The sequence below is a fragment of the Macaca nemestrina genome, chromosome 15 (genome assembly GCF_043159975.1).
Source record: "Macaca nemestrina isolate mMacNem1 chromosome 15, mMacNem.hap1, whole genome shotgun sequence".
In the NCBI taxonomy this organism is placed as follows: Eukaryota; Metazoa; Chordata; class Mammalia; order Primates; family Cercopithecidae; genus Macaca; species Macaca nemestrina.
In genome coordinates, this window is record NC_092139.1 from 7,337,974 (window position 1) to 7,402,060 (window position 64,087).

At 55.9% G+C, this 64,087-nt stretch overlaps 1 protein-coding gene across 4 annotated transcripts; it reads right to left on the minus strand.

The window, feature by feature from the left end:
* Positions 1-40,449: 40,449 nt before the first annotated feature.
* Positions 40,450-57,804, minus strand: LOC105470610 (RNA binding motif protein 38). 4 transcript variants are annotated; one of them, XM_011722769.3, is made up of 5 exons: positions 57,381-57,768; positions 56,718-56,809; positions 56,441-56,568; positions 55,888-55,942; positions 40,453-42,233 (listed from the first exon to the last, which is right to left on the minus strand). In XM_011722769.3, the coding sequence occupies exons 1-5, from the start codon at positions 57,615-57,617 to the stop codon at positions 41,936-41,938; spliced, it is 810 nt and encodes a 269-aa protein (XP_011721071.1). In that variant the 5' UTR covers positions 57,618-57,768; the 3' UTR covers positions 40,453-41,935. The 4 variants fall into 4 exon arrangements, with proteins under 4 accessions (XP_011721068.1, XP_070935223.1, XP_011721071.1 ...); XM_011722766.2 differs by lacking the exon at positions 56,718-56,809 and having other exon boundaries at positions 40,450-42,233; positions 56,441-56,564; positions 57,381-57,804; XM_011722768.3 differs by lacking the exons at positions 40,453-42,233; positions 56,718-56,809 and adding an exon at positions 42,240-54,373 and having other exon boundaries at positions 56,441-56,564.
* Between the last annotated feature and the right edge of the window lie 6,283 nt (positions 57,805-64,087).

Here is a 64,087-nt window from a genome sequence, read left to right on the forward strand (position 1 = left end):
AAACTTTGATCCTGCTTAACTGGGACTTTGCATTTCTATCACTGAAGCAGAGAGGGAAAGAAATATTTACCAAAAGGCTCCCGGTCCTGGTGGGTTTCTTGCAACTACAGATTGTCTTTTCAGGCAGTGTTTCTCCAGAGAGCAGCTGACCTCCTAGGTCATGTTTCACAGGGACAGTGGGATAGGGAGTGACAAGAAGTAAGCCTCCTCTCAAGGAATCAACACTTACTCTGCATGAGGCACTATGCAGGCGACTTTACATACCTCACCTTATTTAGTTCTCACAAACATTGATAGCTTATCTTCACCAAGGCAGTCACCCCTGCCTGCCAGACACATATGCATATCTGATTGCTCCTCTACCCCATTTTGTCTGTGTTCTCTCATGGAAAAATGCAGATCCCCCCATCTTTCCTTTATCCCTTTTGTTTATGTGAAAACTGTGTGTTTCTCAATATCCCACCCTTTCTCCTTTAAATTTGGAACCCCCAAAATCATCTTCAGAGAAAGGCACAGACCTGTTTCCCAGGTGCGTCCTTAACTTTGGCAAATAAATCTCCAAAAATGATTGAGACTTGTCTCATCGTTTTCTCTGATTGACAAGCCAAATCATTCACATGTCACAATTGAGGAAACTGAGGCTCAGAGAGGTATATAGGTACCCGGTGTGGTACACAGATTTTTATAAAATGACCTCAATTCATCCCTCCTTGTATCCATGCCCTTTGCAAAAACGTTTTGCAGCTCTTCCCATCAAAAGTCAGAGGTGATTTCCAAACTCTTGAGTCGGGTTGGTCTTGTGACTTGCTTTGGCCAACAGAATTGCTGGAAGTGATACTGTGCCAAATCTAAGACCCCAAACTGCCTTGCATTTTTCTTCTCTCTCTCTCGGACCCCTGTCTCCATCAGGAGAAGAGTCTGCCGGAGAATGAGAGACCAGTTGTTCCCATCACCCTAGATGATAGTCAGAGCTTCCTGCAGACCTGGCAGCTGACCACAAAAATGCATGAGGGATCCCAGCCCACACCAGAACCATCCATCTGATGGTTCAGGCTAAACTGTCAACTCATAGAATCATGTTCTAAGCAACTAGGTTTTGGGATGATTTGTTACATAGCAGTAGCTAAATGATACACTCACAGTCACACAACTATTAAAGGCTGAGTCAGGACTCAAGGCAGGAGTTGGGTTTGTGGGACACCAGAATCCATGCTCTCAACCTCTGTATTTTGCTGCCTCCCAGAAGGAAAATGAAGATGACAGGACCAGAGCTGCTAAAGATCCCTTCTCTTGTCTCCCAACATTCAGTTACGTCTTCTGGGGAAACGTGCCTAATCCCTGCTCTCTCCTGCCCTGGCACCTCCTATCTGAGCCGTGCTCTTTCATCCCCTACCCTTACAAGGGTCTGGGTGGGGACAAAGCACTGGCTGCCACTTCAGGTTTCCCTGAGCCCCTACTTTGATCTGCTCCAACCCTGCTCGTTTTCAAGGTTTGTTCAGAATGCTGGCAAGAGCCAATGTTTCTACACATACATATCAGCAGCCATGATGAAAACCAGCTGTGAGGTTTAAAAATAGCCCCCAAGGGCTGCCAAAAATGCCAGGTCCCTGACTTGGAGGGGAGAAGTCAACCCCAAGGTGAGGCCACCATCATCAGGGAATAGTCCTAGCGACCACATGCCCAGGAGTCTTTGATGCCAGTCCCACAGGGCTTGCCACAGGAGCTCAACTGAGTCCAAGTCCCTAGGAGCAAAAGCCCCCAGAGAAGCGGGGATGGAGTTTGAGACCAGCCTAGTCGACATGGTGAAACCCCATCTCTACTGAAAATACAAAAATGAGCTAGGTACTCCCAGCTACTCAGGAGGATGAGGCAGGAGAATTGCTTGAACCCGGGAGGCAGAGGTGGCAGTGAGCCGAGATCATGCCACTGCACTCCAGCCTGGGCAACAGAGCAAGACTCTGTCTCAGCCAGGCGCAGTGGCTCACACCTGTAATCCTAGCACTTTGGGAGGCCGAGACGGGCGGATCACGAGGTCAGGAGATCGAGACCATCCTGGCTAACACGGTGAAACCCCGTCTCTACTAAAAATACAAAAATTAGCCGGGCGTGGTGGCAGGCGCCTGTAGTCCCAGCTACATGGGAGGCTGAGGCAGGAGAATGGCGTGAACCCGGGAGGCGGAGCTTGCAGCGAGTGGAGATCGGGCCACTGCACTCCAGCCTGGGCGACAGAGCGAGACTCCGTCTCAATTAAAAAAAAAAAAAAAAGACTCTGTCTCAAACAAGAAGGAAGAGGAGGAGGAGAAGAAGAAGGAGGGAGGGAAAAATAAGGCAGGGCCCAGAAAGCCCCCCAAGGGCCGCTTCCCCCTCCTGCTTCCCACACTTCCTGTTGCCCCTCCCTCCGGCCCCCTCCCATCGTTCTCTCCCCTTCCTTCTTGTTGCCTCCGAAGGGAAGAGACTGGGTTGTCAAGGGAGCTTGCCTGGGTCCCCCTCGGAAATTCAGTGATCCTAGGCAAGTGATGTTACCTTTGAGCCTCAGTTTCCTCCTCTGTCAAATGGAGGCCTGCCTTGCTGGGTGTCCGAAGGACCTACTAGGACAATGAGGCGGTGAGAGCACGATGCCGTCATTTCTTCTTTGGAGGATGAGGATGAGGAGGGCGCCCTCCTCTCTTCTCCCTCTTTCTCCCTCCTTCCTGCCCCCCATCCTCTTTCGTCTCCCACATGCCCCTGGCCTGGCCCCCATATGACGGCCACCAGGGCCAGGGATCTGCCAAGCTAAGTCTACCTGTAGTGTAGCCCTGTTGCCCTGGGGCACCCTGGGCCTGACTCACTGAGGGAGCCCAGGCCAGGCCCGCTGCACCACCCCACCAACTCCCACATCAGCCCTGTGCTGGATGTTTGGCTCACAGCTGTATCCCAGTGCCTCCAATGCTGCATGGCACATAGTAGGTGCTTAACAAATATTTGTTGAGTGACTGCAGGAACCAGCAGTAATTGTTCCGGATGAGGAACTGAGGCTCCAAGAAGTTGGCTAGCTTGTAGCAGAGCACAGGCCTTAAGGCTTGAGGGGACCCACAGAAACAAAAGGGATAAAGGAAAGATGGGGGAATCTGCATTTTACATGGGATAACACAGACAAAATGGGATACGGGAACAATCAGATATGCATTTGTGTCAGGCAGGCAGGTCCTACCCAAGTTCCCAGAGGCGGATTTGAACCCAGCTTTGCTGGTGAATGACACCCCATTCTCTCATCTCTTCTAGCCAGCTTTCCCCTTACAGGCCAAAGCCTGTCACACAGGCGCTGTGTGGCCTTAGATGATTCACGCACCCTCTCTGAGCCTTGGTTCCTGCATTTGTAAAACAGAAAACTGACCTAGCTGCACTCAGGCAGAATTTCCCTAGGCTCATTTTTCCTCTGTTCTCAGCATCCAGGACAGGCTCTGGCATGAGGTCCACACCAGATAAATCTCTGTTAATTAATTAATGAAAAGGACAAGTTTACTTTAGAGTATAAAAGTCTGCTCCAAAGCTCTCCAGTTAACGTCTCTGGGAGCATATTCCTTCTCTCTTCCATTTCAAAGAAAGAGAAACTGCAAAGGCACAAGATACACTGGAGATGCGGGTGATGCAAGGAAGATGAGGGGACCACCCCCAGCAACAGAGCCCCCCACACTCAGAAAGACCTTTTTCCTCCATCAAAAAATAGGTGAATGAATGGGAAATGCCAGTCTTTCCACTGAAATGTAATCTTGAGGGACAAGTATCTCACAGGTCATGGTCTGGCCTTGGTGCTGACTTTGACTCACACCAGCTGCTGGTCCTGAGCGTGTCAGTGGGGAAATGCCCTGCTTCTCCAGCTTTGCAGGATGGTTGTTCACGGCTTTCATGCCAGCACTGTTCGAGGTTCTGGGAGACCCCGATGAGCAGCCAAACTCTGTCCACCCCCAAGGGAGCGGATGTCATGTGAGGCATCGGAAGGCTCTGAGCAATTCTGCTCGGAATCTCAGAGGTTCCAACAGAACAGTGCAAGTTCCCAGCTGACACATTCAAGCACCTGGGTGGGTGGTCAGTTTCTGGAGATCCCAGAGAACTTTCTGGAAAGGTGGGGCTGCCTCTAGCAGTGTGTGCCCCTAGGGCAAGAGTCAAAGGTGGTGGCCACCCAGGGAGCCCCAAGGAGAGGTTCTGGGGCTCTCAGGACGTCCAGGCCACACCAGTCTTCCAGGCAACCCCTCCACTTTCAGGCACACCAGCTCTGCCCAGGCTGCCCATCCCGTATATGTCCCAGTCATGGCCATCATCACCCACAGCGTCACAGGCGTCCTGGCCAGCACCTGCCTCCTGCTAAAATGCTAAAAACAGCTGCATTACCTTACCGGCCTCCAGTCCCTGAAAACAAACTCACCTGGCTTAAATAGGGTGGCTGGAAGAGCACTTTCATTAGGGGCCGTACATCCTGACGTAGGGCTCCTGGCTGCTCCCCAGGCTGGGGGCTGGGGGGTCGTGTCACTTTTATGAACTTCCACAGACCCTTCCTGCCAAGCCTACTGGACACCAGAGGCTATAATGAATCCAGGCTGACCGGTGGGTCCTGGCACTACTCGCCCCAGAGTCTAAGGCCAGGCTGGAGTGACCAGGCCGGAGTGGCCCCACCCCGCCCACCTGAGCTGCAGAGCCGGAGAGGGGCAGGGCTGGCTGCATGGGGTGTGACCTGTGCAGTTGCAGAGGGACCCTGACACTCAGAAGGGCCCACTGTTGGTTTAATACTCTGCTATTGTCGTGAAAGTCTTCGTCCCTTTTGAATGGGGGGGCCACATCTTTACTTTGCACTGAGCGCCTCAGAGGCACTCGTAAGTGGGCCCCATCCCCCCAGGAGTCCCAGAACTCATGAAGGGGCTTCAGAAATGGGCAGCAGCAGAACCTCAGACATCCGCAGGCTGGGGCCACCCTCTCGAGTATCCCGTGGGCTGCACGATCACGTTCCCATGGCTGTGCTGATAGGGGTTGGGAGGGCCCCACATGCACACACACAGCCATGCAGTCACATGTGCAATAGCTGGTCACCCCGCGCCTGCACTTCCAGCACTGGGAGTGGCTGGGAGGCCTCACTATGCCCCCATCACCCCTAAGATAATGAGGCAGGAGGAGCCGAGGAGGGGGTGTCAGGGACAGAAGGAGAGCCTTTGCCTCCCCCATCTCCCAGGAAAGGAGAGATCCCTCCCTCGCCCTGCTGTCAACCTTCCAGGAACTTCCTGCAGGGCCCTGGGAGGTGTGCACCTTGTCCCCTTAAACTCCCACTGCCACCCTGAGATAGCGTTTGTATCACACCCATTTTAAGGATGGCAAAACTGAGGCTCCAAGAACCAAAGCTGCTGGCTGAACCAAGACGAGCAGACACAGGAGCCCCATGCCCCATAGTGGCTCCTGAGAGAGGACCTGCACCCTGGACCCCTGGACCCCTGGGCCCCCAGTCTGCCTGCCCCTCCCCCTGCCCATTCCTCTGCCCACACCAGCTCATGGTCATGGGGGTCTTCCCTCCTCAACCAGCAGGCATGCCCCTTCCTCATCGTAGCCACAGTTGGAGGGCAGGACACTGCCCAGGGGCCCTCAGTGTGCTCCTGAGCCCCAGGCCCCCTTCCCAAACCACTCGGCCAGCCTTGCCCTTTGACCTCAAAGACCAGGCACCAGGAAGGGGCTGAGTGGTGGCACAAGCAGCATCCAGATTGGAACACCCTGGGGGATGTGGTGGGGGGCGGGGTCCTGGGGGAGGGACGGGCCATTTCTTGGCCTGGCTCAGGGCTCCCATTGCAGCAGCGGGAGTCCTAGGAATGTTTCTCCGCCTTGCCTTCTCTTCCTAAGGTTCCTGATGGAACTTTCCCAGAGGTTCCGCATGGCAATGCCTCTGGAAGGAGATCCAGGACCGTCCATCCAGGCTTCTTAGGGTAGAGTTCTCCCTTGAGTCGAGGGGACCACAGTTTGCAGAGGCTTTGCTGGGCAGGCAGGGCAGCACAGGAGGAGGAGGAGACAGGCAGGCCTGCTGCCGCCGGCCCAGCTGCCGGCATCCGAGCCTGGCCAAGCCCAGCTGCCCAGGCCTTATTTGGTAAGAGCCTGTGCTGGCCTGGCCGCGCCGGCTGCCAGCCGATGGGACACCCAGAGCCCTGCGCAGGCCTGCGCGCATGCCAGGCCTCTCACCCAGCCCCTTGGCCAGAGATGGCCGATTTGGAGGCGGGAGATCCCGGGGTCAGGCCAAGGCTGAGGCAGCTTCCATCAGATCCCAGCCCAGGGTGGGACAGGGATTCCCCGGCTTTTGCCTATATAAGGCCGAGGAGAGGCAGCGGACCCGAGCGGGCCTGCAGGCCCCGGAGGTATCGTCTTAAGAGGGTGTTTGGCATTGGGCGCGAGGCCTTGGATTCTTGCAAAAACCTGGCAGGGAAATTGTTTGACAGCTTTGACAATGTGCTGAAGTCTCCCGAGGGGAACCCGCCCCCGGGAGAGGGCTGGCCAAGGGCATGTGATGCTTCAGCTGCCTCTAGGCTGAGAGCTTGGGCAGCCAGGCCAGACCTGTGGCCTTAGGAGAGGCCAGCCATGAGCAATGGTGCCCGAGAGAAGGCACTGGGGGTGGCCCCAAGCTTGACTTCCTGGTCTGTGTGGAGTGTGGAGCAGCGCCCACTGCCCATGGGGTCCTGAGGGCTCAGGGAGGAAACAGTGGGGAGGGTTGACCCCAGGGTGCCATCAGCAGAGTTGCCAGGCCCTGAGTCTTGCTGCGTGCCAAGTGCACTGAACAGATTTTGTCTCTGTTCCCTCATTCATGCCTCACAGAGATCAAGGACTCAGACGCTCCTCTTATGCCTGCTGACAGATGAGGAAACCGAGGTTCAGAAGAGGAAAGGGATTTAAGATGCTGGGGTCTTTCTCCAGCCCACTGGGACCTCTGCATGCCAATATTCATTTATTCTTCCATTCCATGACCACATCCTGAGCTTTAATCTGGGTGGGGCACCATCCCAGGCCCTGGGCAGCCACTCAACCAGCTAAGAGATGACCAGTCCCCGAGGAGACAGATATTCCTTCAAATAAGAGGGACAGAGAAGGCCTCTCTGTGTAGTGACCTTGAAGCTGAGACCCAAAGATGAGAGGGGGAAGAGCATGGTGCCCCAGGCAGAGGAAACAGTGTGTGCAAAGGCCCCGGGGCAGGGCAAGGCCCAGCCCAATCTAGGGCAGCCAGGAGGCCCGCGAGGCTGGAGCAGAGTGAGCAGTGGAGTTGGGGGAGATTCGGTCCGAGATTGCAGGAGCTTCCAGGGTCTGTGGGGAGTCACGTTTTATTCTGAGCGGCGGGAAGCTGGGTTTGAAGCCAGAGACCTAATAATGTGATCTCCCATGAATCACATGTTCGCATCTGCTAAGTGCTCTAGGCTCATTTCCTCACCCGGTTCCCCATCCCTCATCCCTGTGAGGTGGGGAATCTCTAGCCTCAGTTTACCAAAGAGGAAACTGAGGCTCCCAGAATCAGTGATGTGGGATGGGACAGGGATCCTCCCTTGGTTCTGTCTGGTGCTGGGGGGGCAGCACATTGTCTCGGGTGGCTGATCTTGGCCCTGACCCCCTGCTGTCCCTTCTACTGCCCACCCCCACCCCGCTCAGGTTTTCTGCTGCCATGGTGACCAATTCACCCGGCTTTGCCCGGGACTTTCCCAGTTTTAGAACTGAAAGTCAGGCTTCCCAGGAAAGCCCTCAGTTCTGGGCAAACTAGATGCTGGCCAGCACCACCAGGAGCTCAGGGAGAGGAGAAAGGACAGCCAGGTGCCCTCCCCACCACGTGTCTGGCCTGGCCCCTTGCCACCGCTGCCCAGACCAGGCGGGGCCGTGGAGAGGAAGACAAATAGCAACCAGTGCCCACTGCACAGCCCGGCCCCAACTCCTGCCAGCGCCTGGGCAACACCGTCTGCGAGGGGGTCAGCATGACAAAGCCAGGGCCGAGTCCGGGTGGCGGGTGGGGGTGGGAGGCAGGGCAGAGAGGTGGGGGGAGGCAGGACACAGGGGTCAGGGGGTAGGGGGATGAGGGGGCAGGGCAGAGGGGTCAGGGGGTGGGAGGGTGGGAGGTGGGAGGGCAGGACACAGGGGTCAGGGGGTGGGGGGATGAGGGGGCAGGGCAGAGGGGTCAGGGGCTGGGAGGGTGGGAGGTGGGGGGGCAGGGCACAGGGATCGGGGGTGGGAGGGTGGGGGGACAGGACACAGGGGTCAGGGGGTGGGGCAAGGGGCAGCCAGGGAAGCCAGAAGAGTGCAGGAGCGGCCAGGAACTGGCCACACCAGGGGAGCTCTTCCTCCAGCAGGAGACACACATAGGCCTAGCTTTGAACCCACAGGCTCTGTGACCTTGAACATCTTCTGGTTGCTTCTTGGTTGCCCACCCTATAACGTGGGAGAGCAACAACAGCCAGCAATGGCCAGGCAGCTGCTGGGTGCCAGACTCTGTTAGGAGCTGTGCTAGCGACCACCTCCTGCGATGCACATGCATCCTTAAGCGGAAAGGTTTGCTTCGCTCTGTGTAGACAAGAAGCAAATCCCAGAGAGGGAGCTGCCCTGGGTCACACAGCTGGTCACTGCAGAGCAAGAATTTGCGCCTAGAACCACCAGCTTCAGCTCCCAGCCTAGCAGGAGAGGCAGAGCTCTGCAGGGCGGAGTGCATGAGCTCTGGGGCCAGCTCCCCAAGGGCTCAACTCTAGGCTGCATCAGCTGGAGGTCCCTGTGTCCCCAGCAAGTTGCCGAACCTTTCTGGGCCTGTTTCACAACTAGAAAGCAGGGCTAACAGGGGTACCCACCTCATAGGGTTGGCCATTTACTCCACAAATACTTATTAGGCATCTACATGGTGCCAGGAACGGTTGTAGATCTTGAAGATACAGCAGAGAACAAAAGAGACAAAATTTCCCGCCTAGAATGTATATTCTGAGGGTGGGGGATGCCAACAAAAAAATAAATATCTGTCAGTGGGAGGCGCATAGATTTTTTTTTTTTTTTTTGAGATGGAGTCTTGCTCTGTTTCCCAGGCTGGAGTGCAGTGGCATGATCTCGGCTCACTCCAGCCTCTACCTCCTGGGTTCCTGCCTCAGCCTCCCGAGTAGCTAGGATTACAGGCGCCTGCCACCACGCCTGGCTAATTATTGTATTTTAGTAGAGATGGGGTTTCACTGTGTTGGCCATGCTGGTCTTGATTTCCTGACCTCAAGTGATCCACACGCTCCTTGACCCAAAGTTCTGGGATTACAGGCGCGAGCCACCGCGCCCAGCCGGCATATAGATATTTATGTCTCCTTGTCACACTCATTCTTGGCTGCACTCTCAAAAGCTGTTTCTTATTTCTTCCTTTGCTGCCAAAATAGCAGTTCTGTTGGGCCAGCCGCATGCCTAGCCCTAAGGATGAATCAGGACGGGCCTAATCATAGGCATCCCACTGCCCTCTGCCCGAGACTTGACTTTCAGCCTCCCTTGCAGCTGGCAGGAGCCATGTGACCCAGTCATAGCCACTGACGTGCTGGTGCAGCTGCTGTGATGTCAGGAGTCTCCCAGCAGCCGCAGCCACTTCGTGACCATGAAGCAACTAAAAGACACCACACTGAGGGTGACCGAGCAGAAGTGTGGAAGGAATCTGGGTCCTTCCGGAATGAACCAAGGTGGTAAAGCCAAGGCCCAGGTTTGCGCAGCTGGATGAGTCCTTCAGGGAAGCAGAGCTGGGCTTCTACGCTCTGCAGCCATTGTTCATCCGCCTGAAAATGAGCCCCAGGGCGACAGGGACAGGGAAACACTCCTCCCGTCAGGCCAGGCTCCTTGCAGGAGAGAGTTGTTAGGATGTCCCAGATGGGGGTGACAAATGCCAGCCGGGGACTGTCAGCAACTTCCAATCACACAGCGCCGATTGGGGTTGCAGGAGATCTATTCGCAGGAGCAGGCTCCTGGCCAGGAGGAGGGGCAGCCAGACTTCCGGGGGAAGGAGCCGGGGGTGCTTTGCCCCTGCCCAGGAAGCTCCTTCTAGAGGCCTTGAAGGATTTTGAGGAGGGGCAGGGACCCCAGGATCCCCCAAGGAAGACCTTCATCTATTTCTCTTTCTTTTCACATCTCTCCAACCCTTTTCCTCAGGGCCCTTATCCCCTTACCCTAAGCAGATAAACTAAATCATCCAATGAATGAAAAACTTTTTAGCCCTTGTGTTCAACCTTTCATCAACCCTGGGAGGCAGGGACTGTTACAGAGAGAGACTGAGTGGTTCCTTCTAGAACAGCTAAGTGGGGAAACTGAGGCTGAAAGAGCTTCAGTGATGCTGTGGGTCAGGTAACATAGATGCTGCAATCACACGAGCTGGGTTTGGGTCCTGGCCTTAGCCTTTGCCGGCTGTGTGGTCTGGGGAACTGGCTCCCCCTCTCTGATCCCTAGCTTGCTCATACACATCCCAGGGAAGGCAATCGTGGTCTGCAGCACTGGGCTGCTAAGGGTGGAGAGATGATGCCCCCCAAATGCCCACCACAGGAGAGGGTGGTCTATACCAGGGCTTCCTAGACTGTGGGCCGAACCTGGCCCGCATCTGAATTTATAAACAAAGTTTTACTAGAACACAGCCAAACCTATCACGTATATGTTGTCTATGTGTACCCTGAATTTACTGTCTGGCTCAAACAGAAAACGTTTGCCAACCACCAGTCTATACTCTCGCCACCCCAAATATGGTCCATAGACTGGCAGCATTGACACCACGGTTAAAAATGCAGAGTATGGCCAGGCACAGTGGGTCACGCCTGGAATCCCAGCACTTTGGGAAGCCAAGGCAGGTAGATTGCTTGATCCCAGGAGTTTGAGACCAGCCTGGGCAATATGGCGAAACCTCATCTATACCAAAGATACAAAAATTAGCCAGGTGTGGTGGCACACGCCTGTAATCCCAGTTACTCGAGAGGCTGAGGGGAGAGGATTGCCTGACCTCGGGAGGTTGAGACTGCAGTAAGCCATGATTGCACCACTGCACTCCAGCCTAGGCACCAGAGCAAGACCCTGTCTCAAAAAAAAAACAAAAAAAAAGCAGAGTCTCAGGCCCATCCAGGACTGGCATCAGAGCGTTTTAACAAGATGGCCATGGTGGAGGAGACACGGCCAGCTATTGAAGGGTCTGCAGGGGCAGAGTGGAGGAAGCATAGAAAGGTCAAGAGAGGTAGCCCGTGCCTCCCCCAGGGATTCCGACTCAACTGGTCAGGTGGTTAGGCTGGCGCATCTTGTAAGAGCCCCTCAGGTGACTCTGATGAGCAGTCTCGGTGCACTGGGCAGATGAAGGAAGATACAAGCGGGGTCCAGTGAGGAAGTGGAGACTCCACACTCAGGACAGGCCAACCTTGTCCCATGAGAAAAGCCTCAAAGCGAGATGGGATGGGAGGGGTCTGCAGTGGACCTGCTGGGTGCTTCCTGAGCTTGATCGGTGAGGAAGGAGAAGGAGGAACGAGCAGAGAAAGAGGGAAAAGCAGAGGGGAGGGCAAAGATCCCAGAGACTCAAGAATCTCCCACCCAGGCCCTGGGGACTAAAACAAGGCCAGGATGAGGAGAGGCTGGTAAGACCCACACCATCTGGAGTGACTTTGCCAGGGGCTAAGGAGGGCTCTTGCCCAGGGTTCCCAAACTTCACACATTCCGAGGCTCCCTCTGTGACCTTGACCATCTCATCTGGTCTATCATTTGTTTCATACTTTTCTTTAAAATGACTTAGTCATTTTTTTTCTTAAATGTTTATTTTAGCCCTTCGGGAGGCCAAGGCCAGTGGATCACTTGAGGTTAGGAGTTCGAGACCAGCCTGGCCAACATGGTGAAATCCCATCTCTATCAAAAATAGAAAAATTAGCTTGGCATGGTGGCACATGCCTGTAGTCCCAGCTACTTGGGAGGCTGAGGCCAGAGGATCACTTGAACCCAGGAGGTGGAGGTTGCAGTGAGCCAAGATTGCACCACTGTACTCCGACCTGGGGGACAGAGTGAGACCCTGTCTCAAAAAAATAAAACAAACAAACAAATAAATAAATAAATAAATAAATAAATAAATAAATGTTTATTTTAAAAGGAAATTCTGTTGCACCAATGTAAATAGAAAAGCAGTATCACTTGCTTTGCAGATGACTCTGAAAATAAGCACAGTGGACATCAGTCATGTTTAGCATTGACCAGGATTTCAGATGCCATCACAGTGGGTTCGTGAACTGCCACCTGCACACACCAGGAGCCTGGGGCCTGCTCTCTCAGATGGAGAGGGTAAGCAGGAGTTGGCCAGTATTAAAGACGCATGAGCCCCCAGCTCAGCCGAGAAGGAGAGAACAATCACTGGAGAGAAACAGCTATTCTCCTGGGCACTGTGCCTACCACACTGGGCACCCGGTAGACTGTGATGGCCGGAGTCCCATTTCCAGCACACTCATCCAGGCCAGCCCCGTTCCTTAGAGTTGGGGAGGCTGGACCCCGAGAGCAGAGGTCACATCAACACCCACACCAGCCTCAGGTGCATCCCTTTGTCCCCTTGTCCTCTCCTCACAGGCAAGAGATCCCAACCTCTGCCCTGTGCCAAGAGCATCTCTGAAATCTCACAACTGCCTTTGGGTGGCAGGTGCCTGGAGCTGGAGCTATCCTTCCAGCACCTACAACCACGAGGCCCCGGGTGTCTTCCCAGAGGGAAACACTGGGTTTAAGGGCATCCGTTCAACTGTTCAACTCCCATGAAGGCAGCGTGAATGGTCTGACTCTGTTCCTGGGCAAGCACAAGAGTATGTGACAGTTGGGTATGTGGGCTGGCCTGGCCACCAACACAGGTCTCTGGGGACAGTGGCTCGCCCCCAGTCCAGAACCACGGGCCGGGGCATGCCTGCTGGGCGGCGGGCTCTCTTTACCGCCAAGCAGTAGGGGAAAGAAGCCCTTTGTCTTCAGGTCACGTCCGCGTGTTGGCACGTCCCCAGGAGCTGCGGTCACCTCCTCTTTCGTGGACAAGGTTGCCTCATGTTGCTAAGGCACAGCTTGGAGGGAGGGGAACCCAAGCTCCAAGCGGCACTGCCTAGGTTCAAACCTCAGCTCTGAGCCCCTGAGCAGCTGTGGAGGAAGGGCTGGCCTCTGTGTGTCCCTTGCTTATTATAAAATGGGATGCTCATAAAGCACAAGTCACAGAGCAGTGGAAAGGATCAAAGAGCGAATGCGTGTCTGGCACCTCGAATAGTGTGAGCGCTCCACAACTGTGAGCAAGGGAAGTCTGCGTTTTTTTGTTTTTTGTTTTCCACCTCTCATTTTAAATAATGCCGTTGCGAAAGCTTTTGCTGCTGAGGGTTATTTCCTTGGATACAGAACCCGGCCTCAAGATAACGTTCGAGGTTGGGGGGCCATGTAGCTGCGTGGGGCTTTTTCCATGCAGACAGAAGCATCTTCAAAATCGGAATCTGTGTACAGCAAAGGGATGTGTTATTTTCCCCGCATCCTTTGCAGCACTGGGCTTTATTATCTATTTTTGTTTTTCTCATCAGCAAGGCTGTGCAGTCTTCCGTGTACCGGTTAACTGTCTATATTTCCTCAGGGATGAATGGTTTGTTCACCGCTTTTGATTGTTTTTCAGGTGGTGTCTGGGACAGTGCCTGGTGCTGTCAGCTGGAGCTGGCAGGCCCACACTGGAAGCATCTTCTAAGTAGGAAGGGGAGAGAGGGGCTTGAAGCTGGGGGAGATGGGGAAAGCCTCCCGCCCCATCCACACCGTGCCTGCCTTCCCTTCATCCTGGGTATTCTGGAGCCTGACAGCTGAGGGGCGCTCTCCCAGGATCGGGACTGCAGGCGCCTGACAAACTAAAGAGCACTGAAGCTGGAGATGCAGAGAAGAGGGAGCACTGACTATGTTCTTGGAGCAACGAGCAAGTCAGTGAGGCACGCGTGTGACAGGTGCCTTTCCTGAACCCAGCAATCCTCCTCCCCTTTCCTTGGCTCTCCTGGGAACCCCTAATGAAGTCAGAATAAGCCACTCCACGAATTTATGATCCCCGTATGACTGTGTCCCTTTGCTCCTTAATCACTCAGGTGCCCAGATTCTCTATTAGCAGGAAGCCCAGAACCCCCTTCTCGAATCCTCTCTCGTTTTCAATCTTCCAAGGACACCAAGGTCTTCCTTAACCCACTGCTGGGGATCAACTGCCAAAGGTCACTGCTGCCAGGGCATCTTGCCACCACATGGCACTGCCAAAGATGCATCCAGAATAGTCCTGCAGACACTGCACTTGGCAGGGGAGCCCATGCTAGGCAGATCTTTGCCTGGGTATTGGAGGTCACCCACACTTGAGACTTGAGTTTACAGTTCTCATGGGTCACTCTTAAATACTCAGAGCAGAATGCCAAGTGACTCCTCATCCATCCTCCATGCACCCTGGATCCCAGAACCTGGCACATCACTTTCCTCCACCACTGTTGCCCTGGTCACTACCACCTCCTCCTGCTAGGCTGGGCTTTTTCAACTGCTGCCCTTTTGACATTTGGGGCCAGATCTTCCTCTGCTGTGGGGACATGGCAGGATGCTCGGCAGCACCCCTGGCCTCTGCCCATCAGATGCCCATAGCACACCCACCACTATGACAAGAAAAAATGTCTCCAGACATTGCCCAGTGTCCCCTGAGGAGTAGAATGGCCCCAGTGGAGAGCCAGTGCCCTAGACTATTGGGGTACCACCTCTCCACACTGGCCTGGACCCCATTCACACTGGCCTGGACTCCCTCCCCTCGCCCCTTGCTTCCTTTTCTTGACATCACAGTAGGGGTGAGCTTTAAAAAAAACCACACAGCTCGTGATGCGTGTCATGCTAGGTTCAAAAGCGCTGGGTGGTTTCTCTTGGTGTTTGAGATCCACACCTGTGCTTTGGCCCCTGGGCCCCACAGGGCCTGACCTCACCCCTGTCTCCAGTTTGCGTGGCTCCCACCACGCCAGGCACAGAGCCCTGCCTCTGACGTCAGCACCCTCTGTCCTCTGCCTTAAGCTCTGTTCAGTCCACTGCATTCCAGGCCCTTCCACACCCCAGGGGCCCGCAGAGGCCCCGGGCCCCTGCCCCTGGTGTTGCCCACTCTCGGCTGCGCCTCTCGGTCCACCTGATTTATGCCTTCATTACCTTTCCTTTGTTATCCGGTTTCTATTTTATTAATTTATTTTTATTGTATTTACTTCTGTCATCCCCACTAGACTGTCAGCTCAGTGAGGGCAGGGGCCTGTCTTGTTCCTTGCCATATCCCCAGAGTCCAGAACGGCACCTGGGTTGTGGGAGGCACCCAGGAAACATCGGGTTCCTGAAGGAATGAATGAAACGGGAGTGGGCTTCTCTTGTGCTGGAAATGGGCCTTGTCCCCCACATGGCTGCAGAGTTGCAGAGGGGAAGGCTGGAGCTACCCTCCCGTGGGCCCCTGTGGGCTTAAGAATCCTGCACTCAGCCGAGGACCTGCAGGCTTCGTGCCTCCGGCTCTTGGGAAACAGGTGGAAACTTCCTTCCCGAGGGCCGGAAGCAGCCGCAGGCCCCACCACACCCAGCCCTGGCCCAGCTCAAGGCGAGGTCCCGGGTCTAAATATAGAAAGTGGGTTGTGAGCGGGCGGGTTTCTTCTCTGGTGAGAGGAAGTGGCTGCTCTGATTAAAACCGGGGTTTGTTCACCCCTCATTGAGACAGTTCTCCTCACCGGCCAGGAGAAAGGAAATGTGGCAAAAAGAACGCAGCCAATGACGCCTTCCAAAAAGGCCCGGAGAAAGCACCCGAGGGCAGGTGGTCTCTGGTTCCTCCCTGGGGAATGGCTGGGAACCCTGCACTGAGACACAGGGGCTGCATCTCCCTGAGCCAACCCTCGCCGCTCGGGGTCTCGGTTTGAAAAAAAAGGGATTGGCCAGATTGGATTTTCAAAGCCGGTGTTACCTGGTATTGCCTGAATCAGGAGCTCTCTGAGTCTCAGTTTCCCCATCTGCAGAATGGGTTGACGATGACCATGCCTGTAACAGAACGGCTGGTAGGATTCAAGGAGGCAATGTGTGTGGCTGGCCTAGGACAGAGCCCGGCACATGATGAGGGCTCCGAAGGCACTTGCTGTTGTCAGATGTCCACATGAAGTTTGACAAAATGAATGCAGAGCCCCTTGTTGAAATGTTACCAAGAATTTCAAGATGGGCTGGGCACAGCGGTTCACGCCTATAATCCCAGTACTTTAGGAGACCAAGGCAGGCGGATCGCTTGAGGTCAGGAGTTCGAGACCAGCCTGACCAACATGGTGAGACCCCCCCCCCCCGTCTGTACTAAAAATACAAAAATTAACCAGGAATGTGGTGCACGCCTCTAATCCCAGCTACTTGGGAGGCTGAGGCAGGAGAATCACTTGAACCTGGGAGTTGGAGGTTGTAGTGAGTGGAGATCATGCCCTTGGGTGACAGAGTGAGAACTCTGTCTCAAAAAAAAAAAAAAGAGAGAATAATTTCAAGATGGTAACAGCAGAGCATGAAACCCTGTGCAAGGCCCTTCTGAGCCCTGCATGACTGTCTTGGCTGCCATAACTAGGATGATTTCTATCAGAGGAGCCTCGGGGAGCCCACAGAGCAGTGCACAGCCCCCAAACCCACCCCCAGCCCAGGCCCATGCTTCCCCCACCCCTGACCCGCTGCCCATGGGTGGGCCCGTTTGAAGAAGGTGATGAAAGTAGCAAAAAGGGGCCGGGCACAGTGGCTCATGCCTGTAATCCCAGCACTTTGGGAGGCTGAGGCAGGCGGATCACGAGGTCAGGAGTTTGAGACCATCCTGGCTAACACGGTGAAACCCTGTCTGTACTAAAAACACAAAAAATTAGCTGGGTGTGGTGGCGGGCGCCTGTAGTCCAGCTACTCAGGAGGCTGAGGCAGGAGAATGGCGTGAACCTGGGAGGTGGAGCTTGCAGTGAGCCAAGATGGCGCCACTACACTCCAGCCTGGGTGACAGAGCAAGACTCAGTCTCAAAAAAAAAAAAAAAAAAAGAAAGAAAGGGACAGGTGTGACAGGGCTGAGCCCTGGCGGGGCCAAGAATGGGCCTCACCTATACTCCCCCTCCCTGGATCTCAATGTGTCATCAGTGGAAAACACAAAATTGAAGCTCTGTGCACAGCACAGATCATTCTCATGGGAGCTGTTTCACTGGCGCACACAAAACTATGGTCCTGCAAACTGCTGTAATCATAAACAGGCAGGTGAGGCCGAGTGCGGTGGTTCATGCCTGTAATCCCACTCAAGCCCCGGGATTGGCTCTGGGGAACCAGGACCACCATCTCCAGAAAGAAAGAAAAGGTGCAAAGACAGTAAGTACAGAGAGTTCCCAGGCGCCCTTCACCCAGCTTCTTTTACATTAGCATTTTACAAAACCACAGGACAATCAGCAACACTAAGGCATTCACATTGATGCAATTTTTTTTTTTTTTTTTTTTTTTTTGAGACTAAGTCTTGCTTTGTCACCCAGGCTGGAGCGCAGTGGCGCAATCTCGGCTCTCTGCAGCCTTCGCCTCCCAGGTTCAAGCAATTCTCCTGCCTCAGCCTCCCAAGTAGCTGGGATTATAGGCACGTGCCATCACGCCCGCCTAATTTTTTGTATTTTCAGTAGAGACGGGGTTTTACTATGTTAGCCAGGCTGATCTCGAACTCCTGGCTTCAGATGGTCCGCCTGCCTCGGCCTCCCAAAGTGCTGGGATTACAAGCGTGAGCCACCGTGCCCAGCCGATGCAACAATATTAATCAGACCATAGGTCATATTCAGGCCTCACGGCTTCTTCCTGATGTCCATTTTCTGCTCCAGGATCTCACGTCACACTGCAACCACCCAGGAGCCTTTCCTTGGGCTTTGTCTTTTGTGACCTTGAAATAGTGAAGAGTATTAAGTATTTTGCAGAGTGTGCCTCAGTTCAGGTTTGCCTGATGTCCTCTTGTGTTTTAAAATAATACGTAATTCATATTCCACAAACTCTGCTCTTTTAAAGTATGTAAATTAGGCCAGGCACAGTGGCTTATTCCAGCCCTTTGGGAGGCTGATGCAGGAGGATCACTTGAGCCCAGGAGTTTGAGACCAGCCTGGGTGACACAGGGAGACTCTGTCTCAAGAAAAAAAAAAAGTTTATAAAAAATTAGCCAGGCGGCCGGGCGCGGTGGCTTATGCCTGTAATCCCAGCACTTTGGGAGGCCAAGGCGGGTGGATCATGAGATCAGGAGTTCGAGACTAGCCTGGCCAACATAGTGAAACTCCGTCTCTACTAAAAATACAAAAAATTAGTTGGGCGTGGTGGCATGTGCCTGCAGTCCCAGCTACTCAGGAGGCTGAGGCAGGAGAAACGCTTGAACCCGGGAGGTGGAGGTTGTGGTGAGTCGAGATTGCACCACTGCACGCCAGCCTGGGCAACAAAGCCAGATTTCAACTCAAAAAAAAAAAAAAAAAAAAAAAAATTAGCCAGGCATGGAGGTGAGTGTCTGTGGTCATCAGCTACTTGGGAGGCTGAGGGAGGATAGCTTGAGTGCAGGAGTTTGAGGCTGCAGTGAGCCATGATCACACCACTGCACTCCGGTCTGGGCAACAGAGCGAGACCTCATCTCTAAAACAAATCAATAAACAAAAATATACAATTTAGTGGGTTTTAGTGTGTATGCAAAGTTGTGCAACTGTCACCATGATCTAACTCCAGAACATTTCCATCACCCCAGAAGGAGACCCTGTCCCTAGACCCCTGTTTACCTTGGTGTCACGCTCTCTCCTGCCTGTCTCCCTCACTCTCTTGTGCCTGCATTTCTGGTTTTCTTTTGGGTTCTGGTGGAGTGGCTGCCTGAGTCATAGTGACCACTCCACCTTTGCCTCTCTCTGTATGACTCCCTCCACTTCTCATTTCTCGTTCTGTGTCACTCTTGCTCATCCAGCACACAGCTATTTGTCACTTTTATTCATCCAGCACACAGCTATTGGTCACTTATATTCATCCAGCACGCAGCTATTGGTCACTTATATTCATCCAAGGTGCAGCTATTGGTCACTTACATTCATCCAGGGCGCAGCTATTGGTCACTTATATTCATCCAGCCCGCAGCTATTGGTCACTTATATTCATCCAGCACGCAGCTATTGGTCACTTATATTCATCCAGGGCACAGCTATTGGTCACTTATATTCATCCAGCGTGCAGCTATTGGTCACTTATATTCATCCAGCACGCAGCTGTTGGTCACTTATATTCATCCAGCGTGCAGCTACTGGTCACTTATATTCATCCAGCACGCAGCTGTTGGTCACTTATATTCATCCAGCGTGCAGCTATTGGTCACTTATATTCATCCAGGGCACAGCTATTGGTCACTTATATTCATCCAGCCCACAGCTGTTGGTCACTTATATTCATCCAGCGCACAGCTGTTGGTCACTTATATTCATCCAGTGTGCAGCTATTGGTCACTTATATTCATCCAGGACGCAGCTGTTGGTCACTTATATTCATCCAGGGCACAGCTGTTGGTCACTTATATTCATCCAGGGCACAGCTGTTGGTCACTTATATTCATCCAGGGTGCAGCTGTTGGTCACTTATATTCATCCAGCCCACAGCTGTTGGTCACTTATATTCATCCAGCGTGCAGCTGTTGGTCACTTATATTCATCCGGCACGCAGCTGTTGGTCACTTATATTCATCCAGGGCACAGCTATTGGTCACTTATATTCATCCAGGGCACAGCTATTGGTCACTTTTATTCATCCAGCACCCAGCTATTGGACACTTCTTAATCCAGCACACAGCTATTGGTCACTTGTTCATCCAGTACACAGCTATTGGTGACTTATATTCATCCAGCACGCAGCTATTGGTTACTTATATTCATCCAGGGCACAGCTATTGGTCACTTATATTCATCCAGCGCACAGCTATTGGTCACTTATATTCATCCAGGGCACAGCTATTGGTCACTTATATTCATCCAGCCCACAGCTATTGGTCACTTTTATTCATCCAGGGCACAGCTATTGGTCACTTTTATTCATCCAGAGCACAGCTATTGGTTACTTCTTAATCCAGCACACAGCTATTGGTCACTTGTTCATCTAGTACACAGCTATTGGTCACTTATATTCATCCAGCACGCAGCTATTGGTCACTTATATTCATCCATTGTGCAGCTTTTGGTCACTTTTATTCATCCATAGCATAGCTATTGCATGCCCAGGGTACGCACGGATGGCCCTGGAAGGGACAGTTTCTAGAATAGAATGACATGAGTTCAAGCCTCATTTCTACCGAGTATAGCTGAGTAGCTGAGTGGCCATGGGCACATCACTCACCCTCTCTACAGAGAGCCTCAGTTTCCTCCTCTGTAAAGCAGGCTGCTGTGAAAGCTAACAGAAAGAATGTCTGCCAAGTGCTGAGCTCCTACCTGACACACAGAGCGCTCCTTGCCTGGTGTTGGGTTTATCACCCAGACGATGGTTGCTCTCCTGGCTGGTGGGGAGAGCCGCCCAGGCCAGGAGGATCCTAGGCAGGCTGGAGACCAGGGCATCCTTCCCCAGCGACACAGTTTAGGCGGCTGGGGGTGGGGCGAGGCAGCACGTTCAGCAGCTGGATCCTGGCCTGTGTCCTTGAGTCACCGAGGGTAGCACCAGGCTGGTGCCCAACAGCACGACTGTGCCTCATTTGTGATGCAAATGGCTGGCAGTGGCCACGGATGGGTGAGGGCACGGCATCCACAGCCAGGACCTTAGGAGCTTTCATTCTGAGCAGAGCTCAGGGAGAGGAGGACGGGGAGGCTCCCTCCCCAACCAGCCCCAAGGGATCTTTCTGAGTGGGGCAGGGGGCAGCAGGGACCCTGAAGCAGGGGTGACACATTTCTGGCAGCCGAGAGGGAGCGCTGGGGCCACCGGAATGAGTAGGAAAACGTCGGCTGGCAGAGGGCTCGGTCCTGCTGGAACCCAAGGGTCATCTCGCCAGTCTTGTCCTCTGGACTCCTGAGAAACAAGGCATACTATGTCAAGGCAAAGTGTCATACCTGCCACTTCCTGATCCGGCCCCGAGGGGCCTCCAGCCTCGCCTGGATCCCCTGCCAAGCTGCAGTCACACAGACCTTCTCTCCCGGCTCTTTGCCACCTCGAAGCTTTTCCGAGGCTGTTCCCTCTGCCTGGTAGGCGGTTCCTGTCATCAGTGCCAGTCTCTCTTTCCGTCTTAGCTCACACGGGGTTCACCCTGAGGTTATCAAAGTTTAGCTTAGGGGAAAGGCCCTGGCCCTAATTCTGCACATGTAACTGTATCTCTTTTTCTTAAAGACTGTGTCCAAAATTGACATAACTTCAGGCTTTGAAAACCCTGAGCCCAGGCCAGGCGCAGTGGCTCGCGCCTATAATCCCAGCACTTTGGGAGGCTGAGGCGGGTGGATCACTTGAGGTCAGGAGTTTGAGACTAGCCTCGCCAACATGGAGAAACCTTGTCTCTACTAAAAATACAAAAAATAAATAAATAAATAAATAAAAAATTAGCTGGTGTGGTGATGGGTGCCTGTAATCCCAGCTACTTGGGAGGCTGAGGCACAAGAATCACTTGAACCCGGGAGGCGGAGGTTGCAGTGAGCTGAGATTGCACCACCACACTCCAGCCTGCATGACAGAGCAAGACTCCATCTCAAAAAAAAATAAAAAACAAAAACCTGAGTCTGTCCCCAGTGGTGGGAAAACGTCCCCTGACATCTTCCTCCCGAGCTGCTGAATCACTGAACAGGTCACATGCCTTAAGGCGGTTCATTCATTCAGCAGTTATTTACTGAGCAGTTATTATGTATTGGGCACTTGCCTAGGTACTGGGGAAAGAGCTGCAAATAAGACAGACAGAATGCTTGCCACCTGGACTCACATTCCTTGAGGGGACTGGCAATCCACACACATGTAAGTGACACGCAAGCAACAAGTGAGCAGCACTTAGAGCGAGAAAAGGCTGGGAGGAGTGACAAGGGCTATGAAGAAAAGTAAAGCAGGCCGGGGAGAGGGGCTGCAACTTGAACGAAGCAATCAGTGAGACGAACAGACCTGCAGGAGGTAAGAGGTGAGCCATGTGGACACCTAGGGGAAGAACATTCAGGTTGAGGGAACAGCACGTGCAAAGGGCCTGAGGCGGGGAGGCTGCCTGGGCAGGCTCGACACTTCACTGTGGCATTTATCAGACTGAAGTTAAACATTATTCCAGAGATTACTTACTTGGTTTTTTTTATTTTTTATTTTTAAGAGATAAGGTCTCACTGTCACCCAGGTTAGAGTGCAGTGGTACAATCATAGCTCACTGCAGCCTGGAACTCCTGGGCTCAAGTGATCCTCCTGCCTCAGCCTCCTGAGTAGCTAGGACTGCAGGCATGCATCACGATGCCCGGCTAAATGACTTACATCTTTGTCTTCTCACCAGGACCTTGTATTTGGTCAGTGTTCAATAACTAAATGGGGAAAGATTGGATGAATGAATGCGTTTAGAGGGAGAGGTTGGGGCTGGTGAAGTTGTCAGAGGCACCCGCCCTGCAGCATGACCGGCTCCTGCTGGAACAGATGACGCTGTTTCTAACCCCTTCCCCGACAGGCCCACTGTCTCCATTCATGCCATGGAGGCCTTGCTGTGGGGTGGGTAGCAGTGAGGTGGGTGCTGTGATGGTCAGTAGGGACCCGGGGAGGTGGCTCAGGACTGCACACTGGAAGGAGGATCCCTTCCGCACCTTCCCAGGGGCCAGAGCTCTGCAGCTGCCTGCGGGCAGAGATCCTGGCGTGGACACTGGTGTCCTGAGATGGGGGTCCCAGGCAGCCTTCTCCAGAGCCTCGGGGTGGCGGGTACAGGCTAGTGACAGCAGAGTGGGAAGAGGGCAGGGAAGACCCGCGGTGACTTCCGAGGACCCACAGTGGCTTCTGAGGCTGGTTTGGGGGCCTAGGTGAGCCCCTTGGGAGACTCCAGAAATAACAGTGAAACCCTTTCAGGAGGCACAGGTCCTGCTGGGTCACTGAATTTGGGGAAAAATTCAGGAAAGTGTGGCCTGAGATCTGGTGTCTCTGCCCCGCACCATGCCCTCCTGGGAGTGCTGTGGGAGGACTAAGGCGGACTAAGATGAAATGGTGGCCCACAGAGGGGCTCACTGCTGAGGCGATGCCGACAGACTAGCACATGCGACTGTGTTCCAGGTGAGCCTGAAAGTGCTCCTTCGTCCATCGCTGGGGATGGAAAAGCCCACCCCACCTGCCCCACCCACGCCGCAGATAGTATGCAGCTGATGGCAAAGAACGAGCAAGCCCTGTGTGTGCTAAGGGGCCTGGTCGAGATACATTTAGGGGAAAGAGACGGGTGCTGTGCAGAACAAATGGCCTGTGCTCGATGCCGGGGAGAGTCAACATCCACCTGTGCAGACCTCAGCGTTCCCAGCTGGAGGTGCCGCACGCCTCGGGAGAAGAGAACTGGAAGGGACAGGATGCGAGGGAGACTTTCCACGAGTCTCCTGGATCCTATCAATACACAGGGAACCAAAGCTGGGCTCATTCTCTGTGTTGAAATGCCACCACCGGGCCAGGCGCGGTGGCTCATGCCTGTAATCCCAGCTCTTAGGGAGGCAGAAGTGGGAGAACAGCTTGAACCCGGGAGTTCAAAACCTGCCTGGGCAATATAGGCAGTTCTAAAAAAAAAATTGAAATGCCACCACCGTTAGCAGCAGGAAGCTGATGTCCGAAGGCTGGAGAGCTCAGAGGCTGGGGTGCAAAGCAGGGGATATGGAGTCCATCTCAGTGGGACCTATCTGTCCTCCCCCTTCTCACTAAGCCAACCATGCCAGCACCTGCTTCTCCACCAAGAACAATGGTGCTCCCCCTCCTCTGGGAGCGGAAAGGCGCAGGGTGTGGTGGAGGCAGCCTGCAGCGCCCGGGTGCCAGGTGGGAGCTTCAGGGAGGTCTCAAGCACTCTTTGGAAGGCTGGGCGGAAGTGAGAGTGGAAGTCATTCTGGGATCGTCTCCAGGTCAAGTGCAGCGGTGCTTGGGGAGGGGAGGAAACTGCCAGGAGTCAGGCCGCCTGCTCCCAACCCCCAGAGAGTTGCCATTCCAAAGCTGCCAGCAGTGTCTGTGTTGTAAGAGGGTGGGAGGATATGAAGTCATGCGGCCCCATCTGGGCCCCTCCCCAGCTGGCAGCCTCAGCCTCCACTCCCTGACCACGCTCCTGCCCTCCCGGCCTCCCTGCCGTTCCTCAGTGTGGCTGAGCATGTCCAACCCCCAGGCATTTGCACAGGCCACCACCTCCGCAATGCTCTTCCCCCACGCCTTACTGTGGGACCTCTCCCCAGGTTCTGCTGGCCCTGCCTCTCACCTGGCCCCTCCTGACCCTCCAGCATCCCACCTGCCCGTTTCCTTCACAGCCCTCCTCACAGTCTAACTCAGTGCTGTGCAGTGAGCTTCCAGAGGGCAGTAGCCATGCCCACCTTCTACTGCTTCACTGCTGCTTTCCCCCCACCCCCAGAGGAGCAGCTCAGGTGTCATTTGTGGAAGGAACAAAAGGAGACTCTTTGGGACTTAATGCACTGTCATTTAGGGGAAAAATACTGAGTGGCTATGAGGCTTATCAAAGGGAGAGCCCGAGTCCAACCCAGGATGGAGAGTTTTAGAATAAAAAAAATAGGCCGGGTGCGGTGGCTCATGCCTGTAATCCCAGCACTTTGGGAGGCCGAGGTGGGAGGATCGTGAGGTCAAGAGATCAAGACCAGCCTGGCTAACATGGTGAAACCCCGTTTCTACTAAAAATACAAAAAATTAGCTGGGCGTGGTGGCAGGCACCTGTAGTCCCAGCTACTCAGGAGGCTGAGGCAGGAGAATGGCATGAACTCGGGAGGTGGAGCTTGCAGTGAGCTGAGATTGCGCCACTGCACTCCAGCCTGGGCGACAGAGCGAGACTCTGTCTCAAAAAAAAAAAAAAAAAAAAAAAAAACACCAAAAAAAACCACTGCCCTGCATGATAAAGAGGGTTAAATTTGTTTTAGGGACCAAGGGAAGGGAGGTACATCTTCTTTCCTGTGGACTAACCCAGAGTGGGGAACGCCAGGGGCACCTGTAGGGCCTTGGCAAAGAACCAGCATTGGCTGAGAATGGTGAGGATATAATTCCTTATAAGTGTTTAAGCTGCTAGATTCAGCCATTCCTGCCAGAACTTTATAGCTGCATGAGCCAATCCAGTCCAACCGTTCTTCAGGAAGGTGGGGCCAGCCCAGGTGGAGCTGTTCCCAGGTTCCCTACCAAATGACAGAAACCCCAAGTCAAACTGCTGGGGTGGGCAGAATAATGACCCCAAGACATCCATGTCCTAATCTCTGGAACTCGCAAATAAGTTATATGGCAAAAGAACTTTGCAGATGTGATTAAGGTTATAAACCTCCAGATAGGGAGAGTATGTTTGGATTATACAGGTGGGACCAATCTAATCCCATAAACCCATGAAAGCAGAGAACTTTCTCCAGCTGGAGGCAGAAAGGGGCGGGCAGCAAAAAGGAAGCTGCAGAGATTCAGTGTGAGAGGCACTCACCTGTTGTTGCTGGTGGGGCCACGTGGAAAGCACAGGCACAGTCCAGGCGCGGTGGCTCACACCTGTAATCCCAGCACTTTGGGAGGCTGAGGTAGGTGGATCACCTGAGGTCAGGAGTTCAATACCAGCCTGGCCAACATGGCGAAACCCCGTCTCTACTAAAAATACAAAAATTAGCCAGGCGTGGTGGCCCACACCTTAGTCCCAGCAACTTGGGAGGCTGAGGCAGGATAATTGCTTGAACCCGGGAGGCGGAGGCAGTGAGCCACGATGGTGCCACTGCCCTCCAGCCTGGGCAACAGAGTGAGACTCCGTCTCAAAAAAGAGAAAAATGAAAAAGAAAAAAAAGAAAGTGCAGGAAGGAACCTGGCAGCCCCCAGGAGCAAAGACCTGCCCCAGCTCCCAGCCAGCAAGGAAGGGAGACCTCAGTCCTCCAAATGCAGGGAACTGAATTCAGCCAGCAACTGAATGACCCTGGAAGTGAATTATTCTCCAGAGCCCCTAGTAAGTAATCTAGCACCACCAACACCTTGATTTCAGCCTCAAGAGACCTCAAGCCAAGGTCCCATTTGGAGCATGACCTACACATTTGTGACATAATGGATAAGTGTTGTTTTTGTTTGTTTTGTTCTGTTTTGTTTTGAGACAGGGTTTTACTCCAGACAGCGTTTTGCTCTTATCGCCCAGGCTGGAGTGCAATGGCACGATCTTGGCTCACCACAACCTCTGCCTCCCGGTTTCAAGCAATTCTCCTGCCTCAGCCTCCTGAGTAGCTGGGACTACAGGCATGAGCCACCACGCCCTGCTAATTTTGTATTTTTAGTAGAGATGGGTTTTCTCCATGTTGGTCAGGCTGGTCTCAAACTCGACCTCAGGTGATCTGCCCACCTCGGCCTCCCAAAGTGCTGGGATTACAGGCATGAGCCACCATGCCTGGTCAGATAAGTGTTTTTTAAGCCACTAAGTTGGTGATGAGTTGGTAATAGAAAATCAAGACACTAGTTTAATGAAAAAAGAGAACTGACTTGCTCTCTCACTAGTCTGGCTTCAGGAATGGCTGGATCCAGCAGCTTAAACACTGTCATCAGGACTTAGTTTCTGTTTCCCACACCCTGCTACCCCCCAAACTGGCCTCATGCTCAGGCTCCATAGGGTCATCAGACTCTAACCCCCAGGTTAATGTCCATGGAAAAGGGGTCCTGCCTCTCTCCCGGCCACCCGAGCATAAGCTTCATGATATCTCATTAGCTCTGCCTGGGTGATGTGCCCATTCCTGAATTCATTACTGAGGCCAGTGGCATCCAATGTTCTTACTGGCCAGGCCTGGGCCTCATGCCCACCCCCATGGGGCCAGGGGTAGAACTGGACTCACCTGAGACCCAGGGACCTGGAGTAGGGAAGGGAGGGTTGCCCTGAGGAAAACCTGGGCACAGTTCCAGGCCGTCTGGTAACTGGCCCCAGAAGCTCCAGGGCAGAGGGCCAGGGAATCTATTCTTGAATTTGCCTTGTCTTACTTTCTGGAGGGAAGGCACTCTGTGAGGTGACCTGGGTGGAGCAGCACCCCAGCACCCCCATTCTTGGACACCCCACCCCATCCCCCACTGTGCCTTTAGCTGAGCCCGCTACAGTCTCCTGCCCCAGGGCCACATTTCCAAAATTGTACACTAGCAAGCAGGAAGCCTTTGCTCCTTCGAAGCATGCTTTGCTGGGAATGAGAGTAAATAAACTGGTATTTATACCACCACCCCACGGGGTGGCCGTTTGTCTCTGAGGCAAATATGGTCAAAATTGAATCTTGTGGCCCTTGAAGGAGAGTGAGGCAGTCCCAGGAGGATCTCAGAGGGAGGCCTCCGCATCCTACCCTCCCACGGGCAGCTCTGAACTCTCCTGGAAGACTCCCCAGGAGCAGGGAACAGGGGAGGGGGCCTGGCTGCACCCCCACAGGCCTTTCCCAGGGCAGCTCCAGGGGGGGCCCGAGTCTGTGCCTGGGGCATTCCCATCCCCCAGTGCACTGTCTCATGAGGACTCACTCCACGCAGGTGACTGTGTGGGTGGCAGACACTGCTTCGGCTGCCTTTGAAGCTTGGAAGGCCGTTTAATTGAAATTCTCTAAAATTCGCATGAGCAGCGACTGTCGTAAGTGCCCTGCTTTGTGCCAGACACTGGATGCGGCAGCTGGGCACTGTCATGGCTGGGTCGGAAACACCTTACTCCTGAGTTCACATTCAGGAAGGAGGCAGATGTTAAAATGAGCAAACAAATAAATGCCCTGAGCGGCACAAACCCTGAGAAGCGCTCGGAGGAGGCAGGCAGTGTCAGAGAGTGGCTGGAGGAGGATGCTACATCAACACCTGCGGGGAGGCGCTCCAGGCAGTGGACATGGCATGTGCGAAGGCCCCGCGGTGGAACGAGTTTCAGCAGGGCCACATGTGCACTCAGGACTCCTCATGCATCATTCCTTCCACAGACATTTATTGAGTGCCGAGTGCATGCCAGGCAGGGTGCCAGGCACTGGAGCGACAATGGTGAGCAGAGCCTGGCCCAGCCTTGTGCCCCTGGAGCTCACAGTCTAGCAGGGCAGACAGACCCCAATCACATCGCCCTGGCACCTCTTTCATTTCCGGTGAGTACTGGCTGGAGAAGCGCTGGACATGGCCCCGTGGCAGTTTCCCTGGCCTCTCCATGGCTCCTCCTCTCTCCAAGGAGGTGGCTCCTCCTGAAGGACCAGCTTCAAGGTGAGGTTAAGGGCAGCATAGCTCCTGGGCCACCTCCTGCAGGGTGCAACCTGGCTGGGTCAGCAGCTCTGCAAGGAGCTGGGACAGGGATGTTTCCTCCCCTCCAGAGCCCGGCACAGGGTGGGGCCCAGCCAGGGATCCCTGTCACCCTCCCATCTCCTCCACCAGCACTCATTCCACAGGCGGTCTCTGCCGGCCGAGGGTGGTGACAGCCTCTGTTTGATGCCTGGAGTGGTCTCTGGGGGCTCTCTCTCCCCTCAGCACACTGGAGGGCTGCACCTCCCACCCTTCGGAGGTGAGGTTTGGCCACATGACTGGCTCTGGTAACACGTGGGCCGAATGACATGAGCGCTTTGCTTCTGGGCAGATGCATGAAGGCCACTGTGCACTTTCTCTCCACCATCGTGACCACATTGTTCCCCTCAGGCCCAGCTCAGCCTGTCCGGGGTCCTGCTCTGAGGGCCACAGTGACACGGAATGGCCTCCACCTTCCACAGACATGTCCTGAATGAGAACCAGCTTGTGTGCTTTCAGTCACTGGGCCGCAGGGGTTTGCTGGTGGCAGCATCGCCTGTCCATCCTGCCCAATGCAGCGCCCACGGCCCCTGCAGCCTGCGCCCTCCCCAAGCCCAGCTCATGCGCCAGGCCCACCAGTCCACACTCAGCACAGCACAACGGGACTCCCAGTTTCCAGCCTCCAACACCCTGCTGCTCACATGAACTTGGCTGAGTTCCTCCCCAGTTTGGTAAAACTGGAAGTCAAGGCTTCTAGTGTAGCCTGGGGGCACCGCCTGGTGGCTTACTCCCTGCTGCGGGATGTGCCTGCCCCTGGTCACCTCCAACCCAGTATTCCTGCCAAGTGGAGACTTTGGAGAAGGAGAAGAATGAGGCGCCCCGCCCTGCACACCATCCAAAATAAAAGAGAGATTAAGCTATACATATGCATAGGGAAGGCCCACAAAATTCTGATTTTTGCATGGTGACTTCAGTTGCTTTTTTTTGAAATATTCTATGGATTTGCCTATTCTGGACATTTCATAAGAATGTCCATGCAAGATGTGGTCGCGGGTGTTTGGCTTCGTTTATTTTGCATCAGGTTTTCAAAGTTCATCCATGTGGCGTGTGCCGGTCCTTCATTTCTTTTTACAGCCGATAATTTTCCATTGCGTGGATATGCCAGTTTGTGGATCCATTCTTCACATGAGGAACATTTAGGTTGTTTTCACTTTTTGGATATTACAAACAGTGCTGTTAAGAACCTTTGTGTCATCAAAAGCACAATGAGATACCGTCTCACACCAGTTAGAACGGCGATCATTAAAAAGTCAGGAAACAACAGATGCTGGAGAGGATGTGGAGAAACAGGAACACTTTTACACTGTTGGTGGGAGTGTCAATTAGTTCGGCCATTGTGGAAGACAGTGTGGCGATTCCTCAAGGATCTAGAACTAGAAATACCATTTGACCCAGCAATCCCATTACTGGGTATATACCCAAAGGATTATAAATCATGCTGCTATAAAGACACATGCACACGTACGTTTATTGTGGCACTATTCACAATAGCAAAGACTTGGAACAAACCCAAATGTCCATCAATGATAGACTGGATTAAGAAAATGTGGCATACATATACCATGGAATACTATGCAGCCATAAAAAAGGATGAGTTCATGTCCTTTGCAGGGACATGGATGAAGCTGGAAACCATCATTCTGAGCAAACTATCACAAGGACAGAAAACCAAACACCACATGTTCTCACTCATAGGTGGGAACTGAACAATGAGATCACTTGGACACAGGGCGGGAAACATCACACACCTCGGCCTATCAGGGTGTGGGGGGCTGGGGGAGGGACAGCGTTAGTAGAAATACCTAATGTAAATGATGAGTTGATGGGTGCAGCAAACCAACATGGCACATGTATACGTATGTAACAAACCTGCACGTTGTGTGTGAGTACCCTAGAACTTAAAGTATAATAATAATAAAAAAAAGAACCTTTGTGTCCAAGTTTTGGTGTGGAAGCATGCTTCTATTTCTCTTGGGTTTTTTGAGGAGTTGAATCTCTGAGTCACATGGTACTCTCTCTGTTTAATCATTTGAAGAACCTGCCAGATTGTTTTCTATTTTCCATTCCCACCAGCAGCGTGGGTGGGTGGGGTCCAATTCCCCCACATTCTCACCAGCACATGAGTTTCTCTGACTTTTTCATCCCATCCTAGGGGATGTAGAGTGGTAGCTCATCTCTTTCCTTTGATTGGTGTTTAGTGTTATTCTTTTAACCAGTTTACCTTATAATAAAAGTCAGCCCCACACTGTACTCTGCGGAGGATTTTGGAGCCCTGTAAAGGAAGAGGAAGGGGCTCCCAACCCCCTACTCTAACCAGCTGTACCCCAAGGGGATTAACAAAAAACATGTTTTACACTGAACAATCAAAACCCTGAAAGGAAAACAAATGTGAATTCTTTATCCAACTACAGAGAGCGGAGTCTGTTTTCACTGCCGAAGAAACTAAAGAGAAAAGTCAAGAAAAAATAGAAACATTTTAGAAAGAAAAGAAACGAAACTAAACACAGAGCTTCTTTTATTCTAAGGCCAGGCTTTGCCTTAGTATCAGTCAGAAGCGTTTAAAAAAATACCCATGCCAGGCCTTCTCCCAAAGACTGGATTCCGGGTGGGGCCCAAGCAGGGTTGCTTTCAGCAGCTCCTGGAGTTCTCAGGTGCAGCCAGGGCTGGGAGCCCTGATAACAGGGATTGCTCTGGGGTGGGGCTGCAAGGAGGCTTCTCACTGTCATGGTCACGAAGATGTGGCTGTGGCTTTGGGCGGCGTCTGAGAGTCCCGTTGAGGTTGGAGGCCGTGAGCAGGGGATGCTATTGGTATTGACAGCCTCCAGCGAGACCCAAGATCCTCAGAGCTGGGGGTGGGGAGGTGGGAAACCCGCTGAGTTTCCCCAGTGATGAACCATCTCAACACAAAGGGCCTGGAAGCAGAAAGGGCACTTTCTCAGGGCAGGGGTGACAGGACCGTAGCAGCAGCACTGATCCTAATAAAGCCTGGCCGACCTTCAACTTCTCCCTCAAACCTGGCCGTAAGTGCTTTTTCTACTTCGTGTTCTAGGAGGCACTAGGTATTATTACTTCCTTTCTATTAATGAGGAAACTGAGGATCAGAGAAGGTGAGTGACTTACCTAAGGTTACACAGCTTATCAGGAAAGAAACTCAGATTCACATTCAGGTCTGTCTGATTCCAAACACTTGAATCATTAATCCTTGTACTAGACCATTCCCTGAGGCAAAGCTAACTCTGCTGGAGTAGAAAGACCGGCACACACCACAACATGGATGAACTTTGAAAACCTGATACAAAATAAAAGAAACCAAACCCCCAAGATCGCATCTTGCATGGACATTCTTATGAAATGTCCAGAATAGGCAAATCCATAGAATATGGATTATTATTCTATTATTGTTATTATCTAGTATTATTATTTCTTGTCTAATAATGAGGAAACTGAGGATCAGAGAAGGTGAGTGACTTACCAAAAGTCACACAGCTTGTCAGGAAAGAAACTCACATTCACATTCAGGTCTGTCTGATTCCAAACACTTGAAAGATTCCAAACACTTGAATGATTAACCCTTGTACCAGACCATCCCCTGAGGCAAAGCTAACTCTGCTGGAGTAGGGACCAAGGTTGAAGATATCTCTATCTTTCCATTCATCCCTCCATCCATCCCTTCCTTTATCCATCACTCCCTCCCTCTCTCCGTCCCTCCCTCCGTTTCATCTTCCATCAATCCTCCCATTCACTCTCCCTCCCTCCATCCATTTCTCCATTCATGTATCCATCTATCGTCCCATTCACCCTCCCTCCATCCATCCATTCCCCATCCATTTCTCCATTCATCTGTCCATCAATCCTCCCATTCACCCTCCCTTCATCCATCCATTCTGCATCCATTTCTCCATTCATCTATCCATCAATCCCCCCATTCACACTCCTTCCCTCTGTTTCTCTATTCATTAGTCCATCAATCCTCCCCTTCACCCTCCCTCCATTCATCCATTCCCCATCCGTTTCTCCATTCATGTATCCATCTATCCTCCCATTCACCCTCCATCCATCCATCTCTTTTGCATCTCTCTATCCATTCCTCCACCCATTCTTTTTCCCTTTCATCAGTCCCTCCCTCCCTCCCTCCATCTGTCACATAACTGCATAACTGTCCTCTAGAAAGACCTCAAGGGGGATAAAGCACTTGTGTATCTGACACGGTTCCTGCTTCCTCCCCTACTTGGCTCTCCCGTGACTCCTAACCAACATGTTATTAAAATGCCTGCCAGGGTTCAATAAGAGGCACAGTAAGGATTGGTGGGGACTGTAGCAAACTGGAGAGCATGGGTGTCACTGCTGCTGTGAGGAACTCTGCGCCCAGCGTTGTCAGAGAAGCTTCTGTTCATGGTGCCTTTTTTCTTTCCACCATACTCCGTGGCCATCTCTCTGGGTCGGGAAATAGACCTTCCACAGTATCATTCTTTGTGGCTCTGTGTCCTTTCTCTCTGTGGCCACACCATAATACCGGTCATTGTGCCCTCCCATGGAGACCCCAGCTGCAGGTTAGGAGGGCAGCTTTGGCATCAGATACCCCGGGGTTTGGAGCCCAGCTCTGCCAGCTACTCACGGTGTGGCCCTGGGCAAGCTCCCGGACTAACCTGAGACTGTGTCTGCGTGTATAAAGTGGGTTGCTATGTGGATTCGACGAGCTCATGCTGGTGAGTGGTGGACACAGGGCCTGGCACAAACCCGGTGCTGGATAAGTGCAGGCTTCTCTGCCCTGCCCACCCTAAGGATGAAGACCACAGCTCCCCACGCCCCTGGTTACCTTGCAGGCTTTTGCTAAACCTCAGCTTGAGATTCAGGACTGTGGCCTTCATGGGCCACACCTCCACCTAGGCCTGCGGGAGCCAAGCAGCCTTTGGTGACGTTCCGCTCTCCTGTGGTTCAGGAGGGCTTGTGCTTGCAAGCTGGGCAGAGGCTGTCCACACCTGCTCAGGGCAAGTCATCCCAGGGCACGCTGGCTACTGGGGAGCAGGGTCCCGTCACTGCATGGGAGGGTGGGAACTCCAGGCTCAGCCCAATCTCCAGGAGCGAGGTTGTAAGGCCCAGGGACGAGGAGGAAGAGGCAACCCAGACTCATGCCTAGGACGCTTTGAGGCCAGGCCCTTATCCCAGAGAGAGCTGCTTGGAAAGAAAAAAAAAAAAAGAGAGAGAGAGAACAAGGATGGGGTTGGAGGTGATAGCTTAGATAGGAGGCCCCAGAAGGCATCTCCAAGGGTGACATTTGAGTTAGGGTTAAGGGACAACAAGGAGAGAGTGACTCCCTCCATCTCTCTCCCTCTGGATCAGACAGGCGGCAGGGCCAGTGGCAGGGTCAGTTCACCCTGGCCATGGAGGCTGAACAAGGAAGTGGGATTTAGTGGAGAGTCGCAGAGGGTTTGTATTGTGTGATTGTGTGTGTGCCGGGAAACAGTGTGTTCTGAGTCACACGGTTGAAGACGGAGTGGGTTCCCGTAGACCAGCTCCTGGACCCCACCCCCACCCCGCTGCAGGCTTAGGCCCATCAGAGAAACCCAGAAAGTCAGCAGAAGAGAGGGGCACAGACACCACCCACCCTGGAGCACCTGGAGTGCGCACACAGAGGCAAGAGCACGCGACCAAACGCCAAGCCGCATTTGCTAGCTTTCATCTCTCAGCTGTGAAAAATGGAGAGCCGTGTTAAGAAAAAATAAAAGCCTCCTGTCCTCCTACGACCATTAACACCTGGTCTCTTTCCTGCCGCTTTTTTTTTTATACACATATGTAGATTATTTTAATAAATTAAAGGAAATAGTCACATTTTCCCCCAGTGTTAACTTTATAATTTAGAAAAATGATCTTCATTTTAATTTCTCTAAAAATGCCCCCATCACTGGGACAGGGAGCCAGCAGGAGGCACCCGGGAACCCTCTGAGTTGTTTCTGCTGCACCAGGCTCAGCTGTCCGGTGGGCCGGGCTGCGGGCGGAGGTTGGTTCACCCCATCATGATCTCCAGGCCACCGTGCACCCCAATGTGCACACCAGGGCTTGAGGAGGGACCAGGCAGGGCAACGGGGTTGATAAGCAGAGTCAGGCACTTATCAGCCCCTGTGGGAGGCCCAGGAGGTATCTGGAAGGCCAGGTGCCCACCCCAGGCTGTGCCCTGTGCAACACCCAGCCTCGGGGTACGCTGGGCAGCTGCCCCTGTTATTCCTGCAGCATCTGGAGGGCTCCCAACCTCCTGCCCAGGGGGTTCCTGGTTGGGTGTTTACGTCTCTGGGGAAGAAACACAAGTGTGACTCAGCAGCCAGGGCAGGGGTGGGGAGGACACCCGGCTGGCTTTGGGTGAGGAAGGTGGAGGATGGGTGTGGTGGCCAGAACGCAGTCCTCGGGGTACAGTGGCATATGGCTCCAGGTTCAGGATGCATGGGTCCAACCCCCAGCTCTGCCCTGGCCCTGCCACTGCCCAGCTCTCTGGCCTTGGGCAGGTGGCTAAATCTTCTCAGCCTTGGTTTTCCCATCTGTGAACTGGGCACAGTCAACTTCCCACAGGCTGCTGGGAGAGTTTAGGGAAATGACAGGTGTAAAGCCATGGCAGATCTCCAATAAATGCCAGTTTTCACACATTCTGGGGCTCTGAGGACAACCTCGGTTCCAGAGGCAGGAGACTGAAGCAGGAGGGTTTGTCTTGTTGGACTGGCAGCATGGGTCCGTCATCCTCAGGCGGCACCCTGAAAACCAGCGGGTGGCCTTTCAGGAATCAGGGGTCTTCTCACACTCACCCTCCATCGTTCAGCTTCCCCTGCTGGCAGTGGGGGCTGAGGGCTCCCTGAGAGGCGCCTACTCCATACCAGGGCTGCACGGGGCACCTTACCTAATTCATCCCCTGTAATCCCAGCCACAGTCCTGGGAGACGGGACCTTGGTTATTCACCGGTTTCTAGGTGACGTAACCGTGGCTCAGTCAATCGCCTGAGGTGGCCGGAACATCTGGGCTCAGTCAATCACCTGAGTTGGCCTGAGCATCCAGCCCCTCCTGCCGCACCTCGTTGGCCCTGCCTGCAGCTGGCCCAGGCTGGGGGTCTGCACCCCTGAAGGAGGCATGGGTGGGGCTTAGGAGACAGGACTGAGCCCTGGTCAAGGTGTTTCATGCAACCTCCCTGGAGGCCACATAGCCAAAGACCAATAACACGGGTTTTGGAGGCAGACTGACCCGGGTCCGAAGCTGGATGGGTCAGCTATTCCTCATCAGGCCACCTCCCTGCTCTGAGCCCGTCTTCCCCTCTGTAAAATGGGACCATGACTCCACTCCTCATGGGAGGATGCTAAGGAGAAGGAACTGAGGCAACACGCTGGAGCACATCAGAGGGTGCCTTCTGGTGGCCCCAGGCCCAGCTCCCACTCAAGGACAATGAATGTGAAGGCACTTTGGGCATCCAGTCCTGCAGGAACGTGAGCAGCCATGTCCGATGAGAACTGTTTACCAAACTTCCAACACCTCACTGAGGCAGAAGCTCGAGCTGTCCTCCTGGAACTGCCCCTACGGGACCAGGTGGCCTCAGGCCGCGTGCAGTGAGCACTCTGAGCCTTGATTTCCCCCTTGGTGAAATGGGCATAAGGATAGACTCAGCGCACCCCACTGGTGCGAAGGTAAGTAACAGGCTTGGTCAATGACAGTCTCCATAAAGTGTATGCAAATGAGACGTGACTCTCATGGACTCAAAGCTTATTGCTGGAAGGACCTGAGGCAGAAACTGCAAGTTGTCTGCATAAGGACATTCCCGTGTCTTCCTTGGTAGCTGAAGGCTTTCTGTGTTCCAGGTAGCTGTATGCCCAGTTAAACACCGACATTCCCCACCCTCCCTTGCAGTTAAATATGGCCATGTGACTAAGTTCTGGCCAATGAAATAGAAGAGGAATGTTGTGTGCAACTTCTGGGAAGGCTCCTTCAGAAGTATCAGCTTGAGATACTCTAGCCCTCCCCTTTCTTTCTTCTGCTGTCTGGCACTTGAACATGATGGCTGGAGCTCCAGCAGCCATCTTGGTCCCCAAGATGGCCTTGAGGAAGGAAGCCATGCATCGAAATGGTTCACTGGGATGACGGAAGAGGCCTAAGCTCCTGATGACTGTGGAGCTGTCATCCAAGCTCTGGACTGCCTGCTTCAGACTTATTTTACATGAGAAAAATAAACAAATTATAGGTAGCTAAGAACTACCCTAATTTTGGACTTTCTATTGCAGTTGCTGAACCTGATTCTAAGTAATGCCAGCCCTTTGAGGTTGTATATGTCCAGAGTCTTGGTTGCAAGGGACAAAAAAATCAAATCAAATAGGCTTAAGTAAAACAGGGAAAGTATGAGCTCTCAAATTAAAAAGGTCCAGGGTCTAACTTCAGGCATAGCTGGATCAACGGCCCCCAAAGATGTCCCCAGGACCCTGTCTCTGCTCCTCTCTCCTCCTCAGCTCTCCTTTCTCCTGGGCTGGCTTCCTTCTCAGGCAGCCTCTCCATAAGCACAAACTCCTCTCTGCTCCCAGCTGCTCCAGGCTTATCTGCTCCCGGCTTGTCTTCCTCAACAGAAGAACAGCTTTCCTTCCCTAGGAGGACTGACTCGCATGGACCCACACTGGGTCACGCGTCTATCCCTGAACCATTCTCAGGGTCCAGGGGAGTAGAATATGCTATTTAAGCTGCGGAGGCAGGGGTAGAGGTGGCTCCACTGAACCACCCGGCCTAAGGGTGGTGCGGGGGCAGCTCCCTAAGGAAAACCAGGTGCTGTCACCAGGAAGGGAGTGGATGCTGGGCAGGCAGGACCTGCGGGGCTACCCAGGGGTCAGCTCAGTGCATGCAGGGAAGAAGGTGAGGTTCAGAGAGGATGGCAACCAGGCAAGCCCCCACCAGGGCCGGGCAGAGCATGCCGGGGCTGTGACATGGAGGTGACCTCACCATCATGTGGTTTTTTTGTGGGTTGCGGTGGCTGTGGTTCTCACACCTTGTCCCAGCCCAGTCCCTCTGTGAGTACACCCTTAGAAGGGGAGTGACGGCCCAATGGCCTTGGAGAGCCCGTTTTTCCTCTCTGGGCCTCAGTTTGCTCAACTGGAAAGTGGGATGAAAATGGGGCTCCAATCACTAGGGAAGCACTTCTCACCCGCCACTGCACCTCCCCAGCAAGCAGTCTCCAAATCAATGCCATGGGGTGCGGTGGGGTCTCAGGACCCTCTGGATCCTGCGTGCCTCTCCCAGCCCCCAGCTGGCTCACACGGCAGCCACATGCCCCAGAAGTCGCACTCGGCCTCTGCTCCCCAGGCCTGGTCCTCCCGCCTGCTTGGAGGGTACAGCTCGGAGGTGACCCAACCTGTGGGCAAAGCCCGGCTGGCAGGGTGACCCTGGCTGCACTACTCAGGCTCTTTGGGCTTTGTCAGCTCCTTGAAGAGGGGGAAACAGGCGCTTCTCCAGGCCTCACAGGACTTGGGCACCCCACTCCCGAGGACAGTGAGTGCCCAGCCCATGCTGCCGTCGTTGTGGTCCCTCACAGCCATCTCAGCTAGGTGTGCAAACCCCACAGGCAGCTGCTTCAGGAGGGGATCCCTGGAAGCACAGCAGGGGATCGAGGATGTGAGACAGTGAAGAGAAGGGGGAGTCATGGACTCAGGGCACCAGCGCAGGGCATGCACCCCAGAGTGACTGCTGAGGGCGGCGAGGAAGGGGCATCTATCCCCTAACTCCCTTCCGGCCTGCTGAGGGCTGTCCTGAGGTGTTAGCTCCCTGGCCCTTCCTGGCTGCCTATGCACTGGCTGCGACTGCGCCAAAGTCCAGACAGGAAACCCTCTCGAGGGCTGGGGATTGGCAGTGAGCGGTCTTCCCCTGCGCCGAAGGACACTGGCAGCCACCGTCTGCCACTGCCAGGTGAGCGGCCAGGCACGGCACCTCCCTCACTGTGCCCATCTCTTCTCCCCCCGAGCCCTCCGGCCTAGACCTGCTCCACTGAACCCTCAAAACCATGGCTGCTGCTCCCCACAACACCCTCACTTGATGTGGAGCCAAACGATGGGGGTGGGTCCTGTACTGTCACTCAACACATGTGTGCACATGTGTCTGGGTGCACGTGTGTGTATCTTTGGGTACATGGGGTGTGTGTGCACGTGTCCATCTCCACATGTATATATGTGTGTGCCTTGGAAGGTAATTGTGTGTGCAAGCGTGTCTCCGTGTGCGTATGTGCATGTACTGTGTGGGAGCCAGGGTGTGTACGTGTATATGTGTGATGGTGTGTCTGAGAATGAGTGTGTGTCTGTTTCTCTGTGTGCATGTATCCCTGAATACCATTGAGTGGGAGTGTCTGTGTTTAGCACATACATGTTTATGTGTTAATGTGTCTGTGGATGCATGTCTATGTGGATATGTGTATCTATGCATAGGTATGCCTGTATCAGTGTGTGTGTGTGTGTGTGTCTGTGTGTGTGTGTATGGGGGGCTGGGATAATGTGTGTTAACGTGTATATACACACAAGCATACATCTGCATGCACGTGTGTGTGCCCATCTGGCCCTCTGGGCACCAGGCCTGTGCCGGCTGCTAGGAATACAGTGGGTAAGACAGAAAGTCCCTGCCTTGGGAGGACACTCACAACCTTCTTGCACAGTGAGGCTCAAGGCCAGGGCAGGCCTGGCTGGGCTCAGCCTGCATGTCTGGGCACAGCCCGGCCACCTCAATCAGGCCCACGCCCTTCAGCTCCAGGCAAGCCCCTCACCGCATCTCCTGGGGGTCCAGGCAATGTGGGCTCCACTCCTAAGCATCTTGGTTCATCAGTCTGTTAACGCGGCTACCTGGAAGGTAACTGAGACCATCCATGAAAGCGCGTGGCACAGTGTGCCGACCAGTCAGCGGCCACAGATGTTGGTGCTGCAGCACTGGGGATGAGGACTCTCATTGCCGGGGCTGGTGGCCACGCTTTTCATCCCTGCTGCCCTCAGCCGGCCCCTGCTCCCCACTCAGCTCGGGTGACTTAGAAATTCTCTCTCCTGGGTTCGTCATCATCCAGAGCCTTCAATCCTGGGACCCAGGAGATGTTTTCAAGGCCTCAAGGCCTTCCCGAAGGCCTGTCCCAGAGGCTGCCACCAGCTGATAGTGACAGGAAACATGCAGGCCACGAGTGGCCTTCACGATAACCCTGGCAGTACCCGCAGCCCCCTTCTGTGGTCCCCCAAGTTCTTATCAGCTGCGGCAAGTCTCCTCCTCCGGGCTGGAAGCCCCATGCTGCCCTCCCTGACCCCTCACGAGTGTTTGCAAACTGAGACAGCAGGAGGGAGGGGCTGGGCGGGCCTGAGAAGAAGTGTAGACCCCCACAGAATCTCTATCCCCTCCCCGCAGGAAACCTGTCAGTCTATCACCCCGGGGTACTGTTGTGTCTCCCCCAGCAGATGATAAACCCAAAGGGCAGCTGTCTGCTCTATCCTCAGCACTTTGCACATGACCCAGCACACATCTTGGGATGACGCGAGTGAGCAATTCAAGGAAGGACTTAATGGATTCTCCAGCCCTGACACCTCCTCTATGAAGGCCTCGTGATTTCTCCAACTCTGAGTTCTAGATGCTGGGACTATCCAGCCCCAGACCAAGGCTTCCTTTCCAACTCTACCCTAAGGGCGGTTGTCCTGGACACCTGCCACTGTCCTCTCAGGAGCCCACATTCAGGGTCTTCTGGTGGCAAACCTCTTTCTCTTGGGGAACTGTCCTCCTATTCCACAGGGATCTGGGGGGACTGCCAATCACAAACCATGTCCAGATCCCTCCCCAGCCATAGCACCAAGAAGTAACCCGAACGCAGTCCTCTCGGGGTCTGAAGCTGATGCTGGATGACGCATGGCGGAGGGAACGCCAGGCCTCCCCTGCATTAGCGGGTGGGAAGAGGGGTTGCGTCTGTTCTGCTACTGAGGCTCAGCGGCCGGTGCAGGCCAGGCGCTCTATGCATGGCTGCCAGTGAAATCCTGGGTTCCTGAGCCAGGAGGGCGGGGCATGGGTGATGCTCAGGCACCAGGGGAGCTCTGCGTTTTGAGAAAAATTACAGACCAACTTTTTCTTTAAAGAAAACAAGTTTTATTTTTATCATCAGAACATTCTAATAAAAATATTATTATGAGATTAGCTACCTTTATTCTCTGGGCCTTGACTCTGTCCCAGGCCTGCCCTGGAGCGCCTGCACGCTCAGCTCCCTGAGGTAGGTCCGGAGGGAGACCCCCGCTGCCCCCCGCCCTCGGCCAGGATACCTCTCACCTCATGTCCCCTCCTCCAGACCCCCACAGCCCTGGATGCCCCATAGCAGCCCTGCCACAACTGGCAGAACTGCTTCCTCCCTCCACCAATCCCCAAGACAGGCAGGAACCGTCTCGGGCTGGCACACAGCAGGTGGTGCGGGGGTAGAGGGAAGAGGCGCACCCTCCTGCACTCAACTGCTCCAGCAGGCAGAGCTGAGGGCTCCTGCCCCCCCAGGCTGGCACCACCGTGGTCTAGACCCTGAGTGGCCTGGATGCTGTGGGTCACTCCCTTCTCCCCTTCCACAGTGGTTGGGGAGTTGGGGAGGGAGGGAAGGGAGAGGAGCGTCAATGTCGCAGTGACGGGGTCCTGAGACAACTCACTCTGCCACCCTGGCAGGTGGCAGCAGACAGTGGCCCGCACGGGCCTGCAGGGCCTCCTGTCTATGGGGCCCATCCCACCGAGAGGATCCTGGCCCGTGAGCCGGCAGACACTTTATTATACAGAAACACTGTCGTCGTCTCCATGGGCGGAACCAACAAAAGCAAGTCTCTCCAAGTCAAAAATAGGTTTTGGATTCTTGGTGGCGGCAGTATCCGCTGAAAAAATAGACTGAACTTCTGAAATTATCTTAGTAGCAAAACAATTACAAGAAAAAAGTTGCAACTTCAGTGCTGTGACTGGAAAGGGGCCTTTGGCCGGCTGCCCCTGTTACCGGCGGCCCCCGTGTGCCTGGGAGCTCCTTTGGGCTTGAGGAAGCCGCCCATGTGCCCTGATGGAGAAAATGCGACTCCAACAGGAGGCTGTGTCCTCACACCTCGACTGTGCTCACAGCTCGTGAGGATCAAGTTACAATACACAGTCCATTAACCTTCTTGCTCTCAGGTTTCCCTGGAGTCAGGCATCCCTGCACAGTCCAGGGCAGCCAGGGGCTGCAGAGGGTCTGTGACACCCACCACGATGCGGCGGGGGAGACACAAACCTGAGGGCACCTGGAGTGTGGAGAGGCAGGAGAAGGTGCAAGGAGAGGCTGCCATGGTGTGCAAGGAACCTGGGATTGCGTCTTTAAATAGCTCTCGGTCATTCTTAAAGTCCTCCCTCAAGACACAATGGGACCTAGATTTAAAGAGAAGCCATCTCCCCGCTGTCCCCGGGTGCAGGCGGAGTGCCCGAGCGGTCTTCGGAGGCCTGGGTGCTGGTGGCACCTCACTGAAGCTCAGCCGGGCTGTCGCCGGCCCATCATGGCCTGGCAGCTCTGTCTGCTGTGAAGGTGACAATGCCACAGTCCTCGGGGCAGGAGCACCCCTCACTGCATCCTGTCGGGCTGCAGCTGCGGCGCCTGGTACTGCACGAAGGTGGTGGGGGCTGCGGCTGAGAGGGCCTGGGGCACGGCGGCCGGGTAGCTGTAGCCCACGAAGCTGGCAGCCGTGGCAGGCGAGGCAGCATATGGGTACTGGTCATAGGTGGCCGGTGGGTACTGGGCGTAGGCCGGGCTGGCCGGCGTGTACTCAATGTAGGGCGAGGACAGTGACGGGACAGGGGCGGCCGGGATCACCACACTGGGCTGCACGATGGCTGGCGGGTAGATGTAGTGCGGGGTCAGCCTGTGGGGCCAAGCAGAGCGGGTCAGGGCCAGAACAGAGTCGGGGAACAGCTCAGAGAACAGCAGGGTACACGATGTGTGCCGCCCCCCGCCCCCTGAGCCCCAACTTTCCTCATCAGTTAGATGGGCACAGAAACAGCACCGGGCCGGAGGCTGCTGCCTCAAGGCCTTTGCACTGGCTGTTCGCGCTACCCACCAGGCTCCCTCCTCCCCTCCACGTCTCCTTTTCAGCAAGGCTCTTCCCAGACTGCACCCCCACATCCCAGCCCTACACCCCACATCCCTGGGGCTGGTGCAAAAATAACAATCTTGGATGGTTGTTTTCAAATGACTGAGAATTTGAAGCCACGACAGCACAGCACAAGATAAAGAGCAGGCCCACGTTGCACGTCTGGGAGTCCAGCCCTGTTCATCTCCCTGACACCCAACACCCACCAAGTGACACTGCACACTCAGCTCATGGACATGCCCTCTCCCCCAGCCAACACCTGCTCCTCACAGAGTTTCTTTCTGTCCCTGCCAGCACGGACTCTGGCCTGCAGCAGCTCCGTGAGGACGTGACAGTGACTGCGTGAATGCTGGAGCAAAGGAGTGCAATGGCACCGACCACTGAGATGACGGCGCCAGCAGCTGCCAGACTCGCCAGCACCCACGCTCGGGGAGACCCGTACTGTGACTGTGTGCATCAACCTGTCGGCTCAGTCTTCCCATCACGAGGCCCATTTCACACACGGGGCCAGGTGACTTGCCCAAGGGCCCACAGCTGATGAGGTGGAGGGGCCAGGAGTCAGCCGGCCTCACGGCTGTGCTCTTAACCCTACCTGAGTAGGCCACTGTGGAAACGCGTCGAGGCCACCACTTCCTGCCTGCTGTGGGCTAGCCATGCAACACCATGCCCAGCTCTCAGCAAGGGGGAAATGTGGCTCAGGGAGGCAGCTCTCCCGGCATGTGCCTGCTCTGCCAACCAGCTACTGGGTGGCCTGGCGCAAGCCGCTCAGCCTCAGTTTCCCAGGTGGCAAGAGAACAGCCACCTCCGCGGCATCAGAAGCTGCTGCAGCGCCTGAGGCACGGAGTGGTCTTGCCAGGGCACAGCACCGCACCCTGGGCATCAGGATCTCCTCTGCCTTGCACGCCTGCGTGTTACACAGGCCAGGCCCGCCTGGGGGGCAACTTGGAAGCTCAGCTTCCTCCTGCACCCGTAGGCAGAGCCCCTACTCAAGGGAAGCAGCTCCGGAGGAAAAGTACAACATCTTCCCTGCATTCTCCTGCATTCGGCAGGGACAGAAACTGGGCAGCGTTCTGGAGCACGTTTTGGTAACATGTGGGCCACTGAAAACACGTGCTCGCTCCCCAGAGCCAGGGACCCTGAGGGTCAGAGAGGAGCCCTGGCTTCCAGCACAAAGGCAGGGGTGCTCAGTGGATCCTGCAGCCCTACAGGAACGGTGGGAACCAGGAAAACCTGGATGACAGGGGTGCGGGTCCCTGCTCCTCCCACAGACCTGGCAGCAAACAACTGAGGGCACACCTGGCCTGTGCCTGAGGGGGCACCCAGGGCCTCTTGCTCCCCCCACCCCATCTGGGAAGTGTGTGGGAAGTTTCTACACCGCGTCACCCTCTCTACTGCTGTTTTCCTTCCCAGGTTGAGCCACCCTAATGGCTGCTGTAACCACACCTGCAGCCCACACGGCCAACCCTCCACAGCATCTGTCCAGAGGCCCAGGCAGCTCCTGCCAGGAACCCAGCAGTGATGCCTCCTCTCCCTCTCCCCAGCTTAGAAGGTCTGCTGTCCACCCTGCATTCTCCATGGGAACAAGAGCCTTGCACGGAGCCAGGCCTGGGTTCGAATTCCGGCTCTCGAGCTGTAACGCCCTTCTCACATATCTGCCAGGATGCAGAGCGGAGCAGACCACACAGCCCCTGCCCTCGAGGGGCTTAGCCTCTAGGATGGGAGAGGCACTAAAACGCACCAACGCATAAACCAGAGTCTGTAGGTTGGTGGGGGGCAGCGTCTGGGGAAGTCAAGACAGCAGAGGGCTGTGATGTGTGGACAGCGATGGGGGAGAGGACAGGGCAGCTTCTTGAAGGAGGGGATGCCTGCAGAGACCTAATGATGAGGCAGAGCTGGCCACAGGGGAGCAGCCCTGAGGCACAAGGATGGAGGCAGGCGCCAGTATGAGCATCTGAAGAGTGGACGAGGGCAGCCGGTAGCCTCTGTGCACAACCCTCCAGCGGCACCCCCACCATGGGGGCGGCCCGGCCGGCTGACCCCTGGCTTCCACCGCACATCCAGCTCCACGCTGGTGCCAGCCCACACCCCGCAGCGCCTCGATCCCTCGCCTCCTCCCCACATGGGCCTGGGACCTGCCAATGCCTCTGCCCGGAGCCCTTGTTCCGGCCCCACGACCCCACGTGGAGGCCAGTCCCCCACCTCCCTATGCTGCCCCACCGGACGGCACGCTCTGTCAGAGAGATGGTTCTGTCTGGACCCCAGCTCCCTGCCAGGGCCAGGCCTGTGGGAGGCACTGGGCACCCTGTGGCGCTGACAGAACAAAGGCCCGGTGGGCGGCACAGACCCCACTGAGAAAGATGAGGCGCTCTGGCCAGCAGAAGTAGGGGGCCCCAGTAGGGTCTCAGAGGCCTCCTTCAGGAAGGGGGCGAGTGGAGACACAGCAAGGACTGTCTTGGGACTGTGCCCAGCAGGCTGTCCCTGGCATCACCAGTGCCCCCCCACCCAGCTCTCGGAACCTCAAAAACATTCCTTAGTTGGAGGCTATGGAAGCTTTGAACCCACAACTTCTCCAAACATGGGCAGTCATGCCCCTGCCTCAGACACCTCCCCCAAATGTGGATCCCATGTGGACTGCAAAGGCAGACAGGGCCCAGAAATCTGCACGAACAGGCCCAGGGTCCTGATCCGCAGCTGCCTTCAAGAACCGCTGCCCAGACCAGGGACACAGAACACAAGTGCCTGGGGCTGTGGGGCAGCCAGGTTCCGCCACACTCACCTCTAGGGCTGCCGTCATTTCCATCGGGTTTCTGATGCCCCACATCATCGGCGCCAGAGCCTTGCATGGGCTACCAAGGAGCTGCCCTACTAGGGGCGACTCAAACACAAGCGTGGGGGAGCAATGTTCAGGCTGGGAGGAACGGGGGCTCTCCTGTTTCCTGATCCTTGCAGACACCGCATGTCAGTATCTACTCATCTTTCTGTACATAAGGGGCCTGGGATAACTTACGAAGCATTTTCAAAGCCACAGAAGGCCAGGCGCAGTGGCTCACGCCTGTAATCCCAGCACTTTGGGAGGCCAGGGAGGGCAGATCATGAGGTCAGGAGTTCAAGACCAGCCTGGTCAACATGGTGAAACCCCGTTTCTACTAAAAATACGAAAATTAGCCAGGCGTTGTGGTGGGAGCCTGTAATCCCAGTTACTCGGGAGGCTGAGGCAGGAGAATCGCTTGAAACCAGAAGGCAGAGGTTGTGGTGAGTTGAGATCATGCCACTGCATTGCACTCCAGCCTGGGCGAAAGAGCAAAACTCCGTCTCAAAAAAAAAAAGCCACAGAAAAGATGCTAGTGTTAGCCCATTTCCCAGAGAGGAAATCCGAGGCTCAGAGAGGCCCCAAGCGACTTGCCCCATCACAGAGCAAGGGAGTGGCACAGTGGGGTCTGCTGCTGGTAGCTGTGCCCACAAGGACTGGTTGGGGCCCCAGATTTGGCTCAAAATAAAAGGAAGGCACAGCAGGGGCCACACCTCAGGGCCCCAAGGCGGAGTGAGAACACTGGCCGACGTTAAGGTAGAAGGAGCCACGAAGCCCCGCCAGGCAGGAGCTGGGCTCCAGCTGCTTCTCTCCCTCCTAGGGCTGCACCTTGGTCCTGCACTTGTCTGAGTTACCAAACAGGTTTCAAAACTTCCAAGGTGCAGTTTCCTCATCTGTAAGTTGGGTCCTACAGAGGATGGCCTCGAGAGCTCACTGTGAGGCGCTAGAGGCATCACTAGAGCAGCGATTCCCAACCAGGACAACTGTGTCCCCAGGCGATGCTGGAAAATGCCTAACGACAGTCCTAGTTGTCACAACTGACAACTAGGCATATGCGGTGGGGGTGGGAGTGCTGCTGACATTAGGGGTCGAGGCCAGGGGTGTTGAATGCTTCATACAACGCCCAGGGTGCCCCCACCACAAAGAACGATGCCCCCCTAAAGGTCTGCAGTGCCGAGGCTGAGACGCCCGACTGTGGAACATCAGAAACCACACGGGGAAGGGCAAAGACAAGGAATCCTCACTGCTGTTCTGACCACAAGTGCCCATGCCGGGGGCGGGCCGCAAAGGAGGCAGGTGGGAACTAAGAGATACAGAGGGGCACACGCAGCCATGCACGCTTGGGCGAACCCACTGAGTGGTCAGGTGAGACAGAAAACTGCAGCCAAACCACTGGCCCCACATTGTCCAAGGGCAGCCCCACCCTAGGCCTGCGTCCGGCCGCAGGCCCAAGACTCCACTCCCTGGCAATGGGGAGCGGGTGCATGCGCCAGGCAGGTTCCTCAGCACCCCCACCCATACTCCAGACTCAGAAAGGTCAGGTGCCACAGCCTCTGCACACAAGGGTACGGCCTGGTAGCCGCACACCACCCTACCCACCAAGCTCCAGTCAATACCGTGTGCCCTGCCCTGGCTCGCCTGCCAGGGCACATGTCTGCCTGGCCCTGGTGGGACTCCCCTGCCCTCTCCACCTCAGTGAAGAGCCCACCCGGCCACCCAGGCACTGCCCTGCCCACTCCCCCCAACTGCAGCCCATGCCCACACCATCCAACAGGGAAGCTCCCTGCTTCCATCCCTCAATTCCCCGATCCTCCCTCTCCTTCATCACCAACTCTCCAGGTGGGTGCAATGGCACGGCCCTGCCTTGGTGGTGGTGGCGGCCCGCCTCCCATCCCTGAATCCTTCACCCAGCAGAGGCCAGAGCTGTCTTAAAAACATCAAGACCCATGCCTGGAATCCTAGCATTTTGGGAGGCCAAGGCGGGCGGATCATGAGGTCAGGAGATCGAGACCATCCTGACCAACACGGTGAAACCCCGTCTCTAATAACGCAAAAATTAGCTGGGCGTGGTGGTGCGTGCCTGTAATCCCAGGTACTCAGGAGGCTGAGGCAGCAGAATCGCTTGAACCAGGGAGGTGGAGGTTGCAGTGAGCTGAGATCGAGACACTGCACTCCAACCTGGCGCCAGAGCGAGACTCCGTCTCAAAAAACAAACAAACAAAAACATTAAGACCCCATCACCTCCAGGAGCAGAACCCTCCAGCTGTCTCCCATTGTACCCAGAAGAAAACCCAAACTGCTCCCTCGTGGCTTCCAGCGTTATCAGGCCTCAACCTACCTCTTCAAACTCATCTCCACCTGCACTCCCACTGCCCTGGGCTCCTTCTGTTCCCAGATTCGACTCCTTCCCACCACAGGACCTTCGTACCTATGCACTTGCTTCTTCCCACAGCTCAAAGCTCACCCCTCAGGGGCCCACCCTGAGCCGCGGCTCTGTTTCTTATTATCAGAAGCCCCCTTGTCATCTACCTTGCACAATGTCTTCCCCACAAAAGCAGGGTCTCGGCCGCTGCATCCCAAGTGCCCCAGCACAGCAGGTGCCCAGTGCTGACTGTCTGAGGCAGGCCCCAGCTTTGCAGACACCTGGGAGGCAAAAGAGCCCCCCGCCTTGGAATGGCCACTGCTTCCCAGGCCAAGAGTCCCTGCCCCAAGAAGGCAGAGAAAGCAGTTCAGCCTTGAGCAGCCAGGGCTGGGTAGGCTGGAGGGACAGGCAGGCACGGCTCCACCCAGCAAGTCACAGCTAGACAGGCACAGCCCACCAGCCTCTGCTCCCCAGCCAGGTGCCTGGCGGCCCCGGGTGACCTCATCACTGCCTCTAGGGAACCACACGCCCCAGGGGGCTGCTGTGAGGATCTAATGCTCTGTGCACCCCGGAGGCCTCAGCAGCATCGATGCCTCCTTGGGCCTGAGGAATGCTGGGAGGAACAGAGGCCCTTCCTTTCCTAGGACTTTCAGCCCCAGGTCAGAGGGCAGCAGACAAGAACCCTTGGTGAGCAAAACAGACCAGAGGCCAGGCGCAATCAGGTAGGAGCCCAAAGGTCGGGGGACCCAATGCCCACCAGGGCTGCTCCTGTCTGGCCAGGGCCCGCCGGCCTCTTCAGGACAGGGCACTTGCTCCCTCTCTAGAAGCCACTGTGGAATCGGCCCGCTGTACGGCCGCCGCTGGAGTCCCATCCGTTCCCCAGGGATGCAGAGCCACGGCCCAGCTGTTCCCTCACAGGAGGGGGCAGGAACCTCCTTCCCTTCCAGTTTCCTTACAAGTTCCAGCCTCAGAACAACCGGGCTTCGGTGCCTCCTCATCCTCTGCAGAAAACTTCTATCCTCCCACCAAGATCCCGGAAAAGGGCCTTGCACCAATCAGAGGCGAATCTGTTTCCCAGAGAATTCATCCCACCACTTGTGCAAAGTCCAGGCAGAGCCAAGGAAGAAACCAGGGGCATGGGTGGGACAGGCCTCCCACATGCCACCCAAGCCCCTCTGCGACGCTGGACACTGGGCACAGGTACCTAGCTGGGGTCAGGGGTGTTTGCGGAAGGACGACTTAGGGGTTCTCTGCTTCCCTCTAGTGCCGGAGCCTGGGCAACACCAAACTCCCAGATCACGGAGTCACTGAAACCGGCCACCATTAGGGCTGGAAAGGCCAGGCCATCCCAGGAGGGCTGGGCATGCACGAGGAGCTGGCTCTGCCACAGCCCAGGAGAGGACAGGGGGACCCAGGGCCTGGTCCACACTGGAAATCTGAAGTGCCTGCCTCCCTTCCCATTCACATGTGGCCCAGGCAGCATCTGCACCCCAACACAGCCAGGGTCAGCACACAGCCAAGAGCACCCCAGCTGACTCAGTACGCGGAGACTCAGGGGTCCAAGGGCAGGAAGAGCCCCAAGTCCAGATCCTGGCCATGCCTGTCCAAGTCGCATGGACCATCACTCAGTCCCTCCAGCCTCTGTTTCCCCATCTGTACACTAAGGATGCTGCAGAGTCCAACGCTGCCCCCAAGACAGAGGGCTGGGGCCCCTGCAGTCTGAGAACCCCACGCCGGCGGGCCGGGCGAGGGAAGCACAGATGGTGCCTGGGACACATGCTGCCCACACTCAGAGCAGAACTCTCGGTGACAAGAACTGACCATGGCCCACGAGGACTCATTTTCTGAACATAAAGTCGCCTCTGAAAATAAAAACGAAAAAGGCAAATGAGCCCATTTCACTTTCCCTGCTCTCCAGGGGCCTGGCCCCACCGCGGCAGAGAGACCGCAGCTCTTAGGGCTCTGACTCCCGCCTGGCTGGGTGTGGGAAGGTCCCCGAGGCGCCCGGCAGGCAGGAAGCCAGGCCACGGCTCTGCCTCCCGGGAATCCCCAGTGACTTGTTAGGGGAAGGGCCGGGAGCTGGTTCTGACATTCAGGTTCTGTGGGGCAGCCAGTCACAGGACACAGGTCAAACGTCCTCTCTGTGGGGCAATGCCAGGCCTGGAACAGCATCTCCAGCTGAACCTGCCCAAACTCCAACTCCTGACCTCCCCAAAACTGTACTGCACAGCAGCCCCCACCCCAGTCAGGGCCAAGCCCATCTCCCACTTCACAGGCCCAAAGCTCCAGAATCTTCTTGGACTCCTCTGTCCCAGGTTCTTCAAAATATGTACCCAGAATCTCACTGTATCTCACCAGGGCCGCTGGGGCAGGCAGCACCCTTGTCTCATGCCTGGACTACTGGGCATCCTCTAAGGGCCTCCAACCACCACCCTAACCCTCGGCAGTCCAGGCTCAACCCAGCAGCCAGAAACAAAAACACTCTGAAAACAAAAATGCAGACTGACCCATCCCTCCTCTGCTCCGAGCCTGCATGGCCCGGGAGTCACCTGGAGGAAGGTAGCAGTGCCTCCCTGGGTCATCAAAGTCCTCTAGGAGCTGAGGCCACCCTGCTGGGCCCTGAGCCTCCCCGACTGCTCCCTTCCCCTCCCCGCTCCTGTCGTCTTCTGAGGCATGCTGACCTCCTTTGTCTCTCTCCTCCTCTCAGAACCTCGCTGCAGGAAACACTGTTAGGTGTGGGACCGGGTCTCCCCTCACCCCCATGGCACGCGTCCCCAGCCGGGTAGAAAGCAAGCCAAGATCTGTCAGATGAGCTGACCCAGTGCCCAACTCCCTACTCCACCCAAACAAGGTCAGCGGGAAGGTCCTGATGTGCCCAGCACACTGCAGAGTTCTCAGCCTGTCCACCCTGGACACAAGGTGAAACTGAGGTGAAACGAGGAAAGCTGGAGCTTGGGCCTCCACCTCGCTCTGTGATCAGGCCTCTGCCCTGAGACAAAGCTGCCTCCCTTGGTCCAAGGCTTCCAGAAGAGGCTCCCCAGGCCCAGCAGGGAGCCAGGGTGAGAACTCATGCTCGGAGAGGAGCCCCCGCCACCCAAAGGCTGCTTTCTGTTTCAGCAGACAGGACAAACAACAGGTGCGGCACGGGCGCCCGCCCAGAAGGGCCACAGCGCAGCCCACGCCTGGCTCCAGATGAGCTGCCAAACAGGAAGCCTTGGCGGGGGCAGCGGGGCCACCACGAGACACCCTCAGGGTGAAAACGTGACGCCACAGTGTGTGGGGGAGTCACTTCCTCCCAGCCCCCATGCCGCCTGGCTTGGCTCTGACCTCAGCTTCTGCCTCTGCCCTGCGGTGCTCACCCTGTGCCCGCCACGGCGACCTGCCGCTCGCCTGTCACCCTGGGCCTGGGCTGCTTACTCTTCCCCAGACGCCTATAGGGCCCATTTCCCCCATCCTCAGTGGGACCTTCCCCAGCGCGCTCGCACGCGTGCGCATGCGTACACTCACACACATGCCATCACCTGCAAACAGCTCATCTGGCTTTGTTTCACTTTGTATTTTAAAATAATAAAAGACTCCCAGGAAGTTGCAAAAACAGTACAGAGAGGTCCTGTGTACCCTGCCTCCTCCATCCGCCAAGGGCACATCAGAGTAACTAAGGACATTACAAAACCAGGACACTACCCCAGGCACAGTGCTATGACCCGGACTGCAGGCCTTCGGTACACTGCATCATCTTCTGCACGCACTAACCTTACACGTCATGTGTAGTCACACACGAACTGTGAAGCTTTATCACACACAGACACATCTCCCCACCACTGTACTCGAGACGTGGGACTGTGAGGTCCCCACACAGGCACTCATTCCGCCAGCTTCCTGTTTAACTGCACGCATCGCCACGCGGGCCCATGAGTACACAAACAGAATGTGGACACCCTGAGATCGGGGACTGTGTCTTTCTTATTCAAAGGATCCCTGGCACCAGGCCTGGCATACAGCAGGCACTCAATAAACACCTGATGGATGAATGATGCTGGGAGTGGCTGCTGACGCTCTCCCCGGCTTGCGCATCCCATGCTCTCAAGGAGACAGACATCTTCCCATCACTGCCTCCCCAGTCCCTCCTCTTACCCTGGGGACCCAGGTGCTCTATCCAGGCCCTGTGGCATGCACACACCAAGGCCCCGTGATGGCAAGGGCAGCCATCTACTACCCAGCCAACGTGGGCACCGGAGACCTTCACACGAAGGATGTTGGGGTCCCTGAAACTATACACACAGTGGGGCAGGCACATGCCTGGGAGAGGGTCTCACGGCCGTCATCAGTCTCAGGGCCTTGTGCTCTGATTCATCCAAGAGCTGCCATCTAGCCAGAAGGAGATGCTGAGTCCTTGGGGGAGGGACAAGAGTCTCGCAGCCCCCCAGCTCAGGCCCCACCATCCCGGGATGTGTGAACCCAACAAGTCTCTCAGTTGCTCTGAGCCTCGGTTTTGCACAATCAACAGACCCCGGAGCAGGGCCGGTAAGAGATGCGTCACTGACCACCTGTGACTTCCCATGGCCAGGCCCTCCACACACAGTCAGGTTGGCCCTGTAGAGAAGGCAGTGTTACTGTTCTCACTCACAGATGGGCAGGAGCCTGCAGAGACGGGCTGGGCCTGGCCTCAAGCCCAGGCAGACCCCGGGGCCCTTGCTCCTGGATATGGCCTGTACCTGACACCCTGGAGTCCCAGGAGCCTGTCTTATCCTATCAGAGCCCCTGTGGTGGCCATGTCCTGTCACCCCGTTGTGGCCAGTGAGGCTTAAGTGGAAGCCTGTTGAGGCCTCTGTGAAAGCTTCCATTTTTCTGCTAGAAGAGACAGAGGCAGTTCGTACTATCCCTTATTGTCCTTTCTGCCCTGAACGTGGCTGTGTTGTCTGGAGCTGTGACAGTCATCTTGTGACCATGAAGCAACGTCCAAGAGACTCACAGATACTCGTCCTCACACCACTAAACCCAGGGAACACTGGCAATGTCTGGAGACATTTTCGGTAGTCATGACTTGGGGGAGGCAATGCTACTAGCTTCTAGGGGTGGAGGCCAGGGATGTTCCACCCCCTTCCAACATTCTAGAATGTACATAGCGAGGCACTCAGTGAACGGGAGTCAAGGCCACAGTCGGGCCTCCTTAACAGGCAGGGAAAGCTGCACCCAGGGAAGCAGCTGGTCCTTCAAAAATAACCCAAGGAGAGGCTCTGGGCGCAGCCAGGCCCAGGACAAACCTCTACTCCCGGTGCCCTCAGCCCAGGAATGGACAGACGCCCCCTGACACCAGGGCACCTTCCAGGCCAGACTAAGCTCTGCCTGGGCACAGACCCTCTCCAGATGGCTGCAGCTCCCCTCCCTCCAGCAGGTGACGGACACGCTCAGCTGGCAGACACCCTTGGCGGGCCAGGGCCACCGGCTCCTGCACTTGCCACCGCAGAGGAAGGCTCCTCCAAACCGCGGACGTTGGCCCCGCCACATACAGTTAGAAATGCACAGGTGAGTTAGGTCTCACAGAGCCCGTTCAACTTAAAAAAAGGAAAGAGGCAAGGAAATCCCGGCAAATAGCATGAAGTGTAAAGTTCTTTGGTAAATCATTCGAAACTAACATTGAAGACCCAGCCAGGCGAAGATTCCACAGGGTCCTGCCTAAAAGCAGAGCTGTGGGATCTTCAGAGTTGTCCAGGGCAAGGTATAAAATGTCGGGGTCAGAAAGTCGAGGAAGAGTTCAGCCAGGCATGGAAGGGGTTAACTGGTGGACAACGCTCAGTTGCCCAGGCTCCTGGCTCCCACCTCCCTCCATGCCCTCAGCCAACAGCAGGGCGGGCCTCGCTGCCAGCCCAAGGCCGACAAAACTGGCCGCTGAGTCAGGCCCGGCTGTGCTCCCGGGGCCTGATTGTTCACAAAGACAAAAGGGACGCTGACGGCCCAGCTCTCCAGTGGGCGGGGGCTGGGGGCAGACAGCTGACCCAGGCAGCCCGCCCCGCTGCACCCAGGAGCTGCACCCGGGAGCCTCCCCCCACCCACCTCAGTAAGGCCTAGAGGCAGGGGCAGGGGGCGGCGCAATTCTCAGAGGCTTGAGTTCAGATCTCCCAGGAAACCAAGAGCGGATGGTCCCTCTGACACCATCCCTGTTTGGGTCTCCACCCTTTGGCAACCAACAAATAGAGTCTGCGGCCTCTTCACCGTCACAGGTATTAACGGCCAGCCAGCAGATTTAGTTACAAAACACCGTCGCCTGAAGTCGGGTGCACACAGTGGCAAACACTGTGACTGATCCCAACTGCTTCTGGATGGGTGGTGTTCACAGGATTCCAGGACAGCAAGGGAAAGGTCGGGTTGGGGCCCTTCCCACCCTACCCCACCAAGAAAGCATATGTTCAGGCACCCACCACCTGTGTTCTAATCTCCTCCCGGACGTCTATTACCTCGCCCCCTCCCTGGGCCCGGACATGTGCTTAGCCGTTCTCTGCCTCAGTTTCCCCACCTATAAAGTAAGAATAGTTTCAGTCCACTGTTTTAAGCAGTTAATGTTCCTGTTTTCTGGATAAGGAGGATGCCACTGCCAAGACAGACCCAGCTGGTAAGCGGCAAAGTCAGGATTCGAACCCACATCTGCAAGCCCCAGAGGCCGAGCACTGATGGTTATGGAGTCCCACAGGCAGCTGCGTGGATCAGAGAGAGCCCAGATGCAGGCGGGAAGGCCTCATCCCACTGTAAGCAGAAAAGAGCTGCAGGCACTGGAGGCGCACACCCTCGCCTCTGGGCAGCCGCTCCTGCCCAGCCCATGCCCCCAGGCGCCTGCTGTGGGCCTGGGGAACGGAGCCAAGGTTCTGAAAAACAAGGAACACCCTCTTCTTGTGGCCTGAACCCCAGAAGAAGAATCTTGGTGAAGGCATGAAGGCTGGAGTGTCCCCAAACACCCTCTGAGACGATTCTAGACATCTACAAAACAGATTCCAGGATGAGACGGACAGGGAGGCCTGCTCCCACCACCCTACATACTCCCTTCCCAGGAGGACAGAGGCACCCCAGCAGGAAGCTGAGCTGCCCGGCCACTCACAAAGGCTAGGAGGGCCCCGCCACCCTCCAGCACCCCTCAACCAGCGGCTCCTCCCATTGCTATACTTGCACACATCCACCAGTACACACAGAAGCTGGCAGGGAGCCCCCAAGTAACCCCAAGCGCTCCCAAAAAGTGGGCACAACAACTTCTGCTGGGGCCTCTAACCCATTCACCTGGGAGCCAGGCTGAGCCTGGTTCCACAGGCCCCTTGTTCACACTGCCCCGGTGAGGCAGGTTACTCCTCAAGCTGTGTGTCTCTCCATGGTATCTACATGGTGCACGCACGTGTGTGTGCACACACATGATCAACTGGCATTAGGGATTCGGATTCAGAAAGCTCATGAAGTGCCAATGCCCTAAAAGGGGTGGTGGTCTCTGAGCTGCCTTCCCCTCCAACTCCAACCCCATCAATACGCCACGGTGCTAGGGCAGACAGCTCCCATCCATCACCGGGGTGGGGAGGCAGGACACAAGGCAGGACCCTTTGTATCCCTTAAGTGTGCGTGTCCTTCCCCAAGCAGCTGCCAGGCCTTATCAGATGTTTTAAAAAGGGCAGGGAGGTGGGAGGCATTTTAGGATGGAGAAGAGTGGGATGTGCTGCTTCTAAATGAGTCAGACTAGAAGCCCACAGGCCAGGCCACTCAGGCAGGTGGCCTCCGCCCCGAACACATCATATCTGCTGCAGCGTTCAAGCATCAGACCTGGGAGGCAATGGCCTACTGCCACCACCTGCCCCAGCACTAGAGCAGGTGACAGGAGCTCCTGGGGAAGAGCCCGGCCTGCCAGTCCCTAAGAGTCATCAGAAAACACTTTAATAGGGCGTTACCTGCACGAGGCCCACCCTAAACCCTCTATTCAGAGAACTCAGATGTGCTGTGCCCACTCTCATTTTACAGGTGACGAAACTAAGGCCATACACCTAGCAAAGGGAGCTGGGGTGTGCACCAAGGCAGGCAGGCTCCAAGGCTCACGATCCCCTAGGTGGTGCGGCCTCTGCCAGGGATGGAGAAATGCAATCTGCCTTCTCTTCACTCCCTTGGCTTAAACGCAATCACATGTCTGAAAACCGTCATTTCATCAGCCTTCCAGACCCAGGAAGCCCAAGGCCCTCTCCACTTCATCTCCAAGGACTGCCCACCCCAAGCCAGCCACATCCACTCACCCGTAAGTCCGCTGGATCAAGGTGGGGTGCAGCTGCTGCACCCCAATGGCAAAGCCTAAAACGAGAGAACAATCAGGGACTTGGCCTTGCTGCAGGAGCGATGTCTCAGGGGCTGCACACATGGTGGCAGAATCCCACAAGTCACACATCTCTAGTCAAAAGGGATCACCAGCTTCCTCTCCCCTCCCAGGCCTCCCCCTCATGAACCCTAAAGCACACCTCTGAAGTGTGGCAGCCAGTGACGCAGGTGTCAGCAGCCACTGGTGTCGGCACTCCCAATCCCCAGGCCCCTTCCTCCCTCCTGCGAAGACAGCTGGCAACTGGGATGCAGTACCCTCCCTGCCCCCCCCCCCGCCCCCTTCTGTGGGCCACACGCTGTGAGAAAGGGTCTAGATCCTCCAGGGGGGGATGGCTGCCCTGTGGCGGCTCTGCAGGCACATGATAGCCGACTGCCACTGCTGGGGCGAGGAGGGGGGGCCTCTTTCCACCCGACAGATACCGACACCCAATATAGAAACCGAGAAGAGCCAAGCAGGAAAACACAAGCTCTCACCCGTCTGGAGGCTCCGAGGCTTGGCGCCCAGATATGCCAGGTTCACGTTGGCCTTGCGGCCGTCGATGATGGGGTTCGGGTCTTTGCAAGCCCTCTCAGCTGCCGCCCGGTCGGCCATGGTCACCTGGAGGAGCCACAGACACATCAGGGGCTGCCGTGAGGGAAACTAGGGGCAAAAGGGGCAGAGGGCTCCGCCCTGGCACCGGATGCTGCCACCCCTCTCTTCCCTTCCTCTGAGGGTGCCTGTAACCTAGGGTCCTTGAGCCAAAGCCCCTCTGACCCTCCCACAAAGATGCCTCCTGGATTCCAGCTCCTCTCCTCAAAGTTCAAGGCCTGGGAAATGTGGCCTTCAAGGACAAAAATAATCCCCTGCGGGGACAGGGCAAAAACGAACCCCGAAGGGAGGTGGGGGGGCTGCCTGGACTGCCCACCAGTGAGGGCCAAGACTTCCCTCTGGGAAGGAGTTTGCGACGTTGCACTTGGAAGGGAAGTAGGAAAGTGTCTTCAAACCGTTTTTACTTAAGCTGATGTTTATTTGGGGTGGCTGAGGGGGCTGTTGAAAATATGGGGGAGGCCGAAGGGCTCCTAACACCCCGGGGTGGAGCCGTTGCTCCTCACCCGCCGCTGCTCCAGGAAACCCCGAGTACCCACTGGCTCCAAAACCTCCCCACCAACTTAGGAGTCCTAATTGAACACAGCGGCTCTTCCTTTTAAACCAGGGGTGGAGGTGGGGGTGGGGACAGGGCCCCGGGCCCTGGGTGGTGGGGGCGGGACCGGCAGGAGCGCGCCCGGGGGAGGCGGCAGGTGCGGGCGCCGGCGGGAGGCGCCTGGGGCGGGGGCGGCCGCGAGCCGGCTGGGCGTGTGCCCCGGAGTGGACTCGGCGCCCGGGCCGCGATAAGGTGTGCGGCGGGGTGCGGGCCCGGGCGCGGGGGCCACTTACGAAGCCGTAGCCGCGGGACTTGCCCGTCTGGCGATCGGTGATGACCACGGCCTCCTCGATGTCGCCGAAGCCCTCGAAGTACTTCCTGAGCGAGGCGTCGGTGGTGTGGTACGGCAGGCCGCCCACGAAGATCTTCGTGAACGTGGTGTCCTTCTGCGAGCCGTGCATGGCGCCGGGGGCGGCCGGGGGCCGCGGGAAGCCCGCGCTCGGGGCGCACGGCGCGGGCTGCAGCAGCATGGGGGGCGCCCCGCCGCCTACGGACCCGGGCTGCGCGAGGCTGCGCTCATGGGGGGCGGCGGGGAGCGCGCGGGGCAGCGAGGGGCGCCCGTCCAGCCGCCAGGCCCGACCACTCGCGCGCCGCTCCCGCCGTGCGCGCCGAACTGCGCCGCGCTGCGCTCCCGACCGGCGCTGCGGGGACTCTGCGCCCCGGCGCCGCCCCCGGGCTTTGTAGCCGGCCCCGCCCCCGGCCAGCTCAACCCCGCCCCCAGCCGGCCCCGCCCCGCCCCAGGCGCGCGGGGACCGCCGGGAAGCGTAGTCCCAACCCCGCCCAGCCGCGCCCGGGCGCGCGGAGATCGGGGGGAGGGGCGCGCACGCGGGCTGAGGGCGGATCCGGGCCTGGGGGCGCTGGGCGCGCCTTTCTCTCCAGGCTGCCCCCGCGGGCCCGCCTGGTTGCAGGCACTAAGCACAGCCCTGAACCAGGGAGGCCAGGCCCCTGACCTCGTGGAGCGCACCGTCTGGTGAATTAAATGTAAACGGTTTTTAGCATCTTGTTTATTGAGTCTGTATTTAACCCACGGCGACTTAGGGAACAGCCACGTGTCGTATTAAAAAAGTGAAATGATTTCTGTTTTATGTGTAAGATTAGTTCATCCGACCGATATTTACTAGGGCCCCCATGCGTCACTGGGCGCGAGGCTGCAGCGGAGCACAGATCATATTCCCTGGCCCCACGGAGCGTCTAGGACTGAGAAACAATTCCGCCAGTAAACATACAGCATACGACCCCGGAGGGAGCTACACCAGGGTGCAGCCATAGAAGCGGTGGGGCAGAGGAAGCAGTTGTGGGCTCTTTCCAGCTCCACCCCGTTCTGGGCTGGTGTCAGGGACCTTTGGGGGCAAGCTGAGAACAGACCCCGGTCCCTCATCCCGGCCCCCAGCCATAGAAGGGCGGCCTATACTGGGGCTCTGTGAGCTTCACACCAGGCAGGGCCAGCCACAGAATTTTCAGGGCCCAGTGCAAAATGCAAACGCGGGGCCCCTAATTCAAAACCTAGGAATTTCAAGTTGGCAGTGGTTGAGCATGAAACCCAGCCCTGGGCTTTTCTGAGCGAAGGGATGGGCCGTGTGACTGCACAGGCCCCGGGATCCTGGACCTGCGGGTCACACTCTCCACCTCTGAAGCCGGGACTGGGGGACCTCAAGCCCGCCTCATCTCCAGAACCCGCGGTTGGGACCTGTGCAGCTGGGAAACAGCAGCTCTAAGCCGGGTCACTCCCCGCCCCAGCCCTGCGGCCTCCCCTCAGCACAGGACGACGCAGGTGGAGTCTGTGGGGACTGGGAGTGGCACTCCGTGGGCTGTGGGGGACCGCGAGGCCGGCGAGGAGTTCCCCACGTTTCCTCCAGCACCGAGGAGTTCCCCGCGTTTCCTCCACCACCCTCTGCCCTGGCTGCCGGCGGGGAGGAGTCTGTCCGCCCCCTCCCCCACTCCACGGCCCACACTCCACGCGCAGCCTTGACCTCTGACCTCTCCCTCCCCCAGGTCCCGCTCTAGCTCTCTGCTCAATGGGGATGGGACCCCGAGTCTTCCGGAAGCCTCGGCCTCCTTTCCTCCCTTCTCGCTTCGTTCCTCGTTCCTGACGCTCCTGTCCCTGCTCGCGGCCCCTCTTGTCCTTTATCCCGCGTGGTTTCCTCTCCTTCCTTCGCGGAGCTTCCCCGCTCCCCGCCCTGTGTGTTCGCCTGCCTGGAGCCCCTCCCCTGCTATTTGGGCGCCGCGAGAACAGAGACCTGGGATGTTTCGCCCGAGCTGGAGGGCCTGGCAAGGAGAGGGCTCTGGGATATGTTTGTTGAGTGTATCCACGATGGAAGGAGGTGGAGTGGGGAAAGCTCCAGCCCAGCCAGAGGCCCTTCGAAGCGCCTTTGAAAACTTTCATGTAAGTGTGACCTTCACTTGCCCCCTAGAGGCCGGGGGAGGCGGCCACTGCCCGGCCGCATGCTCTTAGGCCAGCTGGGTCCCTTCACCGGGCCTCAGTTTCCCCTTCAGTTTTTCCGAGGCTGTCCCCCGCCGTCGCGTTACCTGGGCGGGCTGGAGCCCCGTCGATGGCGCGGCCACGCGCTTCAGCCCGGAGGCGCCCGGGCTCCCGGCCTACAAGTCCCAGCGCCGCCCGGGCCCGCCCCGCCCCGCCCCGCCCGCGCCCCTCCCGCGCCCCTCCCGCGCCCCTCCCGGCAAGACAGTCCCAAGTGGGGGTGCGGCCGCTCGGCTGCTGCCGCGGGGGCCGGGCCCAGGCGGCGGGGCAGCCTCGGGGCCTCTGCCTGCCCGGAAGGGGGCGGGACAGGACCGTGGAGGCTGGAGACGCGGTTGCCCAGCTGCGGGTCCAGTCGCACTCCTTTGCCCCCGGCCTCCTTGGGTTTCTGGATCACCAATCTCTCCGCCCCTCCGGCGGACCCATGTCGCCACGGGTCACCAACTTCTGCCTAACAATCAGTCATTCACCCAAACACACACTTTAAAAAAAATTTTTTTTTGAGACAAGGTCTCGCCCTGTTGCCCAGGCTGGAGTGTAGCGATCATAGCTCATTGCAGCCTCGACCTCTCCGGCTCCAAGCCATCCTCCTGCCTCAGCCTCCCAAGTAACTGGGATTACCGGTGTGTATTACGATGCTAGGATAATTTTATATTTTGTGTAGAGACTGGTCTCGAACTCTTGTGCTTAGGCAATCCTCCTGCCTTGGCCTTCCAAATTGCTGGGATTACAGGCTGAGCCACCGCACCCAGCCTCAAACACACATTTATGAATGACTCCAAACACACACTTACGAATGGCCCGTCACATGCCAGGCCCATGTTCTTGGTCCCAGGGACACAACAAGTAGGAAACAAACATCCCTCTGGAGCTTACATTTTAAGAGGGGACAAGATACCATGCATGAATGAAAATGTTTAATATTAGAGTTCTATGTAGAGAAAATTTCCTAGGCAAGTGCTGAGTAGAGCACAAGAGGAGGGGCCCAGGGGAGGCCAAGAGGGCTGGTGTCCACAGGGAAGGCCTCTGGGAGCTATGAGAGAGACAGCCGTTTGCACAGAGGGAGCAGTGGAGGGAAGAGCATGCAAAGGCTCAGAAGTGAGAAATACAGCTCCTGCCATTTAATGAGGACTTTCTAAGTGCTGGGTCCATTCATGTGGTTAATTCTTTACAAATCACTAATAACAATCGAGGTCAGTTGCCTTGGAATGCCTGTTTTAGGCTAGTCCTGGACTGGGTGTCTTACATACATTAAGTGATAATCTGGAAACTGCCTTTGTCATACGTAGGTGCTCTTGGCCCAGTTTTAAGAGGGAGAGGGCTGGGCGCGGTGGCTCACGCCTGTAATCTCAGCACTTTGGGAGGCCGGGGTGGGCGGATCACGAGGTCAAGAGACTGAGACCATCCTGGCCAACATGGGGAAACCCCGTCTCTACTAAAAATATAAAAATCAGCTGGGCATGGTAGTGTGTGCCAGTAGTCCCAGCTACTCAGGAGGCTGAGGCAGGAGAATCACTTGAACCCGGGAGATGGAGGTTGCAGTGAGTTGAGACGGCACCACTGCACTCCAGCCTGGCAACAGAGCAACACTCCTCAAAAAAAAAAAAAGGGAAAGGACCGAGGCTCAGCATGGCTTCTCTAATGCCCCCAGGGGCAGTTCACGGCAAGCTGGGTCCCTGATCTCATTTTGTTCCCCAACAGCATTTAGAAGACATTGTCTCCCTGCTTTAGGGTGGGGCAGGTGCACCCTCAGAGAGGCTAAGTGAAGTGCCCAAGACCACACAGCCAAGTGGGGCAAGGGAAAGTCAGGATTAGAACTTCTGGGAGGAAATGACTCCATTCACCCCAGCTGTCACCTGAGCTGCAGTGGGGGTGTTGGCAGTTCTAGCCCTGCTCGCCTGATTCATGAATCAATAAGGGCAGTTAGTCCAAACCCCTGTCCTGATGGGCAAGCTCAGGACAGAGCAGGCTCAAGGCTTGACCAGCCCTGGGCTCTCTGAGCCTATGCTGCTTGCAGCCTTGACCAAGGGATAAATGGCAAAGGCCATTTATCAGACAGCTCTCAGAGCCACAACCCACACTGATGTGGTCCTGGATGGTGTGGCCATGAACAGGCTGCCCCAAGGCTGGACAGAGAAGGGACAAGGAGCAGGGCTGGAGCCAGGGGGCCTAGGCTCCCAGCCCTACCCTCACTAGCCGTGTGGCCCTGGCCATCATCCTTAACAAACCTTCTATACATGGGGATAATTATAGCGCTTGCCACATGGTCAGTGGGAGGATCCTGTGATTCTATGGGCAGAGCACAGGGCCTGGCACTGGTCACCGGATCTCGGTCACCCCTGCAGTGCTGTCACTGGGACACTGACTTGGGATCTTCTTTCCATCCGTGGCTAGCCAAGGCTTCCCTAACTTCTCAGTCTGAGGGAAATCCTGTCCCAGGAACCCAGGAAAGGCTGGGAAAGTGTGAGTGCATGAGCAAGGGGAAGGAGTGAAGACGTTATCGAACCACGGGAGGCAGGCCTGAGATGTAGATATGGAATTTCCAGACAAGTCAGATTGCAAAAGACATTCCCAGGTCCAAGATCTCACCGCTTTTTAAAACCTTCAGCTCAACCCCAGTCAAGTGACATAGTCTTGATGTTTAAGAGTGGTGAAGACAGGTGCCCTTGTATAAAAGTCCCAGGATAGTGGCGGGCACTGTGGGCAGCCACTCCCACCCTCTTCTTCCTTACCCATTACCACTAAAGGGTTGGAAAAATATATCATTGCTCTTCCAGCTTCCCTTGCAGCAGAGGGTGGCCATGTCATGTCACCCAGTTGGGGCCAATGAGACCTAAGTGGAAGCCTGTTGCGGCCTCTGTGAAAACTTCCGCTTTTCTGCTAAAAGACACAGAGGCAGTTGGTACCCTTATTGTTCTTTCTGGCCTAAATGTGGGTGGGATGTTTGGAGCTGTGGCAGTCATATTGTGACCATGAGGCAAAGTCCAGGAGACTCATAGACACTGTTCCTCATACTGCTAAATCCAGAGGACATTTGGCAATGTCTGCAGACATTTTTGATAGTCATGACCTGGGGGAGAGAACGCTACTGGCTTCTAGGTGGTAGAGACCACGGATGCTGCCAAACGTTCTATAATGCACTGGACAGTCCCCCACAACAAAGATTAATCTACAGTAAGATAGACAACCCCTGTGCTAAACCAGCACCAACAAACAGACTCTTTGTTAATACAAAAAAATCAATCCTGAAGTGTTTAAGCTATTGTTAGTTGGGTTTTCCTTGGTGACAACCAAGAGCATTCCCAAATGATGGAGATGCCATTTGGTGACTGCCACTGACAGGGCCAGCGTGGCCTGGAAATAGGTCTTCTCCCCCACTGCCCTCAGTCCCTGTGGCTCAGTGGGTTGGGGGCCAGCCTGGAGTTTGACCTTGGCCCCATGGGTTTGTGAACGTGAGCTGGTGTAGCTCCCTCTAAAGCTTCAGCCCCTTCATCGACAGGAGACAACAGCAAGCCTTTGGCGCTGGGGGGTTGGGAGGCAGCAGTGAAGGCATACGGGGTGGTGGTCTGGCTGGGCCTGCGGGGTGTGCTCCATCCACCCCTGCTGCCCACTCGAGCCCCGCTGCCCACTCAAGCCCCGCTGCCCACTCAAGCCCTGCTGCCCACTCAAGCCCCGCTGCCCACTCAAGCCCCGCTGCCCACTCGAGCCCTGCTGCCCACTTGAGCCTTGCTGCCCACTTAAGCTCCACTGCCCACTCAAGCCCCGCTGCCCACTCAAGCCCCGCTGCCCACTCGAGCCCTACTGCCCACTTGAGCCCCGCTGCCCACTCAAGCCCCGCTGCCCACTCAAGCCCCGCTGCCCACTTGAGCCCTACTGCCTGCCTTGCGTCCCCTGAGGACAGATTCCCAGGCTCGCTGCTCTGCATGTGGAAGACAAATACGGCAACCCAGGGCTCCTGCAGTTGCAAAGGAGCCGGCCTGCAGGGTAGGGGTCTACAGGCCACCTGCACCAAGCTCAGCCCAAAGCTGAGTCCCCGAAGAGCCTTGATATAAACACCAACACGACAAACAAAAAGAGGAAGCCCAAGAACGCCGGGCCTGAAGACTCAAACCAGAGCCTCGCCTGGACGGGGCCGCGCTGTTTCAGGTCACAGTGGCCGGCCTCACCCGCTCCTCTCTGGGTAAACTCACTCTCCCTCCTCTGCAGGGCAGCTGGAGCCACGGCCGGGAGCAGAGAGCAGGCCCAGGCCAGGCGGTTCTGCATTTGTGCCCTGCACACATCACACATTTGTGAGGGAGGCAGGAGAGGACCTCTCTGAGCATCAGTTTCCTCAGCTATATAATGGGCATCATCGTAGTCATCTCTTCCTAGGGCTTTTGTGAGATGAACTAAGATAACACACAGAAAATGCTGGGCTCATCCTCACATTGAGCAGGAATTCTGCATTCCAAGCTCCTGCAATTTCTA

Bases quoted from the DNA above. Each gene is read 5' to 3' on its own strand.
- LOC105470610 (XM_011722769.3), bottom strand. From the start codon at position 57,617: ATGCTGCTGCAGCCCGCGCCGTGCGCCCCGAGCGCGGGCTTCCCGCGG. The intron at 55,943-56,440 runs GTGAGAGCTTGT...CTCTCGTTTTAG, and splicing joins GCCTCGGAGCCTCCAGACGG to GCTTTGCCATTGGGGTGCAG. The intron at 42,234-55,887 runs GTGAGTGGATGT...TTGGCCCCACAG, and splicing joins TTGATCCAGCGGACTTACGG to GCTGACCCCGCACTACATCT.